Source organism: Chenopodium album, chromosome 18 (assembly GCF_948465745.1).
Source record: "Chenopodium album chromosome 18, dcCheAlbu1.1, whole genome shotgun sequence".
In the NCBI taxonomy this organism is placed as follows: domain Eukaryota; kingdom Viridiplantae; phylum Streptophyta; class Magnoliopsida; order Caryophyllales; family Amaranthaceae; genus Chenopodium; species Chenopodium album.
Genome location: NC_137851.1, coordinates 31,515,079 through 31,587,167, shown reverse-complemented (window position 1 = coordinate 31,587,167; position 72,089 = coordinate 31,515,079). Strand labels below are relative to the sequence as shown.

Below are 72,089 nucleotides of genomic sequence, written 5' to 3'. Positions count from 1 at the left end.
TGGGGATTGGCTCATTGCCTAGGGGTCGCCAACACTAGGCTTCTATCCCGAAATAAAAAACAATCATCCCACCCATATCCCTTACAAAATGTTGGGAGAACTATATCATGGGTCAACACATTAAGTGATTGATTCGTGCACCATTTCTTAAGATATGATACCTTTGGACACCTAAGCCTTGACCTTAGAATGACATTGTATGCTTCGACGGTTCCTTTTATGTGCTTATGTGACTATATTGATATGTGTTTAATTATATGCTTCGTGTCTAATCTAATTAATTCCAACTTGTTACCTAGATATATTAAAAAATTCGTAAAAACATTATGGTTTGACCAAAAAAAAAAAGTCGAACCTACCAGGTGGCCCGCGCAACTATCAAAGTTGCGCACACCCTTCAAGCGCAAGTCCAAAATTTGCACGCGGCTCTTGCGCGCAACTTTGTGTCTTGCACGCGCCCACTATTCAATGTTGCCTTTGACTCTTTACGAGCAATGTTATACGAAGAAAACGATATTACCGTTTCAAGGTTAATCGTTAAGTAGGTGTTAATTATATCTCTTTGGCTAACAATGTTGTCCAACTTAGTTCTTTTTTTAGTCTTATTTTCACAAAAAATAAAAAATAAAATAAAATAAAATAAAACTTTAATCTTTCTTTGTTTAAAAAAAATCAAAAAAATGTCTTTTGATCGTCCTTTTCTTTCTTTCCGTTTTTTTTCTTTTCCCCAAAAAAAAAGGTATTTTATCGTACTTTATGCGTTTTTTCGCAAAAATATTATTAAAAAAAAAAACCGTGTGTGGCAGGCGCTACTCTCGAAATTGCACTTTCCACCTTAGCTCAACATGGAAAATTGCGCGCGGTAATGTTTTCAATTATGATGATTCATTTACGTACTTTATAATCGAACTAATGACATTACTTCTCATAAGGTTCTTCATTAGAAGTATGCATCTCTTGATAGGACGTCATCAATATTCCCATTCTTAAACGGGCCTATTTTTATGGTCGTCATCTTTTAGTTGTAATTAGTCAACCTTGAATTAAGAACATAATTTATTTACCTCTTCTATGGTTTAAAAAGAGAATCCCGAGAACCTTACTTAGGATTATTGCCTCACCAAAAAAAATAGAGAAAAAGAGAATAGAGCGAAAAAAAATCAAGAAACCATTCTGAAAAAAGAGTATTTTTTTGGGTAATTTTACCCATGCCACGTGGGCCAATCAAGTCCTGACACGTGTCATACTCTGGTTGGTCCGAGTTGGACCATTCTCCATTTGACATGTGTCCCTCCTAGAGCTTGGGAGAAAAAAGCGGCCTTCAAGGGCCCAAATCCCGAGAAAGCCGTAATACGGCGCAGCCGAGCAGAGCTAGGTCAGAGTGACCTAATCAGGGGCACGTTTCCCCATGACCCTATAAATAGAGAGATTCCCCCATTTTCGGGACATGAATTAATTATTACAGCAGACCCTACATTCTCTTACATCAGAGAAGCACCTGATCTCGAAATCCGAGAAGATCTCACTTTTCATTTTCCGCACCTTCTCCTACCCACATTCAAGTACTAACTTGATCGTCGGAGGTGGAGCTCCTACCACCCGGAATCTCCGTTGTTTTGCAGGTACAGGCGCAGTCGGATCAGTCCTCGAGCTATAACTCTCCCGAGGGACAAAAACACCCAAAACATTTGGCGCCGTCTGTAGGGAGAGTACCTCAAGGATGGTTCAAGAGTCTGTACCGCCTCCTGACCCCAAGGCTAACCAGCTGGAGGTCTTAACAAATGATGAGGATGATGATCCTCAGATCGAAACATACATAGACAAAGATGGCTCTCTCATCACTAAGCGAATCCGTCCCAGAGACACTCTTGAACGAGGCGAAAGCCAAGCGGGTACCAGTAGGCCCCCTGGTCAGCCGGAAGGGGAAACCCAGTCGGCAAGAGGTCAGGCTCCAGTCACCAGAGACGAGCTCATGAAATCTATCCCTGACGCTCGGCAAATCATCGAGCGCAAGAGAGGTCAGCAGCTGTCTGAGTCAGCCTCTACTTCGAGCTTTCCAGACAGCTTCAAAAACACATCTGCAGAGAACATTCAATCCTTGCATGAGAGCCATACAGGCGGTAATACCGTCCATTCTGGCCCTCAAATGATTGAGAATGCACCGTATGTACCCCCTTATGGTCTACGGTCCGTATTCTCCTCACTTCATGCAGCCGGCCCTCTTTGGGGGTCAGGCGGCATATAACGTCCAACCTTTTGGACTGGCAACTCTGTCTGCTCAAACTTGGTGAACAGACTTCTACGTTCACCAAGGAGATAACCGAGCTGGCACAGCTGGCCAAGGTTAAGAATGTGTTGGTTGGTGCTTATGATGGTACCACCAACCCTGAGGACCACCTTATGGCCTACTCTAACCTCATGTACATGCAGGGGCTAGAGGATGCTATGTGGTGTCAGTGCTTCCTGGCTACATTGAAGGGCATTGCCCAACAATGGTTTGGCAACTTGCCAGCCAGATGTATTGACAGTTTCAGGAAGCTTGCCTTCCTGTTTGCCTCGAACTTCTCAATGACTTGAGTACCATCCGGCAGGAAGAAAGAGAAGGGCTTCGCTCCTATGTCTAGCGGTTCAACCTGCTGAGGATTCAAATCCAGGGGCTGTCTGACGAGGTAGCCTATACAGACTTCTTCAAGGGTCTGAAGGACAGGTCAACCTTTAAGTTCGACCTTATCTGAAAGAGGGTTTTCACCCTCCAAGAAGCGTTGATAGAGGCGGAGAGCTTTATTCAAGCCACCGACCTCTGCTCGTCCAGCCATCAGTCGGACTCAAGGAATTCCGACAAGCAAAAAGAGGGTCGGTCTGCTCAGCCGGCTTAGAAAGCTGAAGAGAGCAAAAAGAAAAAAGAAGTCTGGGCGGTTGAGGAACCTGATCAGCCGTCCAAAAAGAAGAAGAAGGAATTCAAACCGTATGTCTCACGGTATGAATTCAATAAAGACTGTTACACCATCTTTACAGAGGTGAAGGACCGGCTGACCATTGAGAAGCCGAATCCTATGAAGAGTTCCGTTCAGTTGCGGAACAAGATTTAATTCTATCACTTCCATCAGGAGGTGGGCCATGACACCAACGACTACTATAGCCTCAAGCGGACGTTGGACCGTTTGGCTGACAAGGGCTTGCTGAAGTCCTATGTCTTGAAGTCCAAAGCGACTTCTAAGACGAATCCGGGGCAGTCGTCAAAAACTGTCCAGCCTACTAGTAGTTCGGATACCGACAAGGATCCGGTCTACACTATAGTAGGCGGATTCGCATACGGTGGCCCGACCATCCGGGGCACCAAGGATCATATGAAGAGGATGATTCACTCGGTTGATGATGGACAGGCGTCCTCAAGTGGAATAAGCGGCACCAGCTTGATGCCGGCTGTCGGACGAAGAAGTCTGTTGAGAGTGAGATTTCACTCGCAACGGCCATCCCAGCTCAGGCGGAGATTCGAAGGGATTGTATTTACCTTCAAGAGCTTGGGGGATTGCACCACCCCCAGGCACAGAGAGGCCGGATGGGACCATATCAAAGCCCACTCCAAAGCCTCCGATGGTGACATTTCTCCCCCCAATGCGGAGGCGGTTCCTCTTAGAAGAGCCTTAGGGGCCCGTCTTACCTGAAGCCGCTTTGGTGTATTTTGCAGGCTTGGTTTGGGTGGAGGCGGTCTCATCCCGTCCCCGTTTGGCTAGGTTCTTAGTAAAGGACCTAGGTGCCTCTCCACCCTGCAATTAACGAAGTATTAAATATACAACCGGCAATGTCTGTTGGAAAAAATAGTTCAAGGAGTTAGACGGTTCTTTACCTCAGCCTTCAGCTTGGCGGCCTTAGCCTCCGCTAGGTCTCTCCGGATTTGTGCAGAGGACCGCTTGGGAGTCTTCTCGTCAGCCACCATGTTCAAAGCTTCTTCTGCAAAAATAATGAACACATGATTAGTGCAAAATCATAATTGGCTAACAATAGTACAAGCGTAATTAAACTGGATGTATATCAAACATACGCTTTGGAAACATCGTGCTAAGCCCGCAGGCGGATAAGAACGCCTCATCCGTAAACAATGCGCACATGGGAATCCAATTATTAGGGACCTTTATTACATCCCCGGTTGAGAGTGTCTCCGTATGGAGCTCAAAAACCTTGATTTCCATGATAGCGTCATAATCGTCCCTTGGAATCCGGGGAAGGGCACATTTGCGACCTAGTAGGTCGGGCTTTTATTATACCGGCGCAGCTCCCGGTTCTCTCGACGAGTTGGGGCAGACAGCAGGTAGAAAAAGGTTTTCCAACCGTCATATTTGGACACCTTGTCCAATGTCATTTGGTACTGCGGGAGAGTGGTTAAGGTGTACCACGCCCTCCAACCGCCTGGGTTGCGGCTGAGATAGTGCATGTGAGCAAAAGCCTCCCAACTGGGATTCAAGTCTTGCATCTCACAGGAGGCAACATACCCTAAAATGTTAGCCCATGAATTTGGGGAGAGCTGCCAGACGCCCAGGCTATAACCCCTGAGTATGGCCCTCACAGCATGGTGAAGCGGGAACCGGAGGCCTGCCAGGAATGCCGCCTCACAGCATCCAAAGTAGGCATTGGCGTTCTCCTGGTCATCTTTCCAGGAGATGGTTCCTAGCTTAGGCGGCACCTGGATAGTATATCCATTTCCCAGAGGCCGTTTCTGTACAAAGCTTTCATTGCCTTTTAGCATTGCCTGCCTGTCTTTAGCGGAGATATGGATCTGAAAGGGATCATCCTTTGCTTCCCATTTTTTCCTCTCTTCGGCCTCACTATCCTCAAGCGGGGAAAGAGGGGCATCACTATCATCCTCAGAGCTAGACCCTGAGGCGGAGCTTTCACCGTCTCCCTTGTCGCCGGCTGACCCCGATGCAGACTCTTCCCCGTCTCTATCTTCGGGGGCCAGCTTCATCAAGGTCCATCTGGGAGACGGCTCCCTCCCCGTCTATACCCTCATCGTATAGGATTGTGTCACTTGGGGTTCTAGGAATCCTAGACGAAGAATATTCCCCTGAGCTTTCATTACTCTCTGACCCCTCAACCGGGGTTACCTCATCAGACGGCAATTTCAAAGTACCGTCTCTTCGACGCCGTCTAGTGGCTGTCTGTTTAGTTCTACCCATCGTGTCCTGCACAAACACATAGATGGTCGGTTGAGGAGTATAGAATTGCTCCATGCACCCAGAGCCGGCACTCACAGTCCTAGACTCAGCCGTACCAGGAGACCGGCTGACTACTGACCTAGGCCGTGCCGTGTGTGTTGGTGATGAGTCCATTTATTGAATGAATTGAAGCAAATGTAAATGAGTTGAAGGGAGTAGAGGCAGTACCTTACGTTTGACTTTGAAAGGGGGGCAAACGGTGATGACTGACTGAGATGCTGCTGAAGTAGACTTTGCTTGCTTGGGGCACAGGCGATTGTAAACCGGTTGAGGCAGGCGGAAAATGAACAACGCTTGTGTGCACGCGGACAAACGGCAGACTTTCTCTCTCTAGGATTGGTGATTTTCTCTCTCTATAATGTTTTGGAAACATCCAAAATGAGGGGGGTAAATTGTGTATTTATAGAGGGGTAAAAAACAGGGGCATCCTGGTAATTTCCCCGGAATGTGAAAGGTTAAATTTTCACAGTAAAAAAAAAAGAAAAAAAAAACTATTTCCTATGACTGAGTGACATGTGTCACAGATGCCACGTGGCGCGCCACGTTACATCTGTGAGGGGAAAATGTTTTGGGTAATTTTACCCATGCTACGTGGGCCAATCAAGTCCTGACACGTGTTATACTCTGGTTGGTCCGAATTGGACCAGTCTCCATTTGACACGTGTCCCTCCTAGAGCTTAGGAGAAAAAAGCGGCCTTCAAGGGCCCAAATCTCGAGAAAGCCGTAATACGGCGCAGCCCAGCAAAGCTAGGTCAAAGTGACCTAATCAGGGGCACGTTTCCCCATGACCCTATAAATAGGGAGATTCCCCCATTTTCGGGACATGAATTAATTATTACAGCAGACCCTACATTCTCTTACATCAGAAAAGCACCTGATCTCGGAATCCGAGAAGATCTCACTTTTCATTTTCCGCACCTTCTCCTACCCACATTCAAGTACTAACTTGATCGTCGGAGGCAAAGCTCCTACCACCCGGAGTCTCCGTTGTTTTGCAGGTACAGGCGCAGTCGGATCAGTCCTCGAGCTGTAACTCTCCCGAGGGACAAAAACACCCAAAACAAGTATGATACAAAATTTTTGTTTTCAACCGAAAAAAAGAGAAAATTATGAATGATAAGACCGAGAAAATGATTTACTTATTTCTTGGATTTTACGTTTGGAGGCAATCATTCTTTTTAAGCAAATAGTAATTATCCTTTAAAGATGAGCAATGTGAGAATCATAATAAAAAATTAAATAAAAATAAAAATTAAAAAAAACTGATAAAGATCTCTATTGTAATCTAAATATCAACAAATACCATAGTATATTGATCATTTTAAGGAGTGTACTAAGGTTGACTAATATTTCTAAAAATTTATGAGCATGTTAATCCAACTTTCCTTTTCTTTCTCTTCTCCCTTTTTTAAAAAACAATTCACTTCAAGTAAAATCCATAGATGATTACCTTGTTGAAGTCAACACAAATCATGGCATTCCATTAATGATTGTTTGTGAGTTTTTTTTTTGACATTTTTATCAATAAACTTGCTTATAGTGAATTCGTATTACAAGGACTAAAAAATAACGACCATTTTGACTTTTGATCATTGTCTAAATGCTTGGCAAAAAAGGTTTAAGTGGACACGCTCAATTTCTCGTGATACACATTACTAGATCATCTTCCACATTCGCATACTAGTCCAATCATGAGTGACAAAGTAGCTTTGGAGAAACTTAGAAAGGAACTCAAAAACCTAAAGGCCCTACGAGAAGAAGAAGCCTAAATGAAGGCTCATAAAAAAGCAGAAAAGGCTAAAATAAAAGCAGAGAAAGAAAAAGAAAACATCTGCAAGAAAAAGCAAGAGTCGAAAGAGTGGAGGCCTTGGAGAAACTTGTCCTTCGAGCTAGCTTGAATTATGATCTTGCACCACAACCTAGTGGCAAGACTCTCCCAGAAAAGTTCTTGACTACGGATTTACCAACCTTTAAGGTTACAAACAATCCTAAGACTCACTTAATGAGCTTTATTGGAATTATGGAATTGAAAGGGGTTGAGAATAGCTTATATGCATGTACTTTTCCTCTTTCATTGGACCCAAATGCTAGATCATGGTTTTATAATCTTGATGCAAAACAAACTTCCACTTGGAGTGACGTTGTGAAAGTGGTTTTAGCCCAATATGGAGACAACATCGAGCTCACAACTACCTTGCACGATCTTAAATTGCTTAAGCAAAGGGAAGAAGAAGGCTTTATTGACTTCTTTTCTAGGTGGCGATCAAAGGTTGCTCTTCTTTCACAAAGACCTTCAGATCATGAACTTGTTCCAAAGTTCATAGACAATATGTCTCCACCATACAAGTGTCATTTACAATACCTTGGTTTAGACACATTTCAAAAAGTCTATACTTTGGGAACATTAATTGAAAGGGACTTGATAAATGAAACCATGAATCATATAGATAGACTAGATTTTTAGAGAGGATTCACCTATGTTGGAAATGGACAAAGCTCGAAGATGCAATCTCAAGAACTTGTCAACAATTCAAAATGTAGCACCCTAGGTCTTGTTTTATTTGTTTCTTTTTCTTTTGTTTTCTTTATGAACTAAGAGATTCATGTTGTCGAATCTACTTATTATGTACTCTCATTAATTAATGAATAAAAATTATATTTTCAAGTATGTCCATCTTCTCTCTCTTTGTTGTTATTAGCTCAAATTAAATGAAACATATACATGCAAACAGGCAATATCAAAAAAGGCATACATACTCAACACTTTAAGAATCTTGATGAGCTTTGGCTTGCAAGATGTATCGAATGAAAAGAGGTCCATCTTTTGGCCCGCTAAAAAAGATATGATGATTGCACCAACACAGGAGGAAACTTGAAACTCCACGTAAATAATCTCATGTTAATTACCTTAGAACAATCCATCTTTTGTTAGCCCTTTTGAGCTTCGTCATTTGAGCCTTACTTATTCAACTTACATTATTCCAAACCTTGGGATGGGAATGGTGCAAAGAGATATGAATGAAAATTTTAGGGAACGAAACATAAGAGGGGGACACAAAGTTAATATAAACCCAAAAAAGGAAAGATCAAATGCAAAATCGTTCTAAACCCAAAACCAAACTTGTCAAAAAGAAATAGAGGGAAGACAAGGAAAAGACACCTAATGTAGGAGTTGTCACACAAAGTAGAAAGGTTTTAATTTGAGAAGCACCAAAAGTAAGGGATTAAGGGACTATACTTGAGCCTGTCCATTTTTCATAACCTTGAGCCTAGCCACGTTACAACCTAGAAAGGCCCTCCTTGAGGTAGACTATAATCATATATCACAAAAATCATCATTCTACGAAAATATGGTTGTAGGCGTCGTTCGAAGCATACCTACGTTAAGCATGTGTGAATACGCTTGGAACTCATAGGAAGTGGGAATTGAAGTATACGATTAGGGACAAATAAAATAGGGAGCTGCCAACAAGTATTTTAAGGAACTTGTAAACCGTTCACGGATCATAAAAGGCAACCACGATAAAGGGACAACGAAAGGCAACAACGATGGACCCGTGAAGGTTACACCCCATTCATAATCCATGAGATTACTAACTCTATATGGTTCGGAACCACGAAAGGAGGATCAAGGATGATGGTACAAAGTGAGTCATGGAGTCACATTCGCCCGTATTGGCCTCTACTCAATTCTTATAGTGAAAAGTGATTCCTGCGATCTCAAAGGCATGCAAACAAAGATTCAATTTGCTCCAAAGTATTATTAGGCTAAATTGGTTTAATATTAATACAACATATAATTCTAATTATTAGTGATCACTTTGATTAAATAACAAGATTAAAAAGGAACCTTACCCGGTTGTCCAAATTATCTTATTAGTCGTGATTTTCAATTACATATTCCCTTTAAACATGTAATATGGTGATCAATAAATATATTAAAATCAACATTAATATTGGAAGCAATTTCACCATAATAACGTTAGTGAAATCAAAAAATAATAAACCAAATCATGATACTAGCAATATTAAAATAAAATAAGTAATTAAATTAATTAATTACTCACATTTCTCACACTCCTTTAAATTGCTACATCATGAATAAAATTTTAGTAACTTCAATAAAAAATATAAATCAAATGGAAATTATATTAAATTAAAAGTAGAGTTGATTTGGTCCAAACCCTCAGTTAATCATACCCTTCACGCCTAGGTTTAAGGACGGAACCTTGGGTCAAGTATGGATTCCTTGGAGTGCTTAGGGGAAGTATTATGGAAGAATGAGGAGGCTAGTGTTTAGGCTAAAGAGGAAAAAGAGAATGATTTTTGGTGTAGTCGTGTAGAGGGAGAGAGAATGATTTTTGATGCTCCGAAACTGCAGAAATCAGGTTTGTATTTATAGAGGAGATGAACAAGGGGATGCACGGATCCCTAGAAGAGATAAGAGCCGCTAGAAAAAAACCCTAATTGGGCACCATGACAAGGTACAGTCCACTGTGGCACGGTTAAGCACACCGCGTCGCGGTGTATAATTTGTCTAAAAATACGTCCAGATTCATATGCGCATGAGAAAAAATGCGGAATAGACATGGGAAAGCACCGCGTCACGGTATGTGTACCGCGACATGGTGCAAAATACCGTGTCACGGTACAAGGCACCGTGACACGTCAGCTTTTGCCGCGACGCGACATTTTACCTGTTGAGCGATAATTTCAGGTTTTTACGCGTTTTTAAAACTATGATAACTTTTGATCTGTTATCGGAATAAGGCATATAATATATCATTGGAAATATTATCAAGCCTACTTTTTAACCCAATTAGAATCAGCTCAAAATTATTTTTTGATTTCAAGATATGGCCGTTTTAGTGAAAGGGTGTTGGTTTTGGGCCGAGTTTAGTATTTTGCTCATATCTTCTTCGTTTTAAATCGGAATTGGGCTTATGATATATCGTTGGAAAGCTTATTTCAAGGCCTATCCAATCAAATAATATTTGGATCAAAATTATTAGGCCACAAAATTAGTTTCTCTTGGTTTTGTGATGTGGACATGAAAAGAGAAAAATAAGTTATGGTTTAGCAAAATGGGCTAGGAATTGGGTTGATTTTTAAATTTATTGGATTGAATATGAATTTTAAGCAATCCAACATTAAATACTCAACCCGATCAATAATGGTGGTTAAAGGTTGTTTATCGTCGGGTTTGGTTTCTGGGAGACATTTTTAGGTGTCTACAGAAGCCCCCACTTTGACTGAGTTTGTAGAAACGTTAGTTTCAAAAACGATAGTCAAAGTAGTCGATAGGGACGGATAATGATTTAAGACGTTCTGTGATCCTAAACCACTCTTTTTACACCGATACCTGCAGAAAAATGTTAGTTCCATAAATAAAAGTGTAAAGGGATAAAATGCGTATCTGACACCAGTGTATCGGTGATGAGATTGCAAGTCTCTGTGTATCGAGAACCTTGCACCGTGAATCATCTTTGCTTGGGAGATGATCACTAAAAAAATGATGATGGTTCGATTGTCCCTGAACGTGGGTTGTAGATGGTTCGATTGTCCCCGAACGTAGGTTGTAGTTGGTTCGCTTGTCCCCGAACATGGGCTGTAAATGGTTCGCTTGTCCCCGAACGTGGGCTGTAGATGGTTCGCTTGTCCTCGAACGTGGGCTGTAGATGGTTCGCTTGTCCCCGAACGTGGGTTGTAGATGGTTCTCTTGTCCCCGAACGTGGGCTGTTCATGGTTCGCTTGTCCCCGAACGTGGGCTGTAAATGGTTCGCTTGTCCCCGAAAGTGGACAGTAAATGAGACCTGCAAAATGAAATTTTCCAAGGGACTCGTGTATATTGTGATTGACTTGACCAACTGACTTGACCAAGCTTGATTTGACATGACATGACATGTGTATGACTTGTGATTGTGTGTGTATGTGTATTAAGTGAGTATGTGCGCAGACACAAGCAACCGAAAATGCAAAAGCAAAAAATTTTCGTCATTTTTGTCATGAGATGAGTGGAGGGTTTGACTTTCTCTCGAAAAAGAAAGACGTGAAAAATGAAGTTTTGATTTCAACTTCCCTCGATGAGAAAATTTTGAAAAAGTTTTTAAACTTCCCCAAAAGAAAAGACATGAAAAAGGGAAGAAATTTTGACTTTCCTCGTTGAGCAAAGCGAAATGAATCGCATGGATTTTCTTCTAGTCAAACTGAACTACTGGTCTTGAGAATAATGCATGCATGATGAATGTTCGTAGGCCAGGAGGCTAAGGAAAATTACATCATGTAACACAATCAATGAATGCACTTAGGTTATGAAGATAAGAACAGTAGAATCGTCGATGGATGTTGCTTAGGTCTGGGAGCTAAGCATCATATAGTGTATGAAAACACAACCTTGATGAACGTTGCTTAGATTTGGAAGCTAAGTACTTATATAGGTGAAGTGATTACTAAGTATTGCATAATGAATGTGGTCCTGAAAAATTACGAAGCACACGCATTGATGAAACAAGATTTCATGATAAGAGGTTCCTAAGGGAAGGATGATATGGTAATGTATGTGTGATGTGTGGGAGAGTAATACTAAGGTGACGCTGCAAAGGCTATGGTGATGAAAAGAGATGTGAGAAGAGTGGAGATGGTGACTCTTTAGGCTAGGTAAGCTAAGTGACGTGGGTTCAAGCCCCCAAGTCTAGCTCTATATGGGTAGGGATAAGCATTGGAAATGACTCGATCATGTGTGGATATGAATGTGGACATGAATATGAGTATGAATCTGGCCGCACCTCATTGTGAGGTTGCCTACGTATCCGTTAGGAATCAGGCCGAACGTAGCTCAAACCGAACTTTGCACAAGTATATGCGTAGGGAATATTTCAAGCATCCCACACTTGAGCCCCACTGTGATCATACACTTAAGCATGGTGGCGTCTAAAGGGAAGGAAGCTAGAGCAAAAGAGTCGCCAACAAGTTTTAGGAACTTGTAAACCGTTCACAGGGTGAAGGTTACACCCCTTCACGATCCATGAGATCGCTAACTCCATAGTGGTCCTAATCCATGACTAGATATTCGGGGATGAAGGTACAAATCCAACCTAAAAGAGATTGAACTTGCCCTAAATAGGCCTCTACTTTATTCTTCTCATATTCATGTGAGCTTTCTGACTAACATACAATCAATATATTTATTTTAAACCTATTTAATCTATGTTGGTTGAATATTAATGCACAAACAAATCTATTATTGGCGATCACTTGAATTAAAATCACATTAGCCTAAACAAAATTATTAATTATCTTATTAAGCGTGATTTCAAGTACGAATTCCCTTTATACCTACAAGAGAGGACGTGATCAAGCAATAACAATAATATCAAGCAACATATAAATATTAATTGACACAACAATCATCATAATAACAATCTCAATAAAGCATAATAATATTATTAGCAAAATCCTAGACATGAGACTAACAATATTAATAACAAATCCTAGCATATCACTAAGCATTAAAAATCAAATCTTTAACCCTAACATGATACTAACATGATAGAAGAAATAGGAAGCAACCTAAGCATGATACCAGAAACATACATGATATTAGAAATATTAGTTAATACCCTAAATATGATACTAAGAATCATAAAGACATCCTAACATGATACTAGGAATTAACATAATCTAAGCATGATTCCTAAAGAAATAGAGCAATAAAACTACTTACTTTGTTGCCTCGTAACTCTTTCTATCAAAACAATACACACGTTAGTAACTTCAATGAAAATATTAAGCCAAACAATTAATTTAAATAATTGAAATAGAGATTTGAGACCAAACCCTCAGAAATTATCAACCTTTCATGTCTAGGGCGAAGGCAACTTCGAACTTGGTTAGGGGCGTCTAAGACTCGTGAATGCGGTATTTTATTTGAAAAGGGAAGGCTTAGAAAGAGGAAGAAAGAACAAGCTTCTAGCTTAAAGAGAGAAAAGAATAGAATTAGATGATTGTTGGTGATTAAAAACGGGGGAAATCGGCCATTTTATAGAGAAAACGACCGTAAATGATTAGAAAAGAGTTAGAATTCGAATCGGAATAGAATTCCTTTTGATGCTGCAAGATAAGGACTATCGCGGCGCGATAAAATTATCGCGTCGCGATAAAAACAGTTTTTTGCGGATTTTGTTTTTATCATAACTTTTGATCCAGAAGTCCAAATAAGGATATAGTATGTCGTTGGAAATGTATTGAAACCTACTTTCCAACACAATTAAAATCAGAGTAAAATATTTTTTAGAATATAAGATATGGCCGAAATAGTGGAAGGGTGTCAGTTTTGGATAGAGTTTCGTATTTCTTTCATATCTTTTTCGTTATAGATTGAAATTAATATTATAATTTATCATTGGAAAGAAAGATCTATCCAATCATATAAAGTTTGGATAAAAATTATGAGGCACGAAAATAATATCTGATCATCTTTTAATATCTTTTAATTCAAATAGAATTAGGACTTAAAAAAGAAAGTTTTATTCAATTTCAAACTCTTTGATTTTATCTTTTCAAAAAGGATAATTCAGATCTTTTAGAAACTCATATAAGATTCTAATTAATCCTAATTGGTTTAGGAATATAATTAAGATTAGTGGACCCTCCACATGATCTATGCGTCGCACATAAAACTCGTTTTAGGCCCAGTTTAATATTTTGACCATAACTTCCTCGTTATCACTCGGAATTGGTCTTATAATATATCGTTGGAAAGATATTTTCAAGTCTCATCCAACTACACTATTATTGGACCCATATCATGGACCAAACTAAATTGTACTGGACATTTTTCATAAATAGAATACGAAATGAATGATTTTCGAAAACAGAAAGAAGTATTTTTATTAAAAACAGAGGAATCACGAGACTCTTTCACATTTTACCTCGTTTGATAATCAATGACGTGAAATATATTCATCACTGGGTTTGGTTTTTGGGGAGACACAATCAGGTGTCTATAGTATGTACACCTCAAAGAGGTCTTTCAAGGGTTGTAATGTGGTTAAGTTGATGGTTTAAAGAAGAAAAGGTTAAAAGGCTCAAGACCCGAGAGAATCACCAAGATGTGTAATTGTGAATTTGAAATTTTGCAAGTTTATTTTCAACATTTTTTTTTATTTTTTTCATTTTTTTGAATCAATGTGGGCAATCTCAGATCATGCGGTCCATCACTCACTTAGCATTCATGTTTCTCAGGCACGGTACCAAACACTCGATGATAGACGCAATTCGAGATGTGTTCATATCAAAGACATTGGAACACTTGCCCTTAGACATTGTTTTATTGTTTTATTGTTGCTTTTTTTTACTTGCTTTTGAATGTTATACAAATTACACACCTTCCCATCCCATGGTTAGGTGAATGTGGGTTGAATAAATGAGGCCAAACGTTAGACGAGGCTCAAAGTGGTTAATGAAGAAATGGAATGAGTTTTTGAAAATGGTTTTAGGGGGAATGACAGGGTTGCAAAGGTGCCTCAAGTTATTGGTGTACCTTGTGTTTAGTTCGGCCATTGACTTTTTTTTTATAAGAAAGACGTGATCGAGATATAAAGGAATAATACTCATTTTATTCATGGAAATGGTGAATAAAAAAACACAATGATCAAATAATAGAATTGGAAATCTATGCTAGACTTGAAAGGAAATGAAAAAATGATCATGAAATCCTGCACGAAGGGCTCGCCGTGTGCCTATCTTCATTGCTGCTTGTCATTTTTTGCCTCCTGGAAGGACAGGAAGTTTGTTGGCATCAACAAGATCTTGAATAACGTCCTTCAAATTCCAAAACTGCTCGATAGTGTGGCCTCTTCCTTGATGAAACTTGCAGTGGGCATTGGGATTCCACTTGGCGCTCCTTTCTTCAGGTTTTGGCTCTGGAAATGGCCCAATAGGTGTGATCAATCCTTGACCGTAAAGGCGATCAAAGGCCGCATCATAAGTCATTACTAAAGGAGTGTAAGTTCTCCTTTTCTTAGGCAATGGAGCATCAAGAGCTAACACTTCATTAAGATCGACTTGACTTATATTATTGGTAGTATTTTCGTGCTTAGAAGTTGAAGAAGAAGGAAGGTCATTCTTCTTGTTTTTCCAAGTGTTATTACTGTTACTACCAGTAGTCTTTATTAGCTCGTCCTCAATATTGATGCCAATGTCGTATACAGCTTCTAAAGTGTTTAGAGGAAGAAATTTGAGATGTTCCTTATGCTTGTGAGTTAGATTTTGAATGAAGAGGCGAACCATCTCTCTTTCTTTGGGAGGATTTACCAAGAGTGCAGTCGTTTCCCTCCACCTATTCAGATAAGCGGTGAAGCCGTCATTCTCTATCTGTTTGAGAATGGAGAGTTCACGTTCAGAAGTTCTGGTTTGAATGTTACACTTGCAACGATTCATGAAACTGTCGGTGACATCTTGCCAAGTTGCAGTATGCTTGGCATCTAGAGAATAAAACCATTGTTGGCAAGCATGCTCTAAGGAGAGATGGAACACCGTAGGGAAGAGAGGTACGTCCAATCCATTGTCAGTAGGCTTGAACTTTAGAATATCAGCAGTGGAGAACTTTTCAGGGAGCATGTCCTTCATATCCAAAGGAGTGGGGAGGTTGTTCCACATAAGGGAAATCCTCAGAAATCTTTCTCATCTGTTCTTTCAATTTGTTAAGGGTAGCAACAGTGACCTTGTTTTGTTCCATGGTAGTGAACCTAGTGGTAAGGGTTTGCATCATGGCAGACAGTGCCTCGATGGATTTGTTGATGTTCTCAATATCTTCCTTAGTGGCCATTGGAACGAACTGAAAGTAGTTTGAAGGTGATAAGTAATGTGGAGATGGCGAAGTTTTCTTTGAAAGCCTCTTAGATCTAAGAGATTGTTGCGGTAATGACTCAATACATATTAATCTACCCCTTCTCCTTGACCAAGTACTGTGAAATAAAGCAATTCACTTAATTGTTTGACTCATTTCTCAAGATAGGAAATGAAAGGGAAAAAATAGACATTTGAAAACAGGTGATAAAAACTCCACTCATTTTTTATTATGACGAAAAAAGGGGGTGCATGAACCTAGTATACGATCATAAACGACATGGTGCACGACTCGAGTTGGAAAATAAATAAAGTGTATGGACTATACTTGACTCGTGAGTGATTAAGTGATGTTATAAGACTCGTAATATGATCGCATGGCTAGACTTGTAAACAGTAACCAAAATGACTGACGCGGGAACTCAATTAGCACGGAAGACTAAAAAAAGCTGACTGAACTTATTCCCTGGGCACCGTGACACGGCAAACTGTACTGTGTCGCGATACAAGTTGCCGTGACACAGCGCTGATTGCCGTGACGCGGCATTTCTGCCGTGGCGCGGTGATCAGTTCTAGGTGTTTTTGTGTGTTTTTTCCGGTTTTTTTTTTATTTTTATTTTAGTGTTTGCGCTTATTACTGAGTGAGTACGGACCATTGGCATTAGTTAGCCATAAAATAAACAACCATAGATATAGAAAACTCGTTAAGGTTAGGATCAAAACGATCACACATAGGGCATGTAGGCACAATGATGCAAAGAAGAGTTCGCAACCTAAGGTCAAGTTCTATGTTCCACTATGGTCAGGTTTATTTGGTGTCAAAAGGGTACCATGGTTAAGAGTTTGGACGCGTTAGCAAGGCAGTCTCCCTTGAGGGCTTATGCCAACGGGCGGCTCTGCGAGTTCGTGATGAAATCGAACTCGACTCCAAGGTTTGGGTGAATTTAATGACTCGGATGAACCCTTATTGCCATGAGCATTTTTGGGTTGATAGAGCTTAAATTCCCCGGGGCTAAAACGCATGTAGAACACATACGGCTTTTTCAGAAAAATCGATGGAAGTTGATCGTGATAAAAAAAATAAAGCCACTGGAAAGATTTCAAGACTGCCGTGACACGACAAGAAGCACCGTGTCACCGTACAGAACGTCGCGTCACGACATTCTTCACCGTGACACGGCAGTCATGAAATGTGACTGGTGCCTCTATTTTCTTCGTTCGCAATCAAGTTATTCGACTTTTCCTACGGGTAAACCTAAAATACGACGTTAAAACGTCTATGCATATGCAAAAATGCCAATTTAATTACAGGAATACTTTTCAAGAATATTTCAAGTCTCATCCACTCATCTTAATTAAATATCGATCACTCAAATCAATAAATAACCAAGAATCCTCCCTAGTGAAGTCACAAAATTGTAGGCGTCGTTCGAAGCGCACCTACGTTTAGCATGTGTAAATATGCTTGGCACTCATAGGAAGTGGGAAATAACATATACGATTAGGGACAAATAAAGTAGGGAGCCGCCAACAAGTTTTTTAAGGAACTTGTAAACCATTCACGAATCATAAAAGGCAACCACGATAAAGGGACAACGACAAGAAACAACGATTGACTCGTGAAGGTTGCACCCCATTCATAATCTATGAGATTACTAACTTCATATGGTTCGGAACCACGAAAGAAGGATCAGGGATGATGGTACGAAGTGAGTCATGGAGTCACATTCGCCCATATTGGCCTCTACTCAATTCTTATAGTGAAAAGTAATTCATGCGATCTCAAAGGCATGCAAACAAAGATTCAATTTGCTCCAAAGTATTATTAGGCTAAATTGGTTTAATATTAATGCAACATATAATTCTAATTATTAGTGATCACTTCAATTAAATAACAAGATTAAAAAGGAACCTAAACCGGTTGTCCAAATTATCTTATTAGTCGTGATTTTCAATTACATATTCCCTTTAAACATTCAATATGGTGATCAATAAATATAATAAAATCAACATTAATATTGGAAGCAATTTCACCATAATAACGTTAGTGAAATCAAATAATAATAAACCAAATCATGATACTAGCAATATTAAAATAAAATAAGTAATTAAATTAATTAATTACTCACATTTCGCACGCTCCTTTAAATTGCTACATCATGAATAAACTGTTAGTAAATTCAATAAAAAATATAAATCAAATGGAAATTATATTAAATTAAAAGTAGAGTTGATTTGGTCCAAACCCTCAGTTAATTATACCCTTCACGCCTTGGTTTAAGGATGGAACCTCGGGTCAAGTATGGATTCCTTGGAGTGCTTAGGGGAAGTAATATGGAAGAATAAGGAGGCTAGTGTTTAGGCTAAAGAGGGAGAAGAGAATGATTTTTGGTGTAGAGGGATAGAGAATGATTTTTGGTGTAGAGGGATAGAGAATGATTTTTGGTGCCCTGAAACTGCAGAAATCAGGTTTGTATTTATAGAGGAGACGAACAAGGGGATGCATGGAACACTAGAAGAGATAAGAGCCGCTGAAAAAACCCTAATTGGTCACCGTGACACGGTACGGGGCACCGTGAAAGGGTACAGTCCACCATTGCATGGTCCACCGTGTCGCGGTGTATAATTTGTCTAAAAATGTGTCCAGATTCATAAGCGCGTGAGAAAAAACGCGGAATAGACACAGAAAAGCACCGTGTCACAGTATGTGTACCGTGACATAGTGCAGAATACCGTGTCACGGTACAAGGCACCGTGACACGTCAGCTTTTGCCGAGACGCGGCATTTTACCCGTTGCACGGTATTTAAGTTTTTTACGCGTTTTTAAAACTATGATAACTTTTGATCCGTAACTTGGAATAAAGCATATAATATATCATTGGAAAGATTATCAAGTCTACTTTCCAACCCAATTAGAATCAGCTCAAAATCATTTTTATATTTTAAGATATGGCCGTTTTAGTGAAAGAGTGTCGGTTTTGGGCTGAGTTTAGTATTTTGCTCATATCTTCTTCGTTTTAAATCGGAATTGGGCTTATGATATATCGTTGGAAATTTTATTTAAAGGCCTATCCAACCAAATAATATTTGGATAAAAATTATAATTCCACAAAATCAGTTTCTCTCGGTTTTGTGATGTGGACACGAAAAGAGAAAAATAAGTTATGGTTTAGCAAAATGGGCTAGGAATTGGGTTGATTTTTAAAATGTATTAGATTGAATATGGATTTAAGCACTCCAAGATTAAATAATCAACCCGACCAATAATGGCGGTGAAAGGTTGTTCATCGTCGGGTTTGGTTTCGGGGAGACATTTTTAGGTGTCTACAATGGCCCACCTTAGGCCTTTGCATATATGGACCTACTATTAAGTAGTTATGCCCATACATAAAATGCATGAAGTGTTGAGCAATGATTAAAAGATCATATTTTTAAAAAAAATAATAATTTGGATGATTTGATAGCCATTGGCTTGATTACGTCATTTTAGTAAAGCAATCGAATCAAACTAAATTCGATGTTTTCCATATCTTTTGCCAAGAAAAATAAGATAACTATCACTTTAAAAAACAATCGTCTTATTTTCTTTTAATAATAGGGCTATTTATTACCAAGGTGATTTAAGTTCTATATACGCTGCCTCGACGTCAACTATAGATGTCTTTTACCACTCTTGAGCATTGGTCTTCTCACTTATCATGAGCAACTAATATATCCGCATGCGTGGGATATCTTCATCCTCTCTAAGTGAGGAAATTTTATTGAACATGATCGTTACATGAAAAAATGATCGTTATTGCTATCACACGTATACCTCACTGCCAAATCATCACGATGATTCAAATATTAAGTCGATAATCCTTGTTTTTTGAAAACACGTCTATTTCTCTTTTTTTATTCTTCTATGGGAAAGTTGGATCCCCTTCCTTTTTATGCAAATCCGTCTTTTTTGTTCATTTCTTTTTTAGGGGGTAAGTCGGGATGATCCCTCCCATTTGGCAACTAAAATACTTGAAAAATAGTATGCCTCAAACTGGGGGCTAAAAAAAAAAGCCGAGACATCCCCACTTCTCTCTATTTATAGATTTGAACACGCTATTCATGCTACGAAATCAATGTCATGCAAAGCTTATTACGAATCATCTTAATAACTTTAAATGACAAAGCGAACAATACCACTTCCTATTATTTAACCAAGATAATTAATTATGTTACTTAATCAAACAGTTCGTGATAAACATATGCAATATTCTACAAATTGAAAATACAAATCGTGGGGTTTCAAATAGACATGAGAAACATCCCCTAGCATATGTATACATGAATTCCGAAAGTCACCTAAGTCTACACTTGGGGGCTACAAAAATATAGGTCTCACCTCAACTTTCGTTTTGAAAAAAGACCATATTTTTGGAAAGTGATTCAAATGATTTTATAAATTATTCTAACACTCCATCAAACCTAAGTTTGATAAATATTCATTCTCAAACTACAGTGCTTATTTTATCGGAAGAACTTTACTTTCAATTAGCAAAGTATGACAATGATGATAAACACTAAAAATAAAAACATAAACAAGACTAGATATACAAAAGTTTGCTCACATTTTCATATCTTTGTTGAAATAAGTTGCAAATTGCAACTTACCTTCATCAAACTTGGACAAAAAAGTCACACTCGATTACGAGCTAGGCTTTTCCTATCCATTTTGGATCCAGTTTCAAAAATAATATTTTTAAACAAACTTTCATTTGTTGGACCCTCTCCAAATTTTGAATTTTAGTTCGAAATAACATGTTTCTTACTTTCCACATAAAATAAAAAAAAAATAGTCTTCAAAATTTCCTTTCTGAATTTTTGTTTCATTTTCTAAAATAAATAAATTTTTAGATTCTCAATGACCATTTGGATAATACATGTATATACATAAATATTTTCCAAAAGGAATGAACTAAGATTCGATTTCTTCTTAACTCGAACTTGTTCTCGCCTAGTCATCCTGTGAATATTAGCTTAGGGATGGTAAAATGAACCACCTACAAGACCAAAATCAAAGATTGATAAGAACAATGAAATCATTTGATGTTTTAAATCAACTTTGAGAATAATGTCACCGTGATGATCTTTAGGAACATTTAGACATTAGGTAAAGATTACTAAACCTTAACTATAATTGTTTTGGGTTTGAAAACAAGCATAAGCCATGTCATTATCCTAAAATGTTCTCAAAACACATGGGATACATAGGCTTATTCCCATATCATGATTATATGAATGGCCTAAACAATAGCAAGTTGTTAGATCTACCCCATAATGGGGGCTCCAAGACTTGTGAAATAGCAAGAATGTGCATAATCTGACTCCTGGGGACTTCAATATCCCCAATAAACAAAATAAGATATTCATGACATTCGAGCTACTTTCAAGAATCGCCTAAACTATAGATGGTTTACATATATCTTGAGCCTTACAATTTTCAATTACATCACAATAATTTGACAATCATTTTGTTCCTTTGAAAATTATGTTTGCAATTGAACTAGGCAATCGAACATGCTACATATTCGAGCCATTTTCAAGTTCAAAAACTAATCTTAGTGCATAATTGTTTCAATACCTCAAAGATTAGAGAGTACGACTAGTATAGAGCAAAAGAAACAAAATCATGAGTATCAAAATAGAATTCAAACGCATACAACATACCTGCTCATACAAAAGTTTAATGCTCAATTGCTCATCATGAAAATTGTAGCAATACACTTTATTAACATAAGACAAACAATTTCATGAGTTAAAATATAAATAAAAGACTCCTAAGTTAAAACTTAAGGGGTCTTCATCCTCTATTGTTGCACATTGGAATTTCACAATGAGGATAATATCTACTTTCTCGAGTTTCAATCAGTAACAAAATTTGAACTCAAGAGAAAGAATTCGAGAGTAGCGAGAATAAAGGAAAAAATTGAGCAACATTTCATTTTTCCTCTTACTTGTTCCAACGAACGACCAATATTACTAGACTTACCAAATTCCATTTGTTGAAACTATGAATGGTCGAAAACGATTTTATCACACTCAAAGATCCTAGTTCTTGTAACAATAAGACAAACACAAGATTGCTAGACCCATTTCGAGCAACATGAAAGGGTCTAATTCTTAAAAAAACAAACAAATCATCGAAGCTACCCAATGTTGGGGGCTACGACATTCGAAAATATAAAATGGGGGCTTAAAAGCTAGAGATATAGACAAATTACACTAGTTCGATGATATCTTCAAGAATTTCCTAAATTTAATAGTTTATGAAAATCTTGAAATCATAGTTTTATAAGTGAATAATAATAACTTTCGGTTATTGTTATCATTGTTAAAACCAATTTTGCAACTTAAGCATGATAAAAATAAACATGAGTCGCAAGAACAATTTCATGCCATTATCAAAGTTCAAAATTTCGATCATAATTTTAGTGCATAATTGTCGTTCTAATAATACTTCAATTTACATAAAAATTTACAAGTATAATCTACGTGAGCAAAAAAGAAAAAGTTCAAGTACAAATTCAAAAATTAAATACATATATGCTTGTATATGCTCATACAGGATCAATACTTTACCATTTCACATGAAATTTGTTGCAGTACATTCTTTAAACATGTCCCAATGACATAGAACAAACAAATTCATGAATACAAGTCGGATCAAAGTCCTCAACTTCTAAAAGTTAGAGTTCTTCATTCGGCTTTCTCCATTTTATTGACCAAGTTCAAAGTTTGGTACAATAAAAGGAGCAAGATTTACTTTTCTTAGCTTCAAACGACAACAAAAATGGAAAGAGATCAAAAATGGCAAAAGAGGAGAAGAAGAGAGTGAGCTGTAGATCGCGCTTCTCCAACATTTTTTACTAATTCAAATGTTGCGCGCAACTTATCAAGTTGCACGTGGCATCCCAGTGCAACCCAGTTTCTTGCGCACGCCTGGCCAGCATAACCCACTGAGTTGCGCACGGATACTGGTTACTTTAAAGACTGGTACTCAGATTTTGATCCGTTTTGAAACTTTCCAACGGTTTTGTGCGTTGTTAGACGTAATAATGCACGAATCATCGAAATCTTTTAAATTGCTTTGAATTTTGTAGTTTATTTTCTTCTTTGTTAGCTTTTTGCATCATCCTGCTTGCACACCGTTCTTTGTGCCTGCCCTAAGCATACGTTTTGGACGTTTTTCGTGAGCGTGTCTTAAAACGTTCCGTAGTGGTGCTTTACATAAAAGCTCTCATAGATAGGTTTGTCATTTTACTGTACTAACTTTAGAAATGTCACGTTCTTTTCGTTTTTTTTAGCATCCACAGCAAAAAGAATGGCATATCGTGCAGCGTAAAATTGCATGGTGTATCGTACAGCATAAAATTGTATGGCGTAGGTGTTGCGTAAAATTGCATCCTCTTCCCCAGCAACGTGATCTACCTCTTGTAACGAAAACGGTAGAACTTTTTTTCAACTTTAGGCGTTTGCTTTACCAGTAGACTAGCGTGCCGAACCATCGTGAACGGACACATTCTTGATTGGAAGCAAAAACGGTAGTTAGTGAGCTTACTAGCTTACCGGACTGTTAGGGTGTCCGTCCACCCCCTATATAAAGAGAGATATGCCGAAGTCGCACCTATTTAGACATGTGCCCCTAGTTTTGAGACGCTTATTTTCATATTGTTGACAAAACTACTAAGAGAGTTGCCGATTTTCTTCTCTCTCACTGGATTTGGATATGTGCCTCCAGTCCCGAGACATGTATTTCTATCTTGTGAACCCCGAATACTTCGTTTTGGCAAGAGAGTGTCAAAACCTCTATTCACGTGTTAGGCTCCGAACGCCGAAACACCTCTCTTTTTATCATCTTTTAACTTGTTAAAATCATGGACTAAAGTTTCACTGACATATCGAGGGACTTTAGATCAACGATGCCATATTGGGAGGATATCATCCTCTTTACTCTTTCTAAACTGATATCTTCTCATAACATGACATCACCCAGGACAACCTTTACTTGTAAAAGCGTTATACACTTGCAAAAGGTTAATCTAGATTCTTTAGCGCACTAAGTCTAGAAAATACTTTTTCTAGTCTTAACAGCTATTTGTCTTGAACACTTAGCAAATCGAGGATAGTTTCGACATTCTCAACACTACTGAAAGATTCCTTATTTTTATGGAACTTCGCAAAATGAGTCTCAAATTTATTTCCTTGGCTACTTTGATCATCGTCTATTCTAGACTCGATCAAAGTGGGGGATAACTGTAGACACCTACTTTTGGCCTCCTGTCCCGATAGAAAGTGCGATGATGTTACAAAAACTCGTTCTTCATGCTAGATCAAAGTTGAAGTGATTATGGACTACGAAATGCACTATGAAGTAAGTTAAAACCAATATTTGAGACCAGTTTATATTAGAGCCTTGTCTGATTAATAATTAGGCCTAAAACGTTCTCATACATGTTTAAACTTAATTAATATCGGACCCAAATGCGTCAAATGCAATGAATAGATCCAATGGATCTTACATTGTTAAAAACCGAGCCAATAAGATAAACCAACCGTCAAATTTCCATGCAAGGCCCATACACATGGATATCCCTTTCAAAGAGCTTTCCAACGGTATATTATAAGCCCAATTCCAAGTAAAAACGAAGAAGTTATGATCAAAACACTAAACCGGGCCCTAAAACCGACACCCTTGCACTCCAACGGCCATATCTTTTTATCCATAACATATTTTAAACTATATCCAACGGAATTGGAAAGTAGACATTCAGAGCTTTCCAATGATATCTCACACGCCTTAATCCGACTTTGCAATCAAAAGTTATGAAAGTTTTAAAAACCGCATTTTCGTATAAGGCAAACCGCACCGAGCGCAACTCATTCAATGAGTTGCGCGCGCCACTTGACGGCGCGGCTCTAAAACCCTAAACCTAGATTCCTAAGCCTATAAATAGGGGTCTTTGTTCAACCCTAAACACAACAAGAAAATTCAGAATTCTAAACCCTAAATTCTGAAAACCTTAATCTCTCAAACCCTCTTATTATCATACTACTTTTTCCTCCTCTTTCCAACTATTCTTCAACCCTAATACATTCCATTGAAATCCTTGGAGATACGAAGGAGGAAAGTTCATAGATGCATAAGAAGGAGATTTAGCATAAGAGAAGAACAGTTAGTTTCCTGAGCACTTAGATAAATCACTTTTTTTTTTCTTGTTTAAATAATTTTAATAGAATAAATAGTGTTGTTTGACCACTTTAAACAAACTTTTAATTAATTTAATTCACATAGCATTCTTGTGTTAATCAAGACTAGAATTTGAATAATTAATTTACTTTTTTATCACCTAAGTCAAGGCAAACATTGTTTATTTCTTGTTCTTTTTCACGAATTTGAATACCAAAATAATAACGACTTTTGCAATTTAATTCCTACGTGACTGATGCTTGTAAATAAAATCAAATAACTTAGTTTTAGGTATCACGTTGCATATATTGTTTGGTGATGAAATTATGAAAAAGGAAGAGCTAGTAGAGGCCGCACTAGGGCTAAAATAGCGATTCCCCCTAAAGGGAACGTTATTTTAGTACCCTCGCTCCCGAACTCATTTCTGGTACACGTAGACCAATTTGGGCATGGGTAAACTTATGATTCATGCTAAATATCCCTTGAACTCTACTTGGGAGAAAGGCATGAACGAGGTTTATGAGTTTTCCAAAAACTCATTGGCGACTCCTTACTAGTTTCTTACAAAAAAGCATGATGATAGGATCAACTCTAATTCAAAGGTCTCCCAAACAGTCAAAAATTCAAATCCTAAAACACCCTAACAAGTGTAAAGTCCTAGGCTTTTAAAGGGCCATGGGCATAAAGGAGAAGGATCCCCTAAGATGGGCACACCCTCCTTACACACCCATACTAAAAACATACTCATAAATATTACAATCAATTTTTTGTAAAAAACTATGCAAAATCAACACTAAAAATATACTCATTAATGCTACATTCAATATTCATTTAAAAAAAAAAAGTCTTCTTAGCAGATCTTGTGCATGCTTTTTACCTGAAATTTGTTCCAAGACATCCTAAATTAGCAACCTAACAATTATGATAAAGAAATATTTAACACCCACTTTAGATTAGCAATTAAATTTAAAAATGCAGAAATTAAAAATGGAAATTAAACTTAAATAGAATACAAAAAATAAAATAATAAAAAATAATCACATCATACTATCATCTTAATCTAATACCCACAACCATCAAAAAGAAAAAAACAAAAGTGAAACTTAAAAAAAATGATTTAAGTCCCACAACCCAGAGAAAATTAAATTGACATGAATGATGAAATTTTGGATATCAATCACCCATAATAAAATCAATTTTCAAAGAAATTTTACAATTTAGCCAATAAAAACAATTAATCATCATATAAAAAGAACATTACTTTGATACGACATCTATTAGATAAATCAAAACAAATTAACTCAAAAATAGTACTAAAAATAGAAATTAAAAAAAAGGAGAAGATGAGTAATACCTTAAAACCAACCAACGATGTTACAACGAGAAAGAGCGGAGGAAAAGTCTGAAGCCACATGTAGCGAATAGAGCCATGGACTATGGAAGTTCTAGTGAGGTGAACCGTAGCGAAAGACAAAACCTCGGCCACTAGTGTCGGGTAGGTCGCAGGTAGTCGTTGGCTTCGATTGTAGGGTCGCAACCTAGGTCGCCACCTGCCTCCTCTATAAAGAATCGAGCCCCAACCCACACCATCCACGCCCACGCCCAAGCCCACGCCCACAAACGAACCCAGATTTGAGAGGGAGAAGTATAAGAACAGATCAAGTCTCTTCAAGACGTCGTCATCGTCACCGCTGAGTTTCTAGAGAGGTAGATGTGTAAAGAGTCTTTGACATAGGAAGACGGGAGAGATAAAGAAAGGGGAAATGAGAGAGAGGATGAAGGAGGAAGAGGGAAAAAAAAAGGAGAAGAGAAAGAAAGAAAGAAAAATGAAATGAGGGATATGCAACGGCTGCTTTGAGGGAAGAGATAGAATAAGCCTAATAAAAGGAGCTCTAGGGTTTGATACTTTGATCATTGTACATGTTGGCAACCCGTGTAAAGGGTGTAATACTTAATACTTTTTCATTAAAAAAAAAATAAAAAAGAGAGAGACCATTCACTTAATACAAGTGGTCTCTCTTTCTTTTAATTAATTAGATAAATAAGAGGGAGACCATTTATTTAAGAGAAGTGGTCTCTCCCTTTTTTTTTAAATAAGTAAATAAATAAAGAGAGATAATTTATTTAAGAAAAGTGGTCTCTCATTTATTTTCATCTCCCTAAGATTGTACCTAAGAGACCATTTATTTGAAATATTTGGTCTCTTGATATAAAGAAACCATTTATTTAATTAATGGGTCTCTTATTTATAGTCTCTTTGACCATTTTTGTAGTAGTGATTATTTCCCACAACAAATTGCTTGTTATTAAAAACGGCTCTTTTTTTAGGTAAACCCGCGTCATGAAACTTCTGAAGGGAAAGTGAAATTTTATCTAGTTGGTTAGGTCCCGTGCCACGCACGGTAATTTTCAATAATTCTAATCATAAATTATTCAAGGATATAACAAAAGTATCATTTGTTGATTTGATATTTGCATTTCATTGTTTAAGCATGGAGCTTCTATTACATAATTAAAAAAATATATAATCTTGTTGTAATAAATATAGTACATAATAAAGTATGTATTATCTATAAATAAATAAATAAATAAAAGGTCCATGTCACAATTTATGTTAAAAGTATTTTTTTTTTCTGTGTAAGTTTATAATTGTTAATAAGATTTTTTTGAAAGACACATCAAATCTTCTTTATGTATATAATTATTACTTTATATAGAGATTTGTTTCTTAAATAGATTTTTTTTTATAAAAAAAAAACACTAAAGACACATCAAGAGATGACACGTGTTATTGTTGGTGTGTCTTTTAGTATATAATTATTGATTGATTGATGCTATCAACTTTTAGTAACAACCAAAATTTTTTGTTACTAATTAATATTTTCAGCTACAAAAATTCCTGTTGTTGCAAAAAAAGTTGTTGCCAAAAACCAATTTTCTTGTAGTCCCCTTTATCTCTTCAAATATTGTTGGTCGAATACTCTAATTGCAAGACATATTCTCTACTTATCTTTCTCCAACAATTTCGAGGAGGTCGACTTCCTTATTTCTCATTTATTTCGTCAGGTATCACCAATGTATTCACCCATTATATTACATTACCTTCGTTCTTTCAATGATATTGAATGTCTTATCCGTAACTTTATCAACTCTACTCATCTCCTTTTGTTACTTATTTAAATCCTTATGTGTGAAAGTATACTTTACATTTTCATGAATTATGTATGATCCACACTTTACACCGACTCTATAAAGAAGATTATAAATATCTTTAAAACAAGTATTTGTCTTACTATATTAATCTTTCAATTTTGTCTTGCATATGACTTTGCACTAAGTGGAAACACTTGAAACTAAAATCTTATTCCAAGCAAAACTCTATATATATATATATATATATATATATATATATATATATATATATATATATATATATATATATATATATATATATATATATATATATATATATATATATATCCTTTATATATATAAGATGGTCTTATGTAAGACAATCTGTTAGTTTAATTGGTAACAATATAATTGTTAAACAAAAATGGAAAATGTTACTATATGAGAAATTTATTATTAAATATTATAAATAATTAAATTCATAAATAGTTAAAATATTTTATGAGAAGAGTTTTACACATAAGACCGTCTTATATAAGATTTAGCATTTCAAATTAGCAATGTATTTACATTTAAAAATTAAACTTTATGATTAGCTGTATCTATAATTTATATTACTACAAAAATTATTGATTCCATTTTCCTAAAATATTAGTTTCATAATAGTTGCGTATGGTTGACAAATTATATGCACCAGATGCAACCTTTTCATATATATAGCTTGTGCACGTGTGGTTGACAAATTACATCTGCCAGATGCTAGCTTTTTTTTATTATTTTTTTATTTATGTTGCCTATGCACACATGCTAGCTTTTTTTTTATTTACGTTGCCTATGCACACATGCTAGCATGAGTGAATCCAATGGTGTGTCTTGTATGGACAAGATGTTGGAAAAATATTGTCTAATGTCAACAAATTCTTCATATTACTTTGCTAAAATAAACAATATAAGATATATGTCAAATTTAAACTGATTTCATTCAGATTTTATCAACATGTATGCTTACTACAAAACGTCATCCCGTCACATTATTTTTATTGAATTTGAATTATTGTTACTGATTAAAAAATATATTTAATAAACTAAATCTATATTTAGTGAACTTAATTTAATTTTAAGTAATTGACATTATCTTTATAATTGATATTTACTCAATATTATTTGAGAATGAGGTGAAAAGAACATGTTTCTGGTATACTTCTATTAATCTTACCCAAATTTTTATATGTGGTTGGCCACACCGTGTGGCCAACCATCATATGGGTTAATTCAATTCGTTAGAGTTATAGGGGTTACTTCGTCAGTGTTATAGGGGTTATTCGGTCAGTGTTACAAAGTTGATTCATCAGTATTATAGGGGTTACCCGGTCAGTGCTATAGGGGTTATTTCGTTAGTGTAATGGATGTTATTCGGTCAGACAATAGTTACTCGGTCATTGTTACATGTGGCCAGCCGCATACAAAACACGTTGTCAATCTTAAACCTTGTATTAAAGAAATCAGTAAAGACAATATATTTTTCTATAATAGGAGAACACTCAAATAATCCACATTCATTGGAATAAAAATAAAAATGCAATACACATTTATATTGTTGAAACAATCTTCTACATTTTTCATTCTTTAACATATGATCGAGCAGTCATATTATTATCCTCTGTTTGGGGACAATCGAGCAAACAACCCCTATTTGGGGACAATCGAGTAATCATATTATCATCCTCTGTTCAGGGACAATCGAAGAAAGAACCTCTGTTCAGGGACAATCGAACAAACAACCTCTGTTCAGGGACAATCAAACAATATCGTACTCTTTTCTTCACCAATACTTATACAGTCAAACACACATAACTTGAAGGTATCGAGCAACACTTATATAGTCAGAAACACATGACTTAAAGGTGCAATCATCGATGTTTCATCATCATCAATGCTTATACAGTCAGATGCACATGACTTGAAGGTGTCGTCATCATCATTCACAACTTCTGTTCGGAGACAATCGAACACTCATATTCCTTTTCTTCGAAGGCAATCAAACACACTCTTATCAACACTCAGTGATCATCCCGAGGCACGGAGGATTACTATTCATATATTCATATTACTAGTTTCTCAAGGCGTAGAGATTTTTCCCAAGCGTGGAAGATGGTCAACTGTTGAGGCGCATAGGTTTGCAATTTTGTCCCCAGGCGCAAATACTTTTTAGTGTAATTCCCGAGGTGAGGAATTTCACTTGCTATGTTGTGATCTACTCGAGGCGTAGGAGTTCACAATAGGATTCCCGAGGTGTGGAATAATATCATTCATCATTCTTCCCGAGGCGCAGAAGGTTATCACTTATTTAGTAGACTGCTCAAGGCATAGAAGTCTACAACATGTTTCCCGAGGCGTGGAGACTTGTGATATTCTTAGTGAGTTGCTCGAGGTGTAGTGGTTTGCGGTAGATTTCTCGAGGTGCAGAATGATACCAAACGTATTTGGTGTCGATGCACTTGTGTCAGATACACATTCTATCCCCTTACTTTTTTATGATTGGAAATAACGCTTTTTTGCAAGTACCGGTGCTGTATATAGAGTGATTTAGGATTGCAGAACGTCTTAAATCATTCTCCGTCCTAGTTGAATACTTTGACTATTGTTTTGGAAACTTACGTTTCTACAAACTTAATTAAAGGAAGGGCTTTTGTAGACACCTCAAAATGTCTCCCCAAAACCAAACCCGATATGAACCATTCATCGCCATTATTGGTCGGGTTAAGTATTTAATAGTTGGAGTGCTTAAAATCCATATCCAGTCTAATACATTTTCATATACCAGTCCATTCAGTCCAAACATTTATTTAATCATTATCTAAACCTCATTTTTAGCCTGCACCCTTTTTAATCCATTTCCGTAATTATTAAGCCAAATTAATAAAATCACAAAACCCTTAACCTAAAATGAGTATGGAATGACAAAAACGAATTATCATGTGTTTCATGAAAAATTAGATAAAATCAATTAAAATAGAAGTTTCTAGAAAAAAAGGAGTGTCATGACACGGTACCTACACTCCCCAGTTTTCATCTTTGAACGCGTTTTGCATTGACTTTCTGAAATGATAACATTTGGTATATCACCACATCATAGGTGCTACGCCACGGTACCCGTTCCATGACACAGTACTTTATAATGTGACACAGTACTCGTGCCGTGTTACGGTACCTTTTTCCCTCAGCGGTGCCTCATTTCTAGGGTTCACGACCTCATTCATTAGTTTTGTCTATAGATACGAAGCTCATTTACAACTTTCGTGGCAGCAACATCAATTCTCTTCCTTCTCTCATACTTACAATTATTATACTTACATCATACCTCCCAAAGCACACCAAGGAGTCCATACTTTATCCGAAGTTCCATACTTAAACTAAAGCGTGAAAGGTAGAACTGTTTGAGGGTTTGGACCAAATCAACTCTACTTTTAATTTAGTTTAATTTAATTTCCATTGTATTTGTTATTTTCCTTGAAGTTACTAAAGTTTTTATTGTTTTGTAGTTGCAAGCAAAAGCAATCGAAGTAAGAATCATGCTTCTTTTGTTCTTATTAATTTTTTAATGATTTTTATTATGTTTTTCATATATTAATCGTTATGTTTCTATGGTTAAATTGCTTCCAATGTTATTGTCTTATTCGATCTATTATTATATTGATCACCATATTGCATGTTTAAAAGGAATATGTAATTGAAAGCAATGATTAATAAGATAATTTGGACTACAGAATTAGGTTCCTTTTTAATCTTGTTGCTTAATCAAGTGATCACTAATATTTAGAATTATGTGTGCATTAATTTTCAACCAATTTAGCCTAATCTAGTTTGGAGCAAATTGAATCTTTGTTTTTGTGCCTTTGAGATTGCAGGAAATGCTTTTCACTAAAAGAATCGAGTAGAGGCCAATATGAGCGAAGTGGCTTCCATGACTCACTTCGTACCATCATCCCAATCCTCCATTCGTGGTTCCGGACCATATGGAATTAGTAATTCTCATGGATTATGAATGGGGTGTAACCTTAATGGGCCAATCGTTGTTGCCTTTCGTTGTCCCTTATTGTGGTTGCCTTAAATGATTCGTGAACGGTTTACAAGTTCCTTAAAAAACTTGTTGGTGGCTCCCTACTTTATTTGTTCCTTATCGTATATCTCAAATCCCGCTTCTCATGATTGCCAAGCATATTCAAACATGCTTAAGTAGGCGCGCTTCAATCGACGCCTACAATGATGACTCAAAAGCTCAACTCATGGAACTCACTCTGCTGCAGCTTCCATGCTCAAGTCACTTGTAGAAAAGTTGAGTGAAAAAGAAAGATAGAGAAATTGACAGGGAAAAGAGAAAAAACATTGTGGTTCAAAATCAACAATGGATCGGAGTAAATGAATATGGTTGGGAGAATTGATGATGGAGAAAGAAGGTATCATCACTGAGTTAAAATCAGTGAGAGAGATGAGGTAAAAGATGGGTAGTTAATTACGTGGGCCCCACTAATGAAAACATTAAAAGAAGTTGGACGGAATTACCAAAAGCTATTTTTTTTTTTTAATTTGATAGGTAGCAAAATGAAAAAGTTTAGATGGGTACCAAAAGTCAGCAGAGGCCCTTTTCGAAGTACCAAAAGTCAAAAATTCCTAATATTAATATTTTATAATTGAAATGATTAAGGACCAATTCTAAGTTGTCGCACAGGGCCCCGAAATCCTTTCCCACTCCCCTACTTGATAGAAAAAAGGCTGAATTATAATGTTGGGGTTTGGATGAGGAAAAATCCTTCTAAAAATTGCTGAAAAAGTTGTCTCAGTCCCCAGGTTTGAAAAATGAACAATTTTATAAAGTTAAATGTTAATTTTGATAATGTTAAATGTATTGTGAAAAATCTAACTGTTTCATTGATAATCTAGATTTTCATGGATGATTTTACTACCTTGTTGAATGAAGCTATGTACACTTGTCAAAACTTTCAACCAAATCACAAATTCTTGATTAAGGCGGACCTTCATTAAATTATTGTAAAACGGGTTAAAGTTACCCTAAAAAAATATAAATTACCCTTTTATACTACAAAAGTTACCATTTTTGTAACAAAATATTTACCCTTACAAAAATATTTATAATGTATAAGATTAATCATATTAGTTTTCAAAGCATGTATTTATTAGAAATTACACATTAAAATACAACCAAACTTATACAAATTAAAAGTTACCCTAAATTGACCGTCTTATAATAAAATTAACGTAAACCCACGTTACTCAAGACTTATTGAAAACAAATTGGTGAAGGCAAAGGAAATATTTCTAAAAATGATTTAGCAAGAAAGTTGATGAAGTTTTGGGTAAGACGGTAAGGGAACAATATCCTAAGCTAGATGAAGAAATTTATGGCTCAGAGGATTTCTTGAATGCGATTGCACAAGCTAATGGATCTAATACAAGCAAGTGAGAAGGAAAAGAACATAAAAGGAAAGGAGCAACAACAAGAGCATGATATAAGAAAAGCATTTAGATTAGGATTGACGCCACCATCTTCGACCATTGGTAATATAACAACATAAAATTTTAAATTTAATAGTCAAAATCTGATAACTTTTTACTAACTATTTTTAAAAGAACAAAAATAGGCCCAATTTCTTCAGCAAAAAGTGTTATTATTGACTCCAAAGAACCTGAACTGAGTAAAATGTTCATACTCAGATTTTTTTAAAAATAATTTTATGTTTAATATTAAAATTTTTAAATTCCAAAAATTCTGTCAACATTGCCATAATGGCTCATAAACAATAAATTAAATATATACTCCCTTCATTTCCTAATTTTAGTTCAATTTATAATCTTTTGACTATTAAAAATTAAAGGAAATCTTCTAAACTTCTCTCTATATATAAGATCAAACACAGTCATATGAGATTTAGTTTTATTTGTTTCAATGACTACATCATTAATATCTAAAATTTATAAATTTTGCTAGTGTGATATTTAAAATATTTACTATTAAAGATTTGCATTGATATACATAAATAAGACTAACACAATGAAAAAAGGGAGTGTTTTTTACTCAATAATTAATAGAAAAACAAATTTTTATACAACTTATTTACTCCCTCCGTCCCTTAATTACATTTCTATTTCTAAATTTACACGGGAATTAAGGAACTTGGAGTAACCTTACAACTCATGATTAGAAAGTACAATGGGAATTACAAGACATTTATTGCTGTCTTTGAATGAAACAAAGATAGAATGATATTAAATGAAGCACATGTCATCAATCCTTTGAAAAGAAAAAGAACCTATCACATTTGTTTATGAAAAATAAAAGGACCAATCATATTCAATTATAGTGCTGCACATGGATTCAGAATGTTCAAAAGGGTAAATGAAAATTATGATTTCTATGCAACCATTAATTGCAAAACAGAAAAATAATTAAAGTAATGTCACATCACAACTATAATAACATAATACTAAAATAGACATTAGGAATGACACGTGTCATTTTCTGGTGCTGTTATTTTCCCTCCAAAACCATCCTCTCTCTTCTCTTTCCAAAAACGTTTTAGAAAATATTTATATAATATGATTTGTAATTGGTTTTATTACATCTTTTATATATACACAATTAACTAAAATTTTATTCAAAATATATTATAATTCGCATCTTTTCTTGCCAAAATCTCTTACAAGAATATTTGTATAATATGATTTCTTATTTGGTCATTTTTTTTTGTTAATCATGCTTTTTATTTAACGAGATGCATTTTATATTGTGTTGGGAAGAATAAACTGATCTAACTACTTTCTTTTCCCCCAAAAATTACAAGATTGCTTTGACTATCACCTAAACTCCCTTTCCTCTATTTAATCTCATCGTATCATATCACATTCTATTTTGTTTGTTTTTCTTTTCTACTTCCTACAAACATTGTTATTATCTTTATACGTATTGATTTTAAAACTATTTTAGTACTATATAGCTTTAATTTACGCAAAATTAATTTTATTGGTTAAATATGTGCATTGCATGGAAACTAACCTAGTTTAGAGATAATTTGGGGATATTTGGTAAAAATTGAAGGGAGTACTAAAATATCATTCGATAAACATTTATCAATGTGATAAATTAGGTCTTGTTTGACTTTTGTCACCCCTGACTCCGAACCCAAACCGTAGAATTCTGTTTTTAGAGGGAAGAGCAAAGACGAGCGTCCAAACTAATAAGCTTGTTTAGAAGCCTAACACCCTTTGCCCAATTCAAGATCAAGAGAAAGAAGAAGAGAGAAAATGAGGAGGGATGGTATTCTGGGTGACAATGTGAGCAATGAAGAAAGCATGAGATTAAGGAACAAAACCAAAATCAGCAAAACTTGGGTGAAGAGAAGAGAGAAATGGCTAGTACTTCTGGGAGTTGTTCTTCATGCTGTTTATATGTTAAGCATTTTCGATATTTACTTCAAATCTCCAATTGTTCATGGCATGGATCCAGTCAAACCCCGCTTTTCTCCTCCTGCTAAACGCCTCGTTCTTCTTGTTGGTAACTTACTATTTTATTACCCTTTAATCTGATGATTTGTAGCTTGTTTTGATATTTTGTTGGATAATATGAGTTGGGTTTGCGTTAATTTTTACTTTGGAGTAGCATTTGTTTGATTATAATGATTGTTGTTTGGAATTATGATCTGGGGTTTGTAGGAATTTATTGTTTGAGAACAGATGAATGTTCCAATGCAAATGATTATGCTTCTATAATGCAATATTTAATGCTGATCTATATGATTAGAATATATGATTAGTATATATGATTTGGGTTTGCATTAATTTTGAAGTGGGTTCATTAATTTATGTTTTGAAAGGGAATTTATGTTCCGAGTGTTGCTGATCATGCTTCCATCATGAAAGTGCTGTTTTATGCTTGTCAATTAAATTCTAGTTGTGAAACCAAATGACTATTTAATAGTAAGGGTTTGGAACACTACATGAGGTTTAATGAGTTATAACTATCAGTTTGTGCATGATGTAAATTGAAAGTTGGAAACCCTTATAATGAACATGGCAGCTGATGGTTTGCGAGCTGACAAATTCTATGAGCCGGATGAGGAAGGGAATTACCGAGCACCTTTCCTTAGAAGTGTGATAAAAGAACGAGGGCGTTGGGGTGTGTCCCATGCTAGGCCTCCAACAGAGTCAAGGCCTGGACATGTCTCTATTATAGCTGGTTTTTATGAAGATCCTAGTGCTGTTACAAAAGGTGCTTACTTTATATCCGTCATCTTTTTGTTTGAACTTGCTCCGTTGTTCAAATTGATCAATTTGTTTTTCAAGATAAAATTTGCAAGGTTGCCTCCAGACAATATTTTATGTCTAAATCTGTTTTGTTCGTTAATGCAGGGTGGAAAGCTAATCCAGTTGAATTTGATTCAGTATTCAACCGCAGCCGTCATACATTTTCATACGGCAGCCCTGATATTGTGCCAATATTCTGTGGCGCGTTGCCGCACAGCACATGGAAAACATATCCTCATGAGTTTGAGGACTTTGCCACTGGTACTTTTTCTATCTGTTTTGAATATGTCACTTGTAGTTTCTTGTTGGCAGTTGGTTAGATGTACTATATGTGAGCTGATGAGTACAGACTCTACACTTATAGATCACTTGGATAAGTTTCTGATATGTCTATTGTGGTTATCTGTTAGGAACTACTTCTAACAGGTACTTTTGTGCAAAATGAACTCTAATTGTTTGTAAAGGTCTAGTATTATGTTTGGTGAAGTTACTACAACATAGTCTCCCATTTCAACACTTGTTGGGAGAAATTGAAGTCAGATATTTGGATTATCTCAACTCAATAGCTATTTAGTGAGCATTGATCTATTAAATAAGATAACATATTGATATTAGCTCTGTCTATGCGCCTGAATTTTCACTTAGACTAGCGACTAGTGAATTGTCTTAATGTTAATTTGTAATAGCTTCTTGAAAATTCATGAATATGCTTGATTAAGTGTTAGTGTTTTGCAGATGCATCATTTTTGGATGAATGGTCCTTTGATCAATTTCAAAGCCTTTTGAACAATTCTAAGGAAGACCAGAACTTGGAGCACTTACTTAAGCAGGACAACATTGCAATTTTTCTGCACCTTTTGGGTTGTGATTCAAATGGTCATGCTCATCGCCCATTCTCTTCTATTTATCTCAATAATGTTAAGGTTGTGGACAGCATTGCTGAGAGAGTTTATAATCTAATGGAGGATCATTTCAAGGACAATCGGACTGCATACATCTTTACAGCAGACCATGGGATGAGTGACAAAGGTCAGAGACTCAAAATTTATATATTTTTTTTTCTCTCTTTAAAATTGATTCTTATATTATTCCTCTCCATTTGCTTTTTATTTTTGTTTTTCTTCATTGCCTTATATTTTTATTTATTAATTATTATTATTATTATTATTATTATTATATAAAAAGAGGCCTACTAGAACAAGGAAACAAGATGAGAATCAAATCCTGATTTCCCTTTGTTGATTCTTGATTGACAACTTAGCAATTCCCTTTACCCTTTGTTTGAATTTAAAGTCTCTCTAACTCCAGGTTTCGATTTTCTTTTGCCCTGAATTATTAGATTTAGAGCAGTATGTCCGTAGCGACTGACTGTTAAACCCAAAAGATACAAAAACAATGGAAAAATAGGTGCAGCAACGTCAAGTAATTTATAAAACATCCATTGGACTGACTGTTAAACCTAAAAGATACAAAAGCAATGGAAAAATAGGTGCAGCAATGTCTAGTAATTTATAAAACATCCATTAACTATGGTCGTATGGTGGTTGTAACACCTTCTACACAATGTTTTTTTTTTTGTTTGTTTTTTTCTACACACTATATGTTAACTGTTGATGGTTACTCCCTCCGTTCCATATTGTTGGTTACGTTTCAATAGTTTCCTAAATTAAATAATTTTTTTACACATTTTCCCTCAAATTTACGTATTTCTAATGCAACTATTCCCATTTACCAATATATTTACCTACTCCCAAAGCAACTATTCCTATTTACCAAAATTTTTATGTACTCCCAAAACAAATATTTAATATCTTAATACTTGATATATGTGACATCTAATCATTGCTTTCCACTATCTTCTTTTCTTTAATAACCGATACCAAACATAACCAACAATGTGGAATGGAGGGAGTAGTAATTTTCTACTTATTACAAGTAATGTTACGTACGAGTATAGGAGGCTTGTTAGTTGTTTTATGATGTACAAAAGACATTGATACAATATAAGAGTACCATTCCTATATCTTGTGTGTTTTTATTTCTTTCGTGTGCTTCCTTATCTATATTGCTGTCAATATTATATCAAAATGTGCTTAGAGCCTTAGACCTTATTTAATTTCCCGGTACAGCTACGAATTGCTTGGTTGTCTGTTTTGTTTCCTGGAGTGATTATTTTGTTCACCATTTCACTTCCAAGAATGGACGGCTAAACTAAAACCCATGAAGCCGTCATCTGTTTTTCAGTTTGTTTCTCCTCTTTCATATCCTTTTCTCATTATAGTAGGATAGAGAGCAGTACAATACCATTGAAACATTCAATCTTGTTTTAAATTTAATTTTCAATCAACTCACCCCAACAAATAAGAAAAGAATCTCAGGCAAGATATCTAGTTCAATTACAATGTAGCGTCACTTAGTTGGCTATTTGAGCTGAAACTCATCTGATATCCAGTTGACTCTATTTCCCAAACAGTTAATCTCTTTAATTAACCTTGCAAAAGAAAAACAATTAACTTGTCAATGAACGCGGAAAGTTCGAATGAAGCCTCCCTCTGGAGCTTCACTAACTTTCCTATCATAAAATCTCTATCTTTTATTGTGATTTTGAGCTTCACTAAATCAAAGACATGAAAATTCCGTCATTATTGACTTATTGTTATCAGAAGATTTAAATGTTAATGTGAAACTTTAACCTTGCTATATTTGTGAAATTAAGTCGATAGTTGTGAAATTAAGCGGTTGTCTTGTTCAATAACAAATCCAACTAAGCATTCAGGACTTAAGTACAATATTTAATGATGATGGTGATAAATGATAGATGAATGCTACGGAATTGTGTTTCTTTCTATTTGTACTGATGACTCAGCTGTTTCTTTATGTATTTTTGTGGAGGAACCTCTATGGAAACCAATATTAATGAAAAAATTGAAGTACTGAAGTGCATATCATGACATAATTCTTAATATCTCTTTTTTCTTGGTAAATTTAAGGACAAGTATATAATTGACTTTAATTGGTGGTTCATGAATCTCGAATAACAGAAGCCGTGCCTGAGTTGATGATGTGTCTATACCTAAATTCCCACAACAAACACTTCTTCCCTCCCGCCCACTCCAGCCTACTGCTCCGTACAGAGTACGGATTCAAGGATTTCAAACACTCTAATGGACTATAACGAGCTGGTTAATGAGTAGGCAAAATCAAGGAGAAGGAAATAAAAGATCAGGCATGCTAGATTATCAAAAGCTGCAATTCCAGCATAGTGAATAACTTTGATATGCTGCATACTCTTATCTGATATGCTTGTGCTTATGCTTTTCATTCGACTTGTTGAAGCTGATGCATAGGTAGTCATGGGGATGGACATCCTTCAAACACTGATACTCCCCTTGTTGCTTGGGGAGCAGGAGTGAAAACTACCAGGCCTAACTCAAGCAACCATTCTGACTGCGGTTTCCGTTTTGTTGATGAGCATTCTCATGACACACCAACACCAAATGAATGGGGTCTTGATGGCATAGAGAGGGTTGATGTCAATCAGGCCGATATTTCACCATTGATGGTTGTTTTATCTTCCTTGATCATCTGTTTGATGCCTCTTTATTTATTTATAGCTTATTTGTATTATTCTCATTTCTTGTTTGTCTTATTAACAGTCCACTCTACTTGGTCAGTCATGTCCTGTAAACTCAGTTGGAAGTTTACCTCTTGATTACATTGACTTCAATGAGGTAAGCTCAGAGATTATTTGTTTCACTATACTTTAACAGTATGACAGATATTATCTGTTTGTTTGTCATTTCTTTATGTAACTTTATTCCACTAACTGAAAGTTTCCAGGCTGAAGAAGTTGAAGCTGTGCTTGCTAATACCAAACAAATTTTAAACCAATTTCTCCGCAAGTCATGTATCCTTTTTGCTGTGATTTCATACTTTCCATGTCAATATTTTTGCATTTTATGCACATGTTATATTGTTTTCTTGTCTAAGTTATCACAACCTGTTTCTACAAGAAAATAACAGCTTACTTACTTTTTGGGAAAACTAGTTTTTTGTACTGATGTTATGTTACACTTAGTACTAGGAGATAAATTGTTTATACTAGCTGCCTGTATTCTGAAATAAAAGAGCTTCTTACTATATCTTATGAGTACTGGATCTACAAAGCAAGTGGTAGAACTACTTGGCATAGTGGTGTTTTCGTATGCTTAATGCTTAGAAATGAGTCAGTCTGTTGTAGCTGATTTTGTGGTGTTGAGCATAAAACTTAATAAAAGTGAATTTCCATATTCCCATTATTATCCAACAATCTCATAATTCAAAATTTCAAGAGATGGGAGAGGGTGTGAGTGTATGGTTTGGAATCAAGAATGAAAAACAATGGCATGGGGTTGGAACTTGATTTTTAATACCTTGTGTTTGGTTGATGGTTAGGAATGATTTTTTTTTTTTTAAATAAATAGAGGTGTGGTATACTCCCAATCCCCCCCCCCCCCCACCCAGGGTTTTCTAACCCCATACCATGTGGGTTTGAGGTATGGGTTTAAAAATTGAAATTCTCTAAAATAAGCAGATGGTTTGGGTTATCACCATTCAAAACTCATACCTCATACCTAAAATCTACAAAACAAACGCCTGTCTATAAAAGTGATTGCTGTAATATGTGAGTTTTTAGGAATAGGTGAAGAGTTAAACTTACAGGCTGGAATCAGTCTACTGGGCTACAAGCTGAGACCTAGTTTGCCAATCAATATAAGATGAAAGTGTCTTAGTCTTATACAGGAGGGAGAGGGTTTAGGCAGCCTCGTATGCAGGCTATCCATGAGATGTTACTTTCTAAAGTTTAATTGTTTTGAGGTTCCAAATCGTCACTGTAATATCTTTTGTCTCAATTTTTTGCAATGTATCTAGGACTATCCATCTCATATTCTCATATTCTCATATAAACAGAGGAGTAGTAATTCTATTTCTACAACTACTGCATGGATTATTAAATTTTGTTCTTTTTGTCATAGTTCTTTTTTCTTTTTATTCTTTTGTTTTGTAATTTTATCTCTGCTGAACTCTGTGTTGTTATATTTGAATGTTAATTCTACTAACCTGTAGGTGTAATAGTTCATTGTTCATGTTTTCCTGTGCTCCTTTTGATTTTGCCCTGGACTGTAATATCTAGTGACTAGTGGGTAGTACTATTTTCCTTGACAATAATTAGATGTTAAACAGTCAAATTCTTTATTTTTTAAGACTTTCAAGCCTCTGGCCAACTATTCAGCGATGCTGGATAAAATTGAAGACCTTATCTCTACTAAAGACTATCATAGTGCGATGGAACTATCTGAAAATCTCAGAAAACTGGCGCTTGAAGGACTTCATTATTTTCAAACCTATGACTGGATGATGCTCATGACAGTAGTGATTCTTGGATACATTGGTTGGATATTTTATCTAGTGATCCACGTGCTGCAATCATATACTAGCTTGCCTGGTCAGATAATGTACAGAGAGGAAGCTGGTCAAGTGGACAAAAAGATGGAAAAGGTATGCATAAAATACATGCTTACTGATTGCCTCTTTTTCGTTTCTTTTCTCCAATTTTCTATGATACTTGCAGAATGTGTTCCGTTCTTGTGGAGTTGTGATTGTTATATATTTTTGTACTACTAGAGCACTCTACTTCCATAATTTGTCTGCAGAATGTATTCCATTCTTGTGGAGTTGTGATTGTTTTTAATTTTTAATTATTTAATTTACTATTAGAGCACTCTACTTCCATTCCATCAAGATATTGTGAGGAACTAATATGTGTCCTGTAAAACTGATGTCTATTCATGTAAAACTTGCTCTCTTTGCAAGACACTGATATGTGCCAGGAGAAAAGGACGCTATGAAACTGTAAAGAAAGAATGTTGATGTGAATTATTTTACGTGAAGAAGACTAACAATTACAAAAGATGCAAGTCAATTAGCTCGTGTCTACTGCATATAATGAAATTCTACCATTCCATCAAGATATTGATTTCAGAGTAGTTTCCCAATTAAATAGATTGAAAAGTCAGTTGTATTGCTTAATTACTCAGCTTGGCTCTACCATAACAACCCAATAGAGTATAGTCTTTGCAGTATGGCAGTTTCTTATCTCAGCTTGATTAACTTTAGTTAGAACTGTCCGTCTGTACCCCTAAATTTCTCTCCACAAACATTTTGATTGAAATCGATGAGTTTTCTTCCAAACATACTCTCAATGTTCTAGTGTAACATTAAATATTACTTATTTCTGCAAATCCATTTTTGATTTTATGTATCAAACAATCAGCTTGTGCAGTAACTTCTTCAAGGACTTGCACAATTAGGAGTGTCTGTGAGAATTAGGGATGGCAATGGGTTTGGGATCCTACCCAGACCTGTAGGACCCTACCCTAAAATACAGGTATGGGTCTTATATTTTTAGAACCTATGGGTACGGGTAGCTGGGTAGGGTATGGGTCTAGGCGGCATTGGATAGGGAAAGGGTCCAGGTATGATGTTTTTAGACCCAGACCCTACCCACGAACCCTTGAGACCCATACCCTACCCAGACCTGTACATAGACCCACATAATATATTAACTTGGTTCAAAATCAAATAGAAAAAATCTTAAGGATGTTGATTTTGTAGGATGTTAATGATGAAATCGAGTATGATACGAAAGACAATTATAAATAGTAGGCTATTAACTTTCTATTTGTTCACTTAATTTTACAAAACTATAATTGTAATGTGCTTATGGATAATAATAATTTGTTTATATATCATTCTAATATATATATATTTTATTAATTGTTTTACGATATGTCAAATTAATCGGTCATGTTCTTATGTATTAGTTTATTTGTTTTTTGCGCAATACATGCAATCGTACAATAATAAATAGACGATTAAAATTTGGGAAAAAAGGCTAGTGAAGGACCCATATCCCTGCCAGACCCATAGGGTCCGGGTAAGGGTCTTAAAATTTTAGACCCTAAGGGTCCAGGTAGGGTATGGGTATGGATTGAAAATTCTGGTTATGGGTACAAGTATCACAAGACCCTACCCAGAGCCATCCCTAGTGAGAATAATCCATGGCTAAGTTTTAGTTGTATGGTTTAAATGTAGCAAAATGAACTCAAGAGAAAATTTTGATTCTTCAATATTTTTTCTGGTGATTATTTACCTTGTTGCTAGAAATTAATTTGTAGCTTTGATATTGTCTGTGATGAATTTGGGCTTTGTCACTTTACTTTAATTCCTGGTACTGCTGTTTTCTGTATGACTGAAATACTAGGTACTAAGTTGGGTTTCTTGATCGTTTGATATTATTTGCATTAAATTCACTAGATGGTAATCATGGTATGAAAAAGCATCATATTATTTGAATTGACACTATCTTTCAATTGATATTTATATTTACTATTGTCAACATTATTCAACATTCAACACATATACTATGCTCTAATGTCTATAGATCGAAGCATTTAACTTGTTTTGCATTATGTCTGCATTTTGGAGTATTCCAAATGCCTTGGCTTGAAACATCATACTTTATTTTCTTGTTAGTTTATCTGTAAGAAAAATTGTATTTCCTTCTATTAACGATGTCAATAACCTTTTTTTTATTGCTTTTTATGTTATAATATTACAATATTTCTTCTTGCAGGTTTATATACTTGGAAGTTTGCTGATGGGGGCATTTTCTATAATACTGCTTGTTGAGCGTTCTCCTCCTCTCTATCATGCTTACACTGCAATGACTGTTTTCCTTTGGACACAAATTTTAAGTCAATACCAGTTTTTAAATGCTTTACTGAGAAGCTTTCAGAAGGAGAAATTTGCTTACTTCGTCAAACTTCTAGCTTATGGCATTGTGTCATTGATTATTCTTGAATTTCTAGTATGGTTTTAGCTAAACAAATAAAACATGCTATTCATTGAAATTTTAAATGATTGATGAAACTTCACAATTTTTACTTTGAACGGTTTACCCCTTGTGTAGGTACACAGCTTTACAGAAAGGAAGCTGTACACCTGGTGCTTCCTAATTGTTGGTAGTGTAGCTCCCTTATATCTTTATCGTGCAATTCCGTGGAAATCATGCATACCAGGATTTGTGTGTGTATCATGTTGGTTGTTATCAATTTTCACATTGATGCCTGCAGAAATACCTGATAATACATTCTTAGTGTAAGTTTTTCCCTCACATCCTTTTTTTTTTCTTTTTTTTTTTTTTGGTTCCATATGCCTTGTGTGTGTTTCTAACTTTGCCAATCAAACCATTCTTGCCTTGTGTTATTGATAAAGATAATCTTTAACCATGTCTGCATTTGGGGAAGAGGAAGGGGAGAGAATGAGACATACTGAGTTCAATTTATTTCCATATAAGACACCATTTATACCATATAAAGTCAGTTTATAAAGATTAGAAACTTAAGAAAATATGTGGATATTTATCCTCCAACCTTTGGAAACATGCAAGTGTATATTTTTATGGTTAATTTAGCGTATTTTCTTATAGTTTAACATTCCCATTAAACACGACCTTCCAGAGAAACATAGCTTTTATTTTTTATTATTTAAATAATTATTTATTACTATTTTTTTTTGAGATTTAGAACGTTGATAACCTTTAAAAAAAAGATAACTTAGGAAAATTTAACAAGAATAATCCAAGCTTTGCTTGGTTCTCCAAAATAATCCTACTTTTTGATTTTTTTTTAATAATCCAAGCTTTGCTTTGTTCTCTAAAATAATCCTACTTTTTGATTATTTCTAATCCAACCTAAGCTACCCATTTTTCCCTAGCAACCGATCATCCTACCCATTATACCGGTTGCTAATCCATGTGTCACCTTTTTTATTTTAGTTTAAAACATAATTTTATTTTTATTTTATTAATTATGTTAATTAAAGCTAACAAAAAAAAAAATCCCACTTCTTTCTCTCTCTTTCCTTTTCTCGCTTCTTCGTTATCTCTCCATCCCCTCCATGGCTTTCCTCCATTACCACCACTTTCCTCGATTCCTCCTTTGTGCGTCTGTGCGTGTGCGTGTGCATGTGCGCGTGTGAGTGGGCATGGGCGTGTGCGTGTGTGTGAGGTGGTTGTGTGTATCTGTGTGTGGTCTTGTTACATTTGTCTCAATTTTCCATATATCAAAATTTTATAAATTTTAGTTATAGATAATTGAAGATAATAAAATTGATATAATGTGTTAGAAAACGTGCCTAAAGGATATGTGTCAACCGAAATGAGATGGAGGAAGTATATGGTTAAAAGAAAGCTATATTGATACTCGATAGAGGATATTCAAAGCAAAATCAAATAATTATGAGAATAAGTAGTAGTTAACTGAACTTGTTTGTCTGATTCTAGATAAACTTTAAGTTGTATATTGAAAAATATTAAGACAAATACTCGATTTTGGCATGTTTAACTGCAGATACGTCAATCGGAAATAAAAATAGTATTTGTTTGCTATGATGCCATAAACCATGTATAGTATATTGTTTTAGCAAATATGTTATTGTTTTATTATTGAAAAACATGATCTAAACTTTCTTATTTTAGAATCTCACATTATTAAATCTTGACAATCAAATTTGGAATCAGAAACCTGGGTTTAACTTGTTGATTATGAGGTAAAAGATGATGCTGACGTCTGTTTTACTTGTTTACAGTGTATTTAGTGGAGCTTTGATTATTTTAATTGGACTAGCTGCAAGATGGCTAGAACTGTGCTACGGAGAGAATAAATATTTTCAGAATATCATAAATCCTGAATTGACCAAGCCGAAGTTACCAATGCTTTTTCCTCTGCAGGTACATAGATTTGTTATAGTAATGCCAGTTCCATTGATATGAATTTATTCACCAGGTTCTTTCTTCTCCTTGGTGACTAACATGAACAGACTCCTGATGCTTCTTCTCTCAAAAAACATAGGCTGTTTTGGTGGGTTTATCGTCAGTGATGCTCTCTCTATCAACATCACACAGAACTCAAAAGCAAGAATTACTTGTATTTCATCAGTTAACAAATTGGTTTGTGGCAGGTATGATCTTTCTTTCATCTTCATCCTTTCCTTCAACCTTGAGACATGAGCCCAAAAGTATTGAAAAGCAGTGGCAGATCCAGTATGTGTTCAGTTGAACCCATACTGGATCTGGAAAAAATCTAACAAGGTTTTTGAGTAATTAGATAAAAGTCAATACGAATATTATTTTATAATACTTTTAACAGCCCAGCAGTAGGAGCACTACATAATATATCAAGGCAGCAGGTTTAGTTATGCCTAGCATACTTTTTAGGGAATTAACCAGTACCCAAAATACCAACAAAGCCTAATTTTCCAAGATTTCCAACATCTTCCTCTCTGTCTCACTTTCACTCCCTAAGCTCCCTGTGTCGACCTTGGATTTTGTCACATTTATCGTTTTTTTTTTTCTCTATTTTTTTTTTCCTAGTTAAAGATGATGATTTAATATATTGCTTTCAAAACATGGAAGAGTCATCGAATTTAATTGTAACTTGTGTAATATGTGCACACCTATTTTGGATTACACTATTTGATTTCGTTGTGTGTGTTTAGTGACTCCGGAAGTTGTAATTGTTATATTTTTACATGTACAAATTAACCCAAATTCTAAGTAGTAATTTGTATTTTGGATTATGCTATTTGATTTCATTCTATGTATTTAAAGAATTCGAACCCATAAGGAAAATTTTCTTGATTTGCTACTGATGAAAAAAAGGGGATAGAAAGAAAAGAAAAAGGAGTGTTGCCACTCTCTTTTTCTTCAGGTCTAGTAAGTAAATGGGTCTGCACCAACTTTGTACTGCATCCGTCCCTAACTAAGCCAAATTTGATTGGGGTGCATTTCTAAGCGATTGAGTGAATAAACATCATTGTATTTCTTCGTTGTTTAAAATTCTGCATCTCTTGTTTCCATGTGATTTTTGGTTTATTAAGGATAGTACAGGAAGTCCAAAGTTCAAACTTTAATTTGCTGAACTATGAAAGTGGCCTTTTATTTGAAGTTTGGATGTCTAAAAGTAGAAAAACTAGAAATGTTTCTTAATATTAAGAGATTGAGGGAGTAATTTAAAGTTGTGGTGACCTTATTTTACTGATGTGCTGGGAGTAATTTAAATTTGAGGTGACTAATATAGTAGAATTATGACCCGCTTAATTAGTTTGTTACTTTGAACATTAGAAGAAAAAATTTAATGACATCAAAACTTTGATGTTTGTATATAGCTGGCATGTTTAATCATTAAACTTGATAGTTTCTTCTCCGTCAAATGAAATTCTCTACAAATATTACTCCCTCCGTATTTTACTATTTTTGTCAGTGAAAGGTTTTTCATGTGCACGTATGCTAATGCAAAACTTTGACCATTATATCTATGATTACTCATTCCATCAATCAAAGTCCCATAAGTATTGAGAAGTATAAATTATAATAGTTGAATCTCAATGATCTATTCATTGAAACGATTCCAACAAATACCCACAATACTATAATTTTTGTTATGTATATAAATCACTAACATTAGTCAAACTAGATTAGGTGAATAGTGCAAAAAAGTCAAAACGTTTTACTTAAATAAATATGGAGGGAGTAGCATATTTCTGAGAACTTGCCATTTCAAGCTGACATCTCCTAAAGTTGTTTTGCCCAACTCTTGCATATTGAGAGTTGAGACAAGTCATTTTACATTTACTTTCTGTAGACAAGGTTTAGTAGATTAATACTTTATTTGTTTTCTTCTAGTTACTGTGTGATTAGTATTTCTAAGTCTAGTTATAATAGTGGTTTCGCTATTGGTACATTGAAGGTTTTTTTTTTTTTTTAATTTTTTTTTAATTTTTTTTATTATATATATATATATATATATATATCCTAAAAAAAAAAAAAAAAGAAAAATTGTCCTTCAATTAAATTAGGAAAAATGGAAAAGAATAATCCCACCTTTAATTATTCTAGAAATAATCTCACCTTTAACCCCCAACTTCTTTTAACGATCCTTTTGACTTATAACCTCTTTTACAGGTTAAGTTTTTTTTAAAAAAAAAATTAATTTTGTTTTGCTCTTTTTTCTTAATTCTCTCTCCTCTCCATAACCACGGTACCACTGACACCACCAACATCCCCACCGTCGCCACCTTGAATTAGAACATTCACCTATCTTCTTCCTATCACTGCCACCACTCCACTTTCAAACCCACACATAATCCCACCCTTTAAACACCATTACCCCCCAAAAAACCCACGTCTAGCCAACTACAATAACCCCACCCATCCAATCTGCATCACATATTAACTCTCCCTCCTCGCTGATACCAATCAAGCAGCCCCAAGCAGCCCTAAGTTGTTGCTGCAACTCTACTCATCACTCTATCAAATCACACAAAATCAAATAAATTATACAATTCATCCAATTAAATACATTTTTTTAGTTATTGAGGAGTTAATTTAGAATAATTGAAGGCAAAAGCTTCAAAATTAAACTGTTTTTTCTTAATTGGGGTCGACTTGCTCGTGTTATGGGGGGCCTTTTGGGGATTTTGGTGCTGTTGGTTTCTTGTGGTCATGAGACGAGGTGGTTGGATGGTGGTTGTCAATTTGTGGGGCAACAATGGTACGGTGTTTCTATGGAAGAGGGAGGGGAAGTCCCAGCCATAGAAGGAGGAAAGGGAACGAGGCTAGGAGGGAAAGGAGTTTTTTTTTTTTTTTTTTTTTTTTCTCAATATTTTGACAAATAGAAAATCGACATGTGGCATGTTACCTTCTCCAATAAGTTACTAACCCATCAAAACTGGTCATGGCCTGTTAATAGAAGATTGATGTCAAAGTGGGATTTCAAAGGTGGGATTGTTTTTTGAGAAGACCGGGCAAAGGTGGGATTATTAATTTCAATTTTTCCATTAAATTAATTAAAAAATGAACAAATAAAAAACTACATATTACTGTTCTGAATTTAATGGAGGTGTTTTGGCCTCGAGACTTATGCTAACACTTTTCATGTTTCACTTGATAGGATTTTCAATGATTCTCCCCTTATTTTCAGCACCTTGCCTTTTGTCTAGATTAACGTCCATTTTCCTTGGATTTGCACCAGCATTTTTGCTTTTATCAATTGGGTAAATCTGCTTTCTCCATTTATGCAATGAAACCTACTTTAGTCAACTTATTGTGCTTAACCATGTTTGGAAGCAGTAATTAAATTTTCCAACTTTTGAAAATTGTAGCTATGAAGCACTGTTTTATGCTGCACTTGGTCTAGTACTTATGGCATGGGTACTATTTGAAAATACAATTCTCTATTTGAGTAAGGCGAGAAGATATTCAGTATCTTCAAATAGTGTGGTTGAAGAGGTCCCTATTGAGAATGGGGATAGATCTTTGGAGTTGTCTGATGCAAGAATTGCTTTGATCTTTGTAAGTCACTCTCCTTCATGTTTATCAAGAAAATTTAAGGTATTTACTAATTCAAGTCATAGACAGCTCAGCCTTTTTGCATGGCATATGGTGTTTTTTTTTTTTTTTTTTTTTTTTTTGTAAGTTGCGAATTAATTGTGCCATTACTTAATTGGCCAAGGGTTCTCTCTATCTCTCTCTCCTCATCATGGAGATTCCCCTTTTAATTACTCTCTACAACTCTCTCTGAAACAACGTGCATCCCCTCTACTTGCACTTGTAAGAGAATTGAGGGTGTACAATCTATGTGCAAAAGATTTTACGCTGGTGTTTCTTATTTATTCTGGATTATTGGCAAAGTATTAGAGGCTTGAAATGATAATTGCTTTTTTGTGCAATTTCCATTATGAAGCATATGGATTTGCATGAGAATGAGGTAATTGATCATAAGGTGTAGAGGAGGATGATTTTTATGGATAACTATATGAAATAATCACTTTTGATTCATGTAGCTGACCCCACTTATGAGGGTTAAGGCTTTGATTGATTGATTTCTATTATGTTTATAAAGCTTTATCAATCAAAAGTCGAAGATGTGTGCAATGCTACACCTTTATTGGTAGCATAACTGCTTGATACACAAAGTAGTCGCTACTCTCTTTGTTCCTCCTATTTGGAATCTTGACACCGTTCAAAAGATGAGGGAATTTTCTAAATTAATTTCAATATATACAACATAATATTTTCATGTTGGATATTTTTTTTATTTTTTTATTTTATTTGTGACAATGAGTAATTTATTAATATTGTATTGTCATATATGTTACTAATGTGAAACTAACGATATTTATGATCAAAGTAATACATTGACAAATGCGCAGCACAATCATAATGAGAAGAATTTTAAGGAACAAAGGGAGTAATAGTTAGTATATGATAAAATTTACTACTATCATAGGAGTATAGGACCAAAGCATCATTATGTGCTATGATTTAGTTATTTTTTTTAATAATGCTTTGCTTACTGGTTGAAAGGAGATGAGTCCATATATAGTAGTTTCTATTACAAGAAAAAGTATCCACTCTCGCAGTGCTTCAAATCTGGACAAAACAGCTGATAATGAAAAAACGTGATTGTTAGATACGCTTACGTGGTAGTCTGCAATTTTGGACATGATCACTATGTTAGGGGAGGAGGGGGGGTGGTGGGTAGGGATGGCAATGGGTCGGGTTAAACGAGAGACCCGCACTACTAGAATTAGGCCATTTTTCGACCGAAATAATCCGTTGGAAGAGGTTGAAATTCCGTCGGAAATCATCTTTCCGACGAAATTCCGTCGTTAAGGTCCGTAGGAAAACAGGTCGTAGGAAATTTTGGATTTTAGAGGAAAATTCCGCCGGAAAGGTCGTTTCCGATGGATTTAGTTCTGTCGCAGACAAATTTGACTTTTATTCAAAATCCGTCTCTATGTTCCGACGGATAAATTCCGTTGTTGATTTGCTTTTCCGACGGAATTTTCGGTCGTAAAACATATTTTTCCGACGGATATTTCCGTCGCAAACAGAAGTTCTTGCGAGGGAAAAACATTCCGTCGCAAATTTGCGACGGATATTGACGGAATTTACATTTATTAATTCCGTTGCAAAGAGATTATTTCTGTCGGAAATAAGTTTTAATTTCAACATATTCAGATTGTTTTTTTTTTTAAAAATTAGCATCATTCAAAACCTTATTTTGCATATAATTCCTATTAAAATTTAAATCATCGAATTACGGAAATATTTATATATATATTTCCACAAAAGCTATGCTGAAGTGAACATAATGAAAAGCTACATAATATATAGTCATTTCCAAAAAAGCGGGAACATAATCAAAAGCTACATAATTCAAATTAAGTACATGTCCATACTACATAAACCAAAGCTAGTCTAAACAATCGCCGGGGTACCCTGGCGTACTCCTCCACTACCCGTGTCGTCCGTGGGCTCTCGATGCTAAGGCTGAATGGTGGAACATGTGTCGTTTCTCGCGAATCGACTCATGAACTCATCCCACCTCTCCTGGTTTCTTTCTATTTCGATCACTTCAGCTTTAATTCGGGTTTGCATCTCAGCTTCCATTTCACTCTGGATTTCACTGCGAAGAGCCTGCACCCTATGCTCCATCTGATCCTACATCTGAGAAACAACGGACGGAGTGTATGGCTGTGAAGTCCTGGAAACTCGACCCATCCGGTGGCCATAGTACAACTCTGCACTTTGGCCAAGTCCCCTTACACAACTCTTCTTGTTGCGACCACCCACAGTCTCCCAATACAACTCGTTCGGACTCTTCTTAATCCCTTGACTGGTTGTTTCTTCAACCTTCTTCTCGCAGGTCTCCTACAAGATATACATTATACAAACATATATTGTTTAACAAAATCACCAACAACATAAGTTATAAGTAGTTTAGGGTGTATGACTTGTAATCACATAAAAGAAGCTATTTTCTAAGTTTTAGGGATCATTTTCATCAAAATAGAGCCAAGTAAGGCAAAAAAAGTCTTCTACTTTGCCTATTTTCTTCATTTCTTAACTAATGAACTCATTCTTTCTCAAATCATTCATATTTTAAGTATTTGAAGGTGTCTATGACTTGAAAACACATAAAAAGACCAATTACTTAAGATTAGGAACCATTTTACTCCAAACAAATCCAAAAATGGCTTAAGTGACTTCTAGTTTGCCCGTTTTCTTCATTTCTTAACTAATGAACTCATTCTTTCTCAAATCATGTCACTTTTACATAGTTATAGGTGTCTATGACTTGTAATCACATAAAAGAAGCTATTTTCTAAGTTTTAGGGATCATTTTCATTAAAATAGAGCCAAGTAAGGCAAAAAAGCCTCCTAATTTGCATATTTTCTTCATTTCTTAACTAATGAACTCATTCTTTCTCAAGTCATTCATATTTTAAGTATTTGAAGGTGTCTATGACTTGAAAACACATAAAAAGACCAATTACTTAGGATTAGGAACCATTTTACTCCAAACACATCCAAAAATGGCTTAAGTGACTTCTAGTTTGCCTATTTTCTTCATTTCTTAACTAATAAACTCATTCTTTCTCAAATCATCTCACTATTACATAGTTATAGGTGGTTATGGCTTGTAATCACATTAAATTAGCTATTTACTAAGTTTTAGGGATCATTTTCATCAAAATAGAGCCAAACAAGGCAAAAATGGCTTCTAATTACTCATGTCACTAAAAAAATAAGTTTAGATACATAATGATATTGAAGGGTCCTTGATTTACCTTTCGAAGGGATACATCCATCTATATTGAATAGGACCACATAACTTGCCCTCATATGGCAAATGAATAGGTAAATGCTCCATGGAGTTGAAGAATGCAGGAGGGAAAACCTTTTCAAGCTTGCAAAGGATTTCGGCTATGTTTATCTCCAATCGCTCCATGTCACTAACTGTGATTGTGTAACAACACAAATCGGGAAGAATTGACTGATCTCTGTAACTGCATTCCAAATAAGGACAGGGAGCAATTCCCTCAAAGCAGTGGGCAACAACCTCTCCATGAACACGTGACAGTCGTGGCTTTTCATTCCGTGAAGCTTACATGCTTTCAAATCTACACATCTGCTCAAATTGGAGGCGTATCCATCAGGAAAACACAACTGTTTAACCCACTCACGCAACACTTTTCTCGGAGCCTTGTCAAGAGCGAATGGGGCTTTTGGCATGAACTCTTTTCCTCTGTCGTCCTCCTGAAGATGAAGTTTTGGCTGTTTACAGTATTTGGCAATGTCATTTCGAGCCGATGGCGTGTCACATGTATGCTTTTTCACATCCTTTATAGTGTGAATTAACTGATCAAAGAAGTTCTTTTCAATGTGCAAGACATCTAAGTTGTGACGGATGAGCGGATGCTTCAGAGTGAGCTTTGCTTGAACCATCCTTTTTTGGCTTTTTCAAGGCATTTCAGTGCCTCCGGCCCATCTATTGCCCTTGGAAGGTCTCTCACACATTCCCACAATTCCTGTCCTGACATGATGTGTGGTGGTCAATCTTTTTCGACTTTGTTTTTACAAAATGCAGTTTTACTATTTCGAAAAGGGTGATCCGTTAGAAGGAATTGGCGATGACAATCAAACCAAGAAAGTTTGCCACCGTATTCAAGCCAAAATGCTTTGATTTTCTCCATGCAATAAGGACAAGCCTTCTTATCGGTTATTGTCTAACCAGACAACATACCGTAAGCCGGGAAGTCACTAATGGTCCAAAGGATGGCTGCTCGAAGATTGAAATTTTGTTTCCTCGAAATGTCACAAGTATTTGTGCCAACTTCCCATAATTGTTTCAACTCTTCTACCAACGGTTGCATATACACATCCAAGTTGCCCGTAGGGTTTTTAGGACCAGGAACGAGCAACGAAAGGAACATGAATTATCTTTTCATACACATTGAGGGAGGCAAGTTATAAGGGGTCAAAATGACAGGCGAACAATAATATTGTCCCCTAAACTTACCTCGAGGAGCAAAACCATCTGTACACAAGCCAAGTCGAACATTACGAGGCTTATTGGCAAATTTGGAAAGCAACTATCGAGGTGTTTCCAAGCTTCACTATCACTAGGGTGCGCGGAGGATTTTTCGAATGCCATGTCATTTCCTCCGAAATTTTCTTAGTTGCGTAGATCCTTTGCAACCTGGGTGTGATCGGGAAATAAAATAAAACATTCAAATGCACTAAGCTATCTTTAGAAGTCTTCTTGTATCGGTCGCTACCACACACCCATAGCTGAGCATCATCCTTCCAAAACAGCATACATCCTTTCGGGCATGCATGAATCTTTTCATGAGCCAACTCCAACCCCTTCACAATCTTCTTCACCTCATGTCGGCCATATGGTTGTTGTTAGGAATCGCTTCATTGAACAAAGAAGCAAACCCATCAACACATATGTGGGGCAAATTATACTCACACTTAAGACTAGTAATTCTGGCAGCCATCTCTGAATGAATTCCCTTCGTATAATGGTTGTTCGGGAGCCTTCAACAAATTGCGAAAATGCTTAGCTTGTGCATAAGGCTCCTCCTCTGAGGAACCCCAACCTTTTCGGAATGCCCTTGATCTTCATTATGACGAAAAGCATCGAAAACCATTTCATAATATTCATTTGACTGTCGTTTAGGAACTCCTGGAAACCCTTCCCCATGACACATCCACTCATAGTAATTAGGTACAAAACCCTTGCGATACAAATGAATTTTAATCGTTTCCGCATCCCAAAGCCGTTTGTTCTTACATTTATAACATGAACACCTAACTTCATTCGGGTTGCTGCTCTCGGGATGATCTTCCACGTATTTAAGGAATTCATCTACCCCTTTCACAAAGTCCGGATTAATAGAATGCCCAACCTTCTTTTCATACATCCAGCTACGTTCTCTTCGTTTCATGATTACAACTTCTACACAACTCACGCATATGTATAATCACATTAGTCACAAAGCGTATTGAATATTCATTATCCATCAAAGTGTTATGGAAATGCAAATGAGATTGTAAATGATGTCCAAAGGGTCCTTATCACTCCAACCTAACCCATCCTTAGACGTTTAATCTCACTAGTGAATGTATGTAAGGTTTTCAATTTTATGGGAAATCCGGCATCATTTCCCTTTACTTCTCCAAGTACACGATGTAGACGATTAGATAAGCCGCCATATGTACCTAGAGAACATTGTAGAAAAATGACAAGCCAGGATATTCCCTAGAATCAATAACAAGACATACATTCACCACATAAGTGAGAATAAACATACAAGGACAGTTCCAACCGGGGACTATTCAAGACATACTCCTAATGTGTATGCCTTGAACGGGTATCTAAGCATATGTTTATGCAAATGACTCATTTAAAAATATATAAAGTAAATAACACATCCATTATATTAAACAAATATATTATAATCATAATTAAATTGATATAAACAAAATATATAAACAATTAGTGGTCATAATTAAATTGATATAAACAATTATTAAGCATTATATAAAACAAATATATTTAACTAAATAAACTAACATACATTATATTAAACTAAATTAAACTAACATACATCTATACTTCTATACTTAGTATTTAAAAACACAAACCAAAGTTGCCACGTGTCCTCCTCTCTCTCTACCTTTTACCAAAGAATCATTCTCTTTTTTTAGGTTTACATAAAACTTTTCCATCTCCCCCACTTTATTTCTCAATAGCTCTTTATATTCTATAACCTCTACTAATTCAACAATTGATTTTATCAACCTTCTACTCTTCTCCCTCTATCTTTCAATTCCATTTAATCACATTAGTCATTTAACTCATTAACCCTTTATGTTCCCCAATCTCTAATATAAATCCAAAAATTTCCACTAAAGATTTTTTCCCATCACTACCTAAGCTCCCAAAAAAAAAAAAAAAAAAAAAAAAAAAAAAAATAAAATTCAAAAGTATATATCTCTCCAAATTCTATGTAAAATTTTTCTATAGCGAGGATGATGATTGAAAAGGAACAAAAAAAAAATTAAGCTACAAAAATAAGAGACTTGAAATCTGTCAAGAGAAACAAAGAGTTTTTTGTAACAATATTATGAAATTTCATACTATAACATTGCTTGTATGTCATTGAGTTATTTTTTTTTAGGATGGATGAGGGTCATTATTTTCAACATATTAAGTGCACTCTAAGCGATATGGATTTGGTAAAGAGCTTTTTATTTGATTTAAAAATATAAAATTAAACTAAATCAAACTAAACTAACATATCATAATATTTGGTAAAGTGCTAGTTACTATAATAAATTAAACCAAACTAAACTAACATATCATAATCAACACATTCATTTCAAATATTTCAACATATTTAAACATAAAATAAAAACAATAATAAACTAACATATATGTAAGTCACTAACATGCCAAATATAAACTAAACTAAGAATTTTAGGGTTTATAATATCACTAACCTCTAGATCTACACTTTTTATTGAGATTCAAAGCAAGTAAATGTACAAATCCTACAAATAATTATAATTAAACCTTATTTAGGGTTTAAGATGTCAATTTTTATTCAAAAAAAAATTAAAAAAAAAATAATAAACAAAAAAGCCAACACTTAACGGCGGCAGAATGACGGGAGGATGAAGGTGGTGGTGGTTCTGGTCGTAGCAACGACGGAGAAAAGGAGGAACCTGTAGGTGGTGGTGGTGGTTAGGGTTTAAACAAAAAAAAAACACAATTAATTAAAAAATTACCGAGCGGCGGCTTGTGAACGACAGGTGGTAGAGGTGAGAGCCCGCTGGTGGCTGTTGACAAGGTGGTGGTGGTTAGGGTTTATCGAAAAATTTTAATTAAAAAAAAAAAAATAAATAAATAAAATTCACTACACTTACCCACCGGCGGCCGACAAAAACACGAGGAAGTATACGGCGCGCGGCAGATCGACGGTGGACGATGGCGGCTTTGGTTTTCCCTCCCTCTTTTTCTTTTTCTCTCTTTCTCCCTTTATTTCGTTCTCTCTCTTCCCCCTTTTTTCCGTTTCAGAAAAAAGACCCTAAACTCTAAAATCCCCCTTTTTTTATATTATTTCCGACAGAATTAATATCGGTCGAAAACTAACCTTTGCGACGGAATATTCCGTCGGAAATAATTTTCCTACGGAATATTCCGTTGGAAAGGTTAGTTTCCGATCGAAATTAATTTCGCCGGAAGGTTTTCGAGGGACATTCCGTCGGAATTTTAGTTTTCTGACAGATTTCTACGACAAATTTAATTTCCTCGCAAAATTCAAATTTAACGACGAAAATAACGGTCCGTCGGAACCTATTTCTAGTAGTGCCGCCCCATTAGGGCGGGAATGGAGGGAGGTTTGTCGGGTGATGGGTACAAAATGTGTACCAGCCATGGGTGATGGGGGCGGGTATGGATTTTAGAGTAGACCCGCCCCATGACCACCCCGCCCTATACCCGCCCCATATTTCCTTTAGAAGAGTTTAGAATTTATGAAACTTGATACCCTCCAAGGCCCAATCTGCACAAACAATAAGAGTCTCAAATTTTTTAACCTAATTTGATGTAATCGTCATAAATGTGATACAATACGTCATTATGGCAGTAGGTTGGGGATGGTTTTGTGGCGGGTATGGGGTGGATATGGATATCCAAGCGGGTGGTGGGGCGGGGCGGGTACGGATGTGGATATTGTATCCGTCACAGGTGGTGGGGCGGGGATGGGTATAAGATTTTTAGGCGGGTATGGGTATGGAGGTACCCATCATCCGCATCCGACCCACCCCATTGCCATCCCTAGTAGTGGGTGGACAAAAGGGGTCTATTGTTATTGAATTAGATTGTAAAACTAAGGCTGAGGGGTTTGTCTTTTGATTGTGTGTTGCCCCTCTAGTATTCATTTCCAGAGGGGTGGGAGCTTTGGAAGCTGACTATGAAGACAAATTCTCCTTGCATAATGGATGATGTGCATTGTCAGGATTCAACACCTTTATTCAGTGTATTTTCCTTTTCCCCATATAAAGTTTGATGAAGGGTAGGGTTTTTTTTAACAAAAATCAAAAATTTCACTATGGACTTTGAGATTTACCTTTTAGTTGTATGTTCTCATCTATATCCATTTTTTGTGCTATTGTCTTGCATTAAATATAAGAGGGTTTATGCTTTTTTTTTTTTTTTTTTTGACGGGGTAAGAGGATTTATGCTATTGTCATGTACTTAATGTAAGTTGGGTGCAAATTGTCCATAAGAATTTTCAATGGAGGAGACATCGTAATTATTGAATGTGGAACTTGATTAATAAGTAGTCTAGCTCAAATAACTAAGTGCTCAATTTGTATATGCTCGTGAACAACTTGTTTCTAGTCGTCTATAAATTTGTTTGCTTTTGTTTATAAGCTTTTAATGAATCTTGTTCTAGCTCGGATTTTAAAAATAAACATATATATTAATAACTGTTATTTTAGTTTTTATAAGCTTCATTAAATCTTTTTCTAGCTCAAATTTTTAAAATAAATATGTAAATTAATGGCCATTCTTTTAGTTTAAACATAGGATTAATATTATCTATGTTATCGTTTCTTTACTTTTCTTGAGAATCCTAAATTGTAATATCGAGTCTTGGATTTGGTTAATATCCGCCATTGTTATAAATTCATTGTTGCTTCTTTATTGGCTTGGACTTATGCAATTTATTTGTAGTTTTAGAGGCCTCATTTTTCTGGTATATACAAGAAGAAAGAACTTGACAAGCTAGCATTTGTAGACAAAGTAGATCCACTTTCCTAGTGCCCATGATAGGCAAGAGAAGGAACACTTTTCTATTGATTGCTCCTATATTCTAAATCACAACATTCATGTTGAGTAGTTTAGTAGTTCAAAAAGTGAACAGTTGGGTTATCCAACCAAATTAGAGAACCTTTAAGTAAAGATATATTGGCTTCACAGATTCTTGGGTTGATCTAAACTTTTGGAAGATAATATCACCTTGCCCTTAATGCTCAGCATCACTCTTACAACACTGAAGCTCTCTGTTTGTTTTGTTCCCTGTATCATATACTTGTGAGTTGTGACTGGCAAGTATAACCCTCAACTTCTGGCAGCATTCCTAGCTTACCTGACATGTCAGGTGAACTAAGTAAAATTGTCTTGGTTGCTTGCCCTAATTTATATGCGTGCCTGTTTAAAGCAGTAAGATAGGTTTTTATGGCTTAGTATGTATGTTTGCTGGAGTGTCTTCTATTATATGACCTAGCAGTTGTGGTCAAGTTTACATTCTATTTTGGATTTTACTATCATTAGTAACAAGTGTAATGATTACTATCCAGATGGTCTTGTTCAATGTTGCATTTTTTGGCACGGGAAACTTTGCAAGTATCGCTAGTTTTGAGATATCATCTGTGTACCGCTTCATCACCGTCTTTAGTGTAAGTGAAGGAATGAACCCTTAAAATTGCTTGACTTTGCTTTTCAAACTGTTCTAACGTTGATGTGTTGCAGCCTTTCTTGATGGCAGCCCTTCTGATTTTCAAGCTATTTATTCCCTTCATGCTTGTAATGTAAGTTATTCTTCCATCAGCTCTATATGCAATATGTCTTTGTAACAAACTAACAGCTAAGGACTTGTAATAAAATCGAATTATGCAATAAAGTTTCAATCTTGGGGAAGATGGGCAGCTTTTTGATTAACTTGAAAATGGAAATAGCAAACAAGAGTAGCTTGAGGCTACTAGTCTCTATTAGCACCTTTAGGGCACCACTCTCTAGTCCTAGAAATTACTATGATCTTGCCTACTCGCAATTCCTACCCTCCCTTTCTTATATATACAAGTGCTGACAAAAGAAGGACAAAACAAGGATGCAGCAGCTGTCATGATCTCAGGGGCTGCTTCACTGATTTGGTGGTGACTGCCCTGCTGTCACATTCCTTGACAGACCTCCCCTCATTGGCTCCTCATTACTTGGCTGACCCCTCCTCCTTCGCACATAAGTAATCAAGCCACAGTCCTGAGGAATTAGTGCACTCGTCACATTCCCTCCCCCTAGAAGACTCACCTTGTCCTCAAGGTGAAAAGAAGGAAAACGCTCATTAATTAAAGAAGCTTCCTCCCAAGTGGCCTCCAAAGTAGGCAGCCCTGCCCACTTAATTAGCACCTCCCTGACTTGCTGCGAGTCCTGAGACACCTTGATATCTAAGACCTGCTCAGGTTCCACAACCAACTCCAATTCCTCTGTAATCTGAGTGGGTATTGTGGGGTTAGCTACTTGATTTCCAAGCGCAAGCTTCAACTGAGAAACGTGGAAAATTGGGTGCACCTTGCAAGAGCATGGTAAACTCAGCTTATAGGCCACCAATCCTACGCGTTCCACCACCAAGAAGGGACCATAGAAGCGCGGGGACAACTTCTCATTGGGGCGTTTTGCTAGAGATGTCTGGCGGTAAGGTTGCAGTTTCAAATACACATAATCTCCCACCCGAAATTCCTCCTCTCTCCTCTTTGAATCGGCATAAGCCTTCATTCGCTGCTGGGCTCTGAGCAAGTTCATGTAGAGGTCATCAAGCACCCAATCCCGCTCTTGCAGCCACTCATCCAAACTATCCACGGGTGTTTGACCCTTGCCCACCTTGATTAATCTTGGGGGATCTCTTCCATAGACCACTCGAAAAGGAGTGAACCCAATTGACTCGTGGTGAGCCGTATTATAGGCATATTCCGCCCAATGTAACCACCTCCCCCACGATTTAGGTTGCCCATTCACAAAACATCGCAAGTATGTCTCCAATGTCTTATTAACTATTTCGGTTTGGCCATCGGTTTGGGGATGGTAAGCCGTGCTCCTCTTGAGGTCCGTTCCTTGCAATTTGAACAACTCACGCCAAAATATACTCATGAATACACGATCTCGATCCGAAACAATGGAGGAAGAAAATCCGTGCAACTTAACAATCTCCCTCACAAAGGTGGCAGCCACTGTTGCGGCACTATACGGGTGTTTTAAACCCACAAAATGCGCATACTTGGAGAGGCGGTCTACTACCACCAAGATGGAGTCCATTCCCTTCGATGTTGGAAGGCCTTCCACAAAGTCCATCGAAATGTCCTCCCAAATGGCCTTAGGTATCGGAAGAGGTTGTAGTAGACCCGAGGGATGCAATTGGGAGTACTTAGCTTGTTGGCAAATGGAGCATTGCCAGACATGATCCCCTATGTCCTTCCTCATCCCAATCCAATACCACTCCGCCGCCACTCTTAGATAAGTCTTGGTTTCACCTTGATGTCCTCCAATGGGGCTATCATGATATTCCTTCAACAATTTGGAGATTAAGGTGGAGGTCTTGGGAATCGCCACTCTCCCTTTGAACATGAGCCTCTCTCCCTCCAAGGTATAACCCGCATATGTGCTTTTCCCTTGCTTCAATGCTGCTGCAATTTTGCCCAGCAAAGGGTCGGTGCACACCTCCTTCTCAATCTCTCCCCACTCGATCCCTTGCACCATGACCATGGTGGCTAACTCCCCCACCTTGCCGCCCCTCCTAGAAAGGGCATCGGCCACCCTATTGCTTGCCCCGGGTTTAAATTGAATCTCAAAGTCAAATCCCAAAAGTTTGCGCAACCATTTTTGATAATCACCTCCAACCTCCCGTTGCTCCATTATATACTTCAAACTTTGTTGGTCCGTCCTCACTACAAAGTGGCGGCCTAGCAAGTAGTGGCGCCACTTCTCTACGGCTAAGCAAATGGCCATCAACTCCTTCTCGTAAGTTGCCTTAGCTTGTGAATTTGGTCCCAAAAGTTTGCTATAATAAGCTATTGGCCTTGAAACTTGCATGAGAACCGCCCCTAATCCATAGCCCGAGGCATCGACTTCTACCACAAAGAGTTTGCCAAAGTTTGGCATTGTGAGGACCGGAGCTTCGACCATGGCTGCCTTGAGTGCCTCAAAGGCCCTTGTAGCTTCAATGGACCACCCAAAATTATCTCTCTTCAACTGCTCGGTCAATGGCTTGGCCACTTGAGCATAGCCTTTAATAAACTTGCGGTAGTGACCGGTTAGCCCCAAGAAACCACGCAATTCCTTCAAGTTCTTGGGAGTTGGCCACTCCACCATGGCCTTGATCTTCTCCATGTCTACGGCCACCCCTTCCTTGGACACCACATGCCCCAAATACGCCACTTGTGGCTGCCCAAATTTGCATTTTTTGAAGTTCACCACTAGGCTATTCTCCTTGAGGACGGTTAATACTATCCTCATGTGTTCAAGGTGTGAGTCCATGTTGGGGCTATAAATAAGTATGTCGTCAAAAAACACTAACACGAATCTCCTCAAATATGGCCGAAACACATCATTCATTAATGCTTGAAAGGTTGCGGGTGCATTAGTGAGCCCGAAGGGCATCACCAAAAACTCGTAATGGCCCTCGTGGGTACGAAAAGCCGTCTTGTGAGTGTCCTCATCCCTCACCAATATTTGATGATACCCCGATTTGAGGTCTAACTTTGAAAAAATGGCCGCTCCATGTAATTCATCCAAGAGTTCATCGATGATAGGAATGGGGTATTTATCCGGGATTGTTTCACGGTTCAAGGCACGGTAATCCACACAAAACCTCCACGAGCCGTCTTTTTTCCCAACCAACAAGACCGGGCTCGAAAAAGGGCTCACTGATGGCTTAATAATTTCGGCCGCCAACATCTCCTTAATCATTTTTTCGATCTCATCTTTTTGAAATTGAGGGTACCGGTAGGGTCTAACACTCACCGGATTACTCCCCTCTTTCATCACAATGGCGTGTTCGTGCCCTCTCCGAGGAGGCAGCCCTTTAGGAGTCGTGAACACACTTCCAAACTGCCCCAAAATACCCTCCATCCACGGTGGGACAGCAGGCCCGTGAGCTCCCTCATCTCCTCCCCTCGTGGCAGCAGCCTCCACTTGGTTTATTTCCACCCATAAACCGCCACCCTCATGTTGCAACGCTCTTATCATAGCCCTCAAAGACACCTTCGAGCGCTCCAACGCCGGGTTACCCACCAAGGTTACCAACTCTTCTCCCACCTTGAAACTCATCACATGAGTCTTCCAATTGTTAGTAACGGAACCAAGTTTTTCCAGCCACTCAATGCCCAAGATTAAATCGGCACTTCCTAGTTTAAGTGGCAAAAAATTGTCCACCACCACAAAGCCTCCCTTGAGCACCACCCGAACTCCGGTACACCTCCCTTTTCCCAAAATAACATCGGCATTTCCAAGCGAAACACCAAATTCGCGATCTCCGGCCACCGGAACTCCCACCTCCGCCACCAGCAGCTCGGAGATGAAGTTGTGGGTGGCGCCGGGGTCCACCAGGATCACCACCGCCTTAGGACCGACTCTCCCCTCCAGACTTATTGTTCTCGGGCTCGAAATCCCCACCAAGGAGCAGAGAGATGCTCCAACCGCCACCTCTTCATCGCTGGAATCCGCCTCCGGTGGTTTAGACGGTCCGGCGGCCGCGTCTTCTTCTTCTCCGAGCAAAAGAACACTCAGCTCTTTGTTCTTGCAGCGATGCCCGACGCTCCAGCGTTCGTCGCACCGGAAGCAGAGGCCTCGAGCCTTGCGCTCCTGGTGCTCAAAATCGGAGAGGCGCCGCGGCTCTCCAAATCTGGCCGTCGACGTCGCGGTGGTTCTGGGCGCGTTCACCGACGCTTGCGATTCAGTGGGTGCCCTTGGCCACCCCTTGAAGGTGGAGGCTTGTTGAATCGGGGTTCCATAGGTTTGAATAAGTCCGGATCCGGTCACGGATCTGGATCCCGAAGACCCGGACCCACTCGCTGCGGGTTTACCCGTACCAAAGAAGTTGGGCACGACCCGTTTCGACCTACTAACCATATTACGCTCCTCGACCCGACCCGCAATCTCCATTGCTTGCTCCAGATTAAATGGGTTCATTAACCTAACATCAGCCTTAATCTCGTCTTTTAGCCCATTAATAAAGTGACCCATCAAGATTGTCTCTGGTATATCTTCAAGAGGGGCTGAAAGCTCGATGAAGCGCTTGCGATACTCAATCACGGTGGTCTCCTGGCTCGCAGCCAGCCACTGTTCGTGAAGGCTGCCGGCGTGAGTTGGCCGGAACGGCGCAAGACCCTTGCTTTAAGGCTTTCCCAGCTCGGAATCGGTCGCCGCCTATTCTCCCACTGAAACCACCTCAGTGCATCACCTTCGATAGCCGACACCGCCACCTGAAGCTTTTGCTCCTCCGTGAGATGGTAGTGTGTGAAGTATTTCTCCCCTTTTAGTATCCACCCGTCTGGATCCGTCCCTTCAAATAGAGGCATGTCCAACTTTCTTGGTCTCCAATATTGGTCTCCTCCTCCGTTTTGGTTGTGGTTTCCCGGAGTGTAGCCTTGCTCATGGTTTCTCTTATTGACCAAACCCCGCAACTCCTCGAAGAACTGGGCCTGGTTCGTGGCATTCGCCTCCGCTGTTGCCGAAGCAACTCAAATTGGTTGTCGAGTTTCTGACTGGCCTCGTCCAATGACTTCTTGAGACTTTCTTCCTGAGTTTTCATCGCCGCCTCTAAGGCCTCCAGCCGTGCTTGTACTCCGGCCATCTGTTCATCCAGATTATCACACCGTTGGGTTGTCGAGGTCACCATATTTTCTCTCTCTTTTTTTTTTTTTTTTTTTTTTTTTTGGAAAGCAGAGTACGGAGGGTGGTTTCCCAGTGCCGGCAGGCGCAGGACCGCCGCTCTGATACCACTTGTAACAAACGAACAGCTAAGGACTTGTAATAAAATCGAATTATGCAATAAAGATTCAATCTTGGGGAAGATGGGCAGCTTTTTGATTAACTTGAAAATGGAAATAGCAAACAAGAGTAGCTTGAGGCTACTAGTCTCTATTAGCACCTTTAGGGCACCACTCTCTAGTCCTAGAAATTACTATGATCTTGCCTACTCGCAATTCCTACCCTCCCTTTCTTATATATACAAGTGCTGACAAAAGAAGGACAAAACAAGGATGCAGCAGCTGTCATGATCTCAGGGGCTGCTTCACTGATTTGGTGGTGACTGCCCTGCTGTCACATTCCTTGACAGACCTCCCCTCATTGGCTCCTCATTACTTGGCTGACCCCTCCTCCTTCGCACATAAGTAATCAAGCCACGGTCCTTAGGAATTAGTGCACTCGTCACAGTCTTGCGGGCTTTCTCCCTTTGTTTGTTGGTCGTGATGACTCATGACAGTGTTACATATGTGCTAACTCTTTTGAGAGGGAGGAAAAAAAAAAACAAAAGAGGTGAAGGTAGTTTAGTTGCTGTGATGATTGTCGTTGTTAGAGTGTGCAGGGTACAAGGCCACAAATTCATTTGTAGCAGCACCATAGTAAATGTTTTTGAAATCGCTCTATGGTTTGAATTAGGCTTATATACTCCCTCTGTTACGAATTACTCGCAACAAGCTTGGGGATTGCGGACTCCAAGGCAAAAGATTGAAAGCATGATTAATGAAAAATAAGGGCATATACTTAAATGTTAATCCACCCCCCCCCCCCCCCCCCCCAAAAAAAAAAAAAAAACCAAATTAAATCAAAGTTTACAACCTAGCACCTGAATTCACGAACCACCACCACCTATCACCACGAAACCACCCAACACCATCACCCAGTGGCACGCGGCACGAAACACTGACCAACACCACAACCAAGCACTACGAAACAACCATAACCCACCACCACCCAAAACCCCATTACCCACCACCCACGAACCCAGAACCCCAAAAATCACAACCAATGAACCCAAAACCCACAACCACACAACCCACAATCCACGAACTGACGAACCCAAAAATCCCGCCCCTAGAAAAACGCAACCCTAAAAATATAAACTAAAGGGATGTAAATGACAAACTAATTCATCAATTAAAACTTTAATTCGTCAAATTTAACCATCAAAACTCAAGATCTAGAGTTTTCATGTTTAAATTTGACCATAAAACTTCAAATTTGAGCTTCAGCGGCAATGACGAAACAACAAGAAAAGGAAGAGAGAGAAAACGGAGGCGGCCACAAGCAAGGGGACATGCAGTGGCAGTGACTTCCGATGATGGTGACGGTTTCCATAGATTGTTGCGATCGAATTGAGGGGAGATGAACAAAGAGAGAAAAATCTGGGTTGATGAACAAAGATTGGAGATCGGTGGTAGTGGTGGTGGTGGTTGCCAATGAAGGTGATGATGAATTTAGATAGAAGGAGAATTATTTTGGTGGAAATGGTTAAGTTAATTAATGCTAAGGTTTAAGTTAATAAGATAAAATCAGTAGTTTAATTAGGGTGTTTAAAAAAAGTAAGGCTAATTTTGTAAAATCACACAAAAAAACTTACTATAAAAGGAAAGAAAATTTTTTGTTGCAAGTAATGTGTACCGGTCATTTATAGTAATTGTTGCGAGTAATGTGTAACGGAGGGAGTATTAACTTGTGAAAACTTGACCCATCTACCTTAGGGCATCATGCTTTGGTTGCACTTTCTTATTTTTCAAACGATGGTACATGAAAACACATTTTTCCTTGTGATGGTAGTATTTGTTCTCTCACAAATGAACATTTATTCTGAACATTTGACCTGCTCGTTATCAAGCAGCAATGGTAAATAGTCAACCTTTTGTAAATTGATCTTGCCAACTATAATGTGTGCTCAGTATGATTGAAATTTTCATGGAAAAAGAGAAGCCTCTTGGACTTTGTCTTCTTATACATGAACCTTTGCATGTGGTGTAGACTTTAGGATTGCATAATTAGCTATTTGCTTCTGTGCTGGAGCTGTAAATACTGAAATTAAGTTTATATTGTTGCTTTGCTGTTGTCTAGTATTCTGCTCAGGCACTGACAATTCTTATCTTGTACACAGCTGTGCCTTCAGTGCCATAACCAAACTTATTCGAGTCCCACGTCTGGGATTGTATTTTCTTGTCATACTTTTCTCGGACGTCATGACTATCCATTTCTTCTTCCTGGTATGTCACCCGTTGACCCTTCTCTTCTATTTTATTTGTCATACTGTTTGCTCTTATCCTTAGTAACCCTAAAACTGCGGTTGATACTTGTGTCCTTGCTTTACCATCAAATTTATTACTTTTAAAGCTTTAAGTTTGAAGGTTTTGCAAATCTTGTAGTATAATAAAGCGTTCATAATAGTTTGAAGGCTCCCAAAAGCCATAATTGATATCAGAAATACCCCAAAGATTAATGCTTTTCAGCTTGTTAACTATGCTACTATCTTTTTAGTGGCTGATGTGACTAATTGATTGAATTTTTTATGATGGTGCTGCAATGGTGACATGCTTGCTTAGCCATTCAACTGTTAACTATGCTAAAATCAGCTGTCTGCCTTAAGCCTTCTTCACTTGGTTGATAAATTTGAATCTCTCCCTTGATTGACTGATTGTCAAGCAGCTGTCAAGTGTTAGTCTTGTAGTACTAGTTGTGAGAACTGTTGGTAATATGCATCTTTGATTTTGCTATGATATCTTGATTTCTGAATGTTGCTAAAAGAATGGTGTTTACCACTATTATGAATGGCCAAAACTTCACTGATGACAAAACTTTTCAATGGAGCAGGTTCGAAATACTGGAAGTTGGATGGAAATCGGGAACAGCATCAGCCACTTTGGTATAATGAGCGCGCAAGTCGTGTTTGTGCTTTTGCTCTTTGCATTGACAAATATATACACCAAGGACATACAAATCAAATCTGCTGCTTCATTGTCCCGGAAGTCAGTGTAACGTATGGTTTTTTGGCTCATCGCAGAGTTAAGCCTCAATAGCAAAGTGAGCATGAAATTTTGATAGTCTGGTTTTATTAGTTTTTTTTTTTTTTTTTTTTTTTTTTTTTTCCCTCAAAGTTTTCCTTTGTATAGTACCATACTTCATATAGCGTATACATGGTACGGAGTATTATTTAGTTAATTAGTTTGTCTTTTAGAGCTGAGAGTTGAAATGAAAAGAGAAAACAGTTTGATTCCTTTTTTATTTATCAAACTGATACATTTAACATATTAAGTTATAACTCTATAAACTTTGTAACAGTCAGGTGGTCAAAGTGTTCTACAACATAGAGGTGTCAATTTGAATGTCTGGGTTGAGTTCAATAGCGTTGGGGTAGGTTGGGCGTACTTTGAAGTTAAGTCATGCTAATTACTTTTAAGTCGGGTCACATCAGTTTGGGTCGGGTGAGTTTTGACACCTATAACACTACTTTTATTGTGTTATATAGAAGGGTAAATAATTTAAATCAAAGTAGTTGCAGTGTCGAGGTGTAAGAATTGAAAGTATGAGTTATACTGAATACAGAGTGCATATAGGCGCATAGCACCTATATGTTAAGCATGCATATAGGAGGGCATTATGGGGTTTTTATTATTATTTTTTCATTTGATGTTTTTTTTTGCATTGGTACATTTTTGTGTATTATTATGTATGTAGTGGTACTTTTTATCATCCTTTATTGTTCATTATTTTCTCCTAAAATAAATACCACCTATCACCTATATGCTGTAGTAGTACATTTTACATCCTATATGTTTGCAAAACATATAGGTGTTATGCACCAATACATGACCCTGAATACAATGAATAGTTACTTTAATTAGTAATGGGCCAACAGAGTAGACCCGTATTAATTATGATCAAAAACTTTGTTAGAAACTTAGAAAGTTAGATTCAAATGAGCTGTTAAATTAAGATCTTCATAAATATGGAAATTTTTGTCCAACAAACACCTGTTGTTTACATCATATTGGTCATTTTTGTCTTGTCATCTCTAACTTCTGGTTTAGTGTGTAAGCTATGTATTCATGTACTCCCTTTGTTGAGGATCATGGAGTTGAAAGACGGTTAGTCCCTCCATCTCACTCAGGAATGACCTGGGTTCGATCCTCAACCCACCCCTCCTGTGATAGGAGGGGCCTATGATAGGAGGGGCATTCCCTATATCTTACCGTAAAAAAAAAGTATAAAATATAAAATGTACTTCCTCTATTCTTAAATGATGGTAGTGTATTTACGTTTGATGATTTTACGAGATTATTAAAGGAAAAAAGAAAGTTAAAAATAATGATTAGATGTCATATATATCAAGTACTATGACATAAGTCATGTTGGGAATATTTGCTTTTGAAGTAATTATATATTGTACTCCGTATTTTGTTGTTAAAAGAAAAAAAGAAAAAAAAAACTTCCGTTTTTTATTACGTGCGACAAAACGGTATTATTTGTAAGACAAATAAAAAAAATAAAAAAAATAAAAACAAAAAAAAAACAAAAAAAATCTCTTTGTTTCAAATAATAAGAAATGAGTTTTGAGTGGGTAGATATTATTGTAAATGGGAATAGTTGTGCAATCCGGATTCCTCTTTTTGATAGGAAGGATAGGTGGGTGTGGCATTTTTCGAAAGACGGGAGATTTACTGTCAAGAGCTCGTATAAAATGCTGACTTTATTGAGGGAAAGTGAGAAGGCAACCTCCTCTAGATGCAATGAGGAGTTTGATTGGAACCTTGTGTGGAATGTGGATGTTCCTCCAAAGGTTAAAAATTTTGCGTGGCGTGCTATTAATAATGGGGTTGCTACTCGTGCTAATTTGTGCTCTAGAGGTCTAGTAATGGATAATATATGTGCAATGTGTGGTGAAAAAAAGGAGGACACTCTGCATATGTTGGCTCTTTGCAATGATACACAACTTATTTGGAGTCTCTCTCCTCTGAGGTTGGAAATTGATAGATATGAGGGAAGCAACTTTCGACAGTGGTGTGTGGCAGTGAGGTGCAAGCATAAAGATACTCTGTGGTGGAGTATTTTTTGGAGCATTATATGGGGTCTATGGCTTCGTAGGAATGCGTGGGTTTTTAAGGGGAAGAAAAAGGAGATTGGGGAACTTCTCCGAAACGCAGTCAGCTTGGTGGGTGAGTATGAGCAAGCAATTGAAGCTAGTAACACCCGTGCAAAGCCTATCAAGCACCCATGTCAATGGGCTGCTCCACCAGATGGAGTTATCAAAGTAAACTCTGATGCTGCTACTTTCAAAAACAATTCTGTTGGGCTTGGAGCTGTTATGAGAGATGATGTTGGGGATGTTGTGATCTCTACTTGTCATTTGGTGAAGGGTGCGATCAAGGCTGATATTGCTGAAGCGATGGCGATGCGGCACGCTCCGAGCATCTCCCTTCAATCTGGTTTTAATAGGTTATGCCTGGAAACCGACTGCTTGAAACTTTACCACAGTTTGGTGAAGTCTGAAGCTAGCCCCTCTGAGTTTGGTTCAATAATTTAGACATTTTACAGCTTTCGTTGTCTTGTGTTTCTGTCTCTTTTTCTTTTGTCAAGAGGGAGGGGAATCGAGTTGCTCATAGTTTAGCTTCTTTAAGTAGTAACTATGAGGATGCTATGGTATGGCTGGAAGACATCCCAGGTGCTCTCTTCGAGCTTGTAATGGCTGATTTCAGCCCCCCTGCTACCTAATAAATTCTGTTACTTCTTCCCATCAAAAAATGGGAATAGTTGTATGGGAAGTATGTACATATGACAGTAAATGTGAAAATAATACTCCGTAATAATAAATTTAAAAAAAAACTGTAATGGAAATAAAAAGAGTTGAAACGTAAACAAAGAGCAAAGCCCAAAATGGCCAATGTATCATTTAGGAACAAAGTGATGCAGCAACTGTTATTAGTGCAATTAACCACATTGCCGCAATGCCGCTGGCTTTTTACGAATTTCTTGGTGTATGATGATATTAAGTTTGATAGCAATCTATGTGATGATGTTCTTTTTTTCTATGTAAAACGGCATACCATAGCTCATTTTATATCTAGATGGGATACGGATAGTAGATTAGCAGCAATGAGTACATTTGTGTTGGTTCAACTTCACAAAGCATAATTATTCAGAAATTATTCACGACCTCAAATTTGACATTAACAATTATAGTGGTATCTCCTCTTCTTCTCCCATCTGAAACCCCAACCTTATCTCTTCCACCGCCTACCTTCTCAAGCACCTTGCTCGCCGGCGATCGGCGCTCTTCTCCTTTCCATCGCCGGCTAGCCGTAACCTGCATAGCTTTGCCTTTAATTTTGATTTTCTTTTAGTTTTTCTCAATAAAGAAGACAAGGGAGTTTGTAGTACCGCTTTCCATCAATTTCTTTGTTTTAATTGCGGCTGTCGTCTGTGTTTTTCAATTAACCAACGAAACAAGAAGCCAAGGTTAGTCTTAACGCCACCGTCGAAAGGATTTGTTACTTGTTTTCCCGGCGGTAAGGGTGAAGTTAGGGCTAGGGTTTTCCTCCCTTAATTTAGAGTATAATTCGGGTGAGGCG

The 72,089-nt window shown here is 36.9% G+C and overlaps 1 protein-coding gene across 2 annotated transcripts; it reads left to right on the top strand.

Moving 5' to 3' along the window:
- The first annotated feature begins 35,641 nt into the window (after positions 1 to 35,641).
- Positions 35,642 to 68,837, top strand: LOC145590779 (uncharacterized). Of its 2 annotated transcripts, none has more exons than XM_081647178.1 (18): positions 35,642 to 35,987; positions 36,510 to 36,701; positions 36,842 to 36,997; positions 37,472 to 37,765; positions 40,144 to 40,298; positions 40,393 to 40,467; positions 40,577 to 40,643; positions 41,949 to 42,274; positions 44,412 to 44,645; positions 44,748 to 44,935; positions 46,427 to 46,568; positions 46,690 to 46,798; positions 49,789 to 49,891; positions 50,000 to 50,189; positions 60,066 to 60,164; positions 60,238 to 60,296; positions 67,625 to 67,730; positions 68,335 to 68,837. In XM_081647178.1, exons 1-18 carry the CDS (start codon positions 35,738 to 35,740, stop codon positions 68,497 to 68,499), a joined length of 2,910 nt encoding a protein of 969 aa, XP_081503304.1. In that variant the 5' UTR covers positions 35,642 to 35,737; the 3' UTR covers positions 68,500 to 68,837. The 2 variants fall into 2 exon arrangements, with proteins under 2 accessions (XP_081503304.1, XP_081503303.1); XM_081647177.1 differs by having other exon boundaries at positions 40,084 to 40,298; positions 68,335 to 68,836.
- Positions 68,838 to 72,089: the final 3,252 nt, after the last annotated feature.

Excerpts from the sequence above, each read along its gene's own strand:
- LOC145590779 (XM_081647177.1), top strand. The coding sequence starts at position 35,738 with ATGAGGAGGGATGGTATTCTGGGTGACAATGTGAGCAATGAAGAAAGC. Across the intron at positions 42,275-44,411 it reads TGGACAAAAAGATGGAAAAG|GTTTATATACTTGGAAGTTT; the intron begins GTATGCATAAAA and ends TTCTTCTTGCAG. Across the intron at positions 46,569-46,689 it reads CAATGCTTTTTCCTCTGCAG|GCTGTTTTGGTGGGTTTATC; the intron begins GTACATAGATTT and ends CAAAAAACATAG.